Source organism: Chionomys nivalis, chromosome 3 (genome assembly GCF_950005125.1).
Source record: "Chionomys nivalis chromosome 3, mChiNiv1.1, whole genome shotgun sequence".
In the NCBI taxonomy this organism is placed as follows: Eukaryota; Metazoa; Chordata; class Mammalia; order Rodentia; family Cricetidae; genus Chionomys; species Chionomys nivalis.
Window position 1 is genome coordinate 74,306,159 of NC_080088.1, and position 72,089 is coordinate 74,378,247.

Consider the following 72,089-nt stretch of genomic DNA (forward strand, 5'->3'; position numbering starts at 1 on the left):
GGTTAAGTGTGCTGAACATTTCTTTTTTTTTTTTTTTCGAAGTATATATCCTATCTAAGGGAGCCATCTTAGGGTTGGCAAGAGACTTGAACATTTCTTTAAGACTTACTTGGGAATTTGAGTTTCCTCTATTGAGAATTCTGTTTAGATCTATACCCTATTTTTAATTGAGTTATCTGTTTTTTGAACATCACATTTCTTGAATTCTTTACTTATTTTGGAGATCAGACCTCTGTCAGATGTTGGGATGATGAAGATATTTTCCCATTCTGTAGGTGCTGTGTTTTCTAATTGATGGCACCCTTTGCCTTACAGAAGTTTCTCAGTTTCACAATGTCCCATTTGTTAATTGCTATTCTTAATGCTTGTGTTATTCATGTTCTGTTTAGGAAGTTGTCTCCTGTGTCAGTGTGTTCAAGGCTATTCTCCATTTTGTTTTCCATAGGCTTAGTGTACCTTGATTTATGCTGAAGTCTTTGATCCACTTGGATTTGAGTTTTGTGCAGAGCAACGAGGACAGATTTATTTGCATTCTTCTACATGCAGATATCCAATTACACCGGCACTATTTGTTGAAGATGTTTTCTTTTTTGCCTTGTATATTTCCAGTTTCTTTATTAAAAATCAAGTGTCAATAGTTGCATGTATATATGTCTGGACCTTCTATTTGATTCCATTGATCAACATGTCTGTTTTATACCCCTTTCAGTTTTTATCACTACAACTCTGTAGTATAGCTTGCAATCAGGGATGCCTCAAGAGTTCTTTTATTGTATAGTGTTGGGGGAGGCTGTTTGTTCATTTCTGAAAGCTCAGACCTGAAATAATCACACAGAAACTGTATTATCTGCAATACTGTTTGGCCAATAGTTTAAGCTTATTTCTGTCTTACTCTTATATCTTAAATTAACCCATTTCTTTAATCTGTATATTGCCACATGGCTGTGGCTTACTGGGTAAAGTTCCATCCAGTGTCTGTCTCTGGAGGGGCTACATGGCTTCTTACTGACCCTGCCTTCTTTTTCCCAGAATTTAGTTCAGTTTTCCAATCTAGCTCTATTCTGCTAAGCCACTGGCTAAAACAGCTTTATCAATTAATTTAAAAAAGCAACACATATACATAAGGACTTCTCACACTGGTATAAGATTGTTTTAGCAATTCTTTTTCCCCATATAAAGTTGAGTATTGATCTTTTAAGTTCTGTAAAGAATTATACTGGTATTTCAATGGGGTGGCATTGAATTTGTAAATTGCTTTCTGTAGGATGGCTACTTTTACTATGTTAATTCTACTGGTGCCTGAACAAGGAAGATCTTTTCATCTTTTGAAATCATCTTCAATTTTCTCTTTCAAAGACTTGAAGTTTTTATAATACATGTCTTTCACTTGCTTGGTTAAAGTTATGCCAAGATATTTTATGTTATTTGTGGTTATTATGAAAGATGTTTGTTGACCTGATTTCTTTCTCAGCCCAGTAATCATTTGTTTAGGTCTGCCTGTTGTTTCCTAGGTATCTCCAAGACTTTGATCATGAAAGTGTTTTTAATTTTGTCAAAGGCTTTTTCAATATCTAATGAGATGATCATGTGGATATTTTCTTTCAGTTCGGTCATGTGGTAAATTACATTGACAGATTTCATATGTTGAATCATCCCTACATCTCTGGGATGAAGCCTATTTGATCTTTGTGGATTATTTTTTGGTGTGTTCTTGGATTCAGTTTGCAAGTATTTTATTTAGTATTTCAGTATCAGTATTCATGAGGGAATTTGATCTGTAATTCCCTTTCCTTGTTGTATCTTTCTGTGGTTTGGGTATCAGCATAGCTGTAGTCTCATACAATGAATTTGACAATGTTCCTTCTGTTTCTGTTTTGTGGAATAATTTGAGGAGCATAAGTATTATCTCTTCTTTGAATGTCTGGTAGAATTCTGCAGTAAAACCATATGACCCAGGGCTTTTTTTAGTTGGGAGATTTTAGTGGTTGCTTCTATTTCCTTAGGGGTTATAGATGTATTTAAATTGTTTATTTCATCTTGATTAACTTTGGTAAGTGGTATCTATCAAGAAAATTGTCTGTTTCTGATTTTCCAATTTTGTAGAGTACAGGTTTTTGAAATACGTCCTTATCATTCTTTGGATTTCCTCAGTGCCGTTGTTTTATCCTCATTTTCATTTTTAATTTTCTTACTTGGTCTTTTAGTTAGTTTTGTCTATCTTGTTGATTTTCTAAAATAACCACCTTTTTGTTTCATTAGTTCTTTGTATTTTTCTCTTTGTTTCTATTTTATTGATTTTGGCCTTCAGTTTGATCTTTATTCATAGGTCCCAGACTCACACCCAGACCCACAGAGGTCCTAGCTCAGGCCTAGTTACTCGGAGGTCCCAGACTCATGCTCAGATCCGTAGAGAACCTGGCTTAGCTCTACTCCCTTGGAGGTCCCAGATTCATGCCTGTACCTGCAGCAATCTCTGACTCTGGCGGTTGTTCCCCTGTACCTGCTTCTGTGAAGTTTTTCTGTCCCAGGCTGGCTCTGGCCTAGGTTGCTGTCCCAGTCCTGCTTCTGCAATTTTTCCTGGTCTGGATCTGCTTCTGCTCACATGGAGTTCAATGTCCCAGGCCTGCTCTGGTCACTGGCTCAGTCCTGCTTTTGTGGAGTTCGCTGTCTCAGGCCTGCTCTGGCCTAGGTTGCTGGCTCAGTCCTGCTCCTATGGAGTCCGCTGCCTCAGGCCTGTGAGAGAATATCTATCCAAGTTAGGAGCTGGTCCTTTGTTAGTTATCTTGACTTTGGTGCAGCAGGAGGACTTATTTTCTGATAGGTGTGGCCTGTATCTATTTTTCTGACCTATATGGCCTGGATCCATTCTTATGACTGTTGTGGCCTGTATCTGAGCAATGGAGGCTCCCTGTGGTTGAGGGTGTGGACAGACCTCAAGGCTTGTGATGAGGTGGGAGTGGTTGGTAGTGGCATGGGAGTTTGGGAACAGAATCTAGAGACTAGGGCAGTGCAGCCGGCAGGTGGGTTACTTCCCTATTCTTACTGCTGTCGTCTACACCTGAGTAAGGGAAGTCCATTGGGATTGGGGCTTTAATACATATTTTAGGTAAATGTTTAATATAAATGTTTAACATGACCCTTTAAAATATCCTTTATGTTATTTGTCTCCACTTTTTCCATCTCCTCTGTGTTACCTTCATCCCCTGACTCCTTAGTTAAGATCGCCTGCATTTCCCCCTTTGTTTTACTTCTGCCTTTATAGTTCCCATTCTCCCCTCCCATCATGCCCCCCTTCTAATTTCCTGGCATCTGGAGTTGCTTCAAACTATTCTCAAATGTGCAGATTTGGATCTAAGATTGACAAATAAAAGAGATCTTTGTTCTTCTGGGTCTGGGTTACTTCTCTCAGTACTACATTTTCTGGTTCCATCAATTTACCTCCAAATTTCATTGTTTTCTTACAGCTGTATAGGATTCTTCCATATACAAACCCCGTTTTCATTTTCTGTTCATCATTTCAAGGACATCGAGGCTCCTCCTATTTTCTAGCTATAGTGAATATGATTGCAATGAACATGACAAAGAAAGTATATATGCTGTAGGATATGGAGTGCTTTGGATATATTCCAAGGAGAAGTACAGATCTATGACAAATCACTTTCCAGGTTTTTGAGAATTCCCCACAGTGATTTCCACAGTGGTTATACTACTCTGTACTCTTGTCAACAATGACTAAGTATTCCCCCTCCCTTACATATATATCAGCATTTATCAAGATAAATTCTTTTATCTTACCCATTTTCATGGGGGTAAGGTGAAATCTTGAAATGGTTAGAATTTTCATCCTCCATGGGTTAAAGATATGGAATGATATTTTAAGTTATTTCCTAGTATTTTTTAGTTCTTCTTTTGCCAACTGTCTGTTCAGATCCTTAGCCCAGTTTTTAGTTGGCTCATTTGGTTTTTCAAAGTTTTTAAGGGGGGATAAGTTTTGTTTGGCTGCTTTTATTTCCTGAGTTCTTTGTATATTCTGTTTCAATTTCCTTATTTGTTTAGTCAGTTTAAAGTGTTTGTCTCTTTTTCATTGACTTTGGTGTTTTTGGATGAATCTAGAAGTTAATGCATTTCCTTTAGGTTTTCTAACTCATCGGAGTACAAGTTTTTAAAGTATTCACTTTAATTTTTTATTGTAATGTTTCTCCATTCATCTCTGATTTTATTAATTTTTGCCATTCATTTCTTTTCTTTGGTTAATCCAATAAAGTTTCTATCAAACTTCCTTGCATTTTTTTCAGAAACAGATCTTAGATTAAATAATAATTTGAACTATTTTGATGTTCTTGTTTTTATTGTATTAATGTTTTCATAATTTTTATTATAGAATAATTTTATTATAAATATGTAATAAATAATTTTATTATTTTGTGTACATTGAATATGGATTTGTTTGTTATTGATCTTCAAAACTCTTAATTCACATCATTAGGTAATTTATACTTTTTCTGATTTTTTTCTTTTTTTTCTGATTTTTAAAAAAATGTATACCCTTAAATTTATAAATTTCTCTATTAAGACTTTTTTTAGCCGGGCGGTGGTGGCGCACGCCTTTAATCCCAGCACTTGGGAGGCAGAGGCAGGCGGATCTCTGTGAGTTCGAGACCAGCCTGGTTTACAAGAGCTAGTTCCAGGACAGGCTCCAAAACCACAGAGAAACCCTGTCTCAAAAAACCAAAAAAAAAAAAAAAAAAAAAAAAAAGACTTTTTTTAAGGTGATGGTGATACATACCTTTAATTCCAGCACTTGGGAGGCAGAGCCAGAGAAGATCTTTGTGAGTTTGAGGCCAACCTGTAATACAGAGCAAGTTCCAGGACAGCCAGGACTACACAAAGAAACCCTCCTTCAAAAAACTAAAAAAGTGTCTTAGATATTTTGATATATTGTTTTTTTCATTTTATTTATTTCTAACAATTTTTAAGATTTACATTTTGATTTATTCTTTTATTCATTTATTATTCAGTTCATTCTCCATAAGCCTGGGTAATTCATAAAGATTCCTTAGTGATATTTTGTTTGTATTTTAACAAATAAAGCTTGCCTGAAGATCAGAGTGAAGAACTAAGCCACTAGAGGTCAGGCAGTTGGGGGATACACCTTTAATCCCAGGACTCAGGGGACAGATGGATCTCTGTTAGTTCATGGTCAACCTGACTTACATGAAATTGATTCAGTCTAAAAGAGAAACAGAACACATATAAAGCTCCCAGCACTTGGGATCACATGCTTTTGATCCCAATACTAGGGAGGTAGAGACAGGAGTGATGTGGCTGGGCAGAGAGAGGAATATAAAGTGGGAGGAGACAGAAGCAGTGCCATCTGAGGCAGTCAGTCTGAGGAGGCAGTTTGAAGACAGGATCACTTCTTTGGTTTGAGCATTGGTAGATGTAAGAACTCTCTAGGGTCTGTCTGATCAGCTTCTCTGGTCTTCAGTGTTTACCCCTATACTGACTCTGGGTTTTATTGTTACTACCAACTAGAATTCATGTTACAAAATTCTTTTGCCATTGATTTCCAGTTTTGTTGCATTGTGGCCAAGGAATTATTTAAAATTTTCTGTACTTACTGTGATTTTGTTTGTGTGTTCTTATTTTAGAGAAACTTCCACAGGCAACTAAATGTAGTGTTTATTCCTTGATGTTTGGATGGAATAGCTTTATTTGTCTCCTAAGTCCATTCAGTGTAGTTTGTCATTTAATTTTGTTCTTTTTCAGTTAATTTTTTTGAATCTAAATGAAATGTCAGTTGAAAAAAGTTGAGTGTCTTAGGGTTTCTCTTACTGTGAAAAAGCACCATGATGTTATAGAGGAAAACGTATAAATTGGGCCTGGCTTACAGCTTCAGAGGTTTAGTCTATTATTGTCATGGTGGGAAGCAAGGCAGTATGCAGGCAGACATGGTGTAGGAGAAGTAGCTGAAAGTTCTACATTTTTATTAACAAACAACTATAAGTGAACTGTCTCCCATGCCATGTATAGCCTGAGTAGATAAGATCACAAAGCCAGCTAGCTTCACAGTGACATACTCCTTCCAACAGGGAAACACCTATTTCAACAAGGCCAAACTTCCTAGTGATGTCTATGGGAGTCACAGCTATTCAAATCACCGCAGTGGGTATTGATGTCAACTATTATTACTGAGTTGCAGCTAATCTGAATCTTAAAATCTATCACTATGCTTTTATAGAGTTGAGGTTGGTGTATATAAATCTAAGATTGTAATGTTTCATTGCTCAGAATCAAGTGTCACTATGTGTTCTTGTTAAATTTTGTTTGAAATCTACATTTTTATATATTAAGATAATTTTTGTCTGTCTGTTTACTTCCTGGTCCAATTTGTTTTTGATATTCTTTTCTATTCTTTCAGTATAGAGTGGTATCAACTCTTGGAGTTAAAGAACAAAATATGCATTTTTACCTCTTAATTTATTTGTCTAAACTTTGTCTTTGATTTGGTGTTGAATTCATTAATATTTAAATTTCACTGTCATTTATTGCCTTTGTGCTACTCTGAACTTAGTAATATTTTATATCAGAATAAATGTATCTGTATTAGTTTTCTTTATGTAGCCAAGTAGAAAATTTATTCCTCTCTTCTGTCTGAAGTCTTGATTTGAGTTTTATCTGTAGAAATGGTTGGGTAGACATAAACTCTTTTATGATTTTAATAATTGACCTTGTGACATTCAGTTCTCTTGGCCTTAGAACATGGACTCTCATCACAATTATGGGAGACCCCAAAGTTGGGGGACTGGATTTCCATTAGAGATCATAAGAAAAACTGATGGTTGATGTTGACACAAGAACATTTTTATCCTTCCTAGGTTTGGACACCTTTCTAAACATTGTGTACAGGGATTCTCTTCTCTATTATCATGAAAACTTTGCTCTCTTTCCATTTTCAAGCCAATCTTCTATTTAATGGTGTCAAGAAAATGAAAGTTTTATTTGTGGCTTCACAATTAGTAGTTATCATAGGAATCAAAATTAAATGGTGGTTATAGTTATATTATGTTAAGCCAAAGACCCCACATATTGAAAATGTTCTAGTTAACCATATAACAAAAGCAGCCATTAATCAAATTGATACTAGATAATTCTCTTATAACAATATTAGACATTTAGTCATTCCTGAACCCTTAAATATCGTTTGTGGTTTGGTTGTGTGGGTGTGAGTCTTAGACTTGATTGAAATCATGGACTTGTACATTAATAGCTGGTGCTCTACTTCTGTTGTTCAGCTTAGTCCCAAACACCAGCTTGTGCTTCTTTGTTTTCTGTTCTCTTTAATATCTGTTTAAATTCAATGAAAATCTGAGCAAACTCTTTACCTTTATCTGACTTTATTTATGCGTTGTTATCGTACTTTTAGAGATCATCTACATGGTCTGTGAAGTCTAGATTAACTCTGCTGCCACAATATTTCTAATGTAGGTGATATACAATCTAATGTAGTGGGTCTTTTCTTGTCAGACATTTTATAGGACTGCTGGATTTTGTGGGAGACAGAACATCTTTGCCTTTTACACTGTTTACATGTTTATGTTGATACCTGGTCATAAGGAATTCTTTCACTGGTTGTGTGCCTAATGTGGGATTATAGGCTGCTTCTGCTGAGTGGAAAGTTGCTTCTTTTGTTATTGTCGAAGATTGATGAATTTCAGATCATGTATAAGGACTTGGTAGTTTGTTTTTCAGATGCCTGATATTGAGTTTGGATTGGAGAAATGGGACAAATAGCTGGATACCCTGGGACTGATGTGGATGCTGTGCTATCTAAGCTTTGCCTGGAAGTATAAGGATGGCATGGATAGGTCAGGTTCTTTGGGTCTCACCCAGCTAGCAAGGCATGCATGTTGTGTATGAGGCTGTGCCTGAGGGCTGTCAATATAGGCAGGTAAAATTCCACACCTGTCTGGGACAACACAAAGATATGTTTCCCAGGTGAGTCTTCGAGTTTTGATGTAGAACAGTGTGTCTAGGGTCCTGTGGAATTTCCATACTGGTCAAGTTAACAACATGTGACGGATCAAAACAAACTCCATTTTGAAAAAGAACTCTATTTTAGACAGGACCTAACTAGGGGGTTGAATGCAGTCTAGCAAAGTCATAAACATTCCCAAGAAACTGTGCCTACCCTGTTCAAAGTGACCCACCCAGGGTACTCAAACAACATCTGTTCACATCTGCTTGCTTCAGATGTCCTTGTAGGTACCCGATTAATCACTGTTTTGCCCTTGCAGTTAGCACAAGGCTCAGCAGATGTCTGGAGGATGTAACCAGGGGGGCTGTTGCTATCCCCCTTAGATACCAATAGCCTATCAGGAACTAACAGCTGAGCTTTACCTCACCTTCAACCAATTGTGATATAGGATAAGTAATTTTGTATTTTGAGACTGTAACCTTGTGACTGCTTTGTAGTTTTTGTCTTTATAAACCTCTTACAAAAATAGACGGGGTCCTTCTCCCTCTATCTGTTGTGTCAGACTGTGAGGCAGAGGTCCTGTGCTAGCCCATACTTAATAAACAAAACCTTTCTTTTGCATTGGAAAGTGTGGCTCCATGGTGGTCTTCTTGGGGAATCCTTGCACTCAGACACCACACGTTTGACCTCGGAAAATCCTAAAGTTTTCGAATGGCACTGTCAAGCTCAGGTCAGGCAGACTCAGCAGGCTGCAATGGTATACAGGTTGTCACTGTTAATTAAATGGAGAACAGCTTGTTGGGAGCTGGAATTAAAAGGCTTTCCTTTAAAAAAGAAGAGCAATTTTAATAGCCAGAGAACCACATATCTGTGCAACATGCAACAGCATCCACACAACACACACTTGAGTAGAGCAGATTACTCTCATGCTCCAAAGAACAAGGTGTTACAAATGGACTCCTTTGCTGAATGATCCAGTGAAGTTTGTGGGGACATGATGCTTCATTATGACTCTTGACTGCTGACAACAGTACTGGCTTGCAAAGGAGAAAGCCAGACAGCCTTGGAAATGAATGCTGGCTAGTCTCTGTGGGCCTCATATTGTAGTCTGAAAAGTGAAATAATGGCTGTAAGATTCTATGTGGACATCATGTAATTCTAGTACTTGTGAGGCTGAGGCAGGAGATTGTCACAAGCTGAATCTAGCTTGGGTTATAAAGTGTGTTCTAGGTAATTTTGGACTGCTAATCTTGGGCTATTTTTCTAACAACAATACCAACAACAAGAAGAAATCCTGTAAGACTTTAAGAAACAAGAGTTGTTTGTAATATTGCTTGAAATTCTAACATGCTGAAGAAATCATAATTGTATGACTAAATCAGTGATATTATCAAAATTTTACATTAATTTATATATTTAGTTTATTTTGTGATGATGTGATGCTCAGATCCTTCTGTTTTACCATAGGGAATGCTACAGTGTAGCCATTTTCCCCATACCAGCCACATTTGCCTTGCCAGCCTACCCTCGGGGAATCCAATTCCCAATGCTCCCCAATCAAAAGATGGCATTTTTTCTTTCCCAGAAACCACACACCAATAACTTCAAGAAGATTAGATGTCTTCCATTTTTTTTGCTTTGCATCCAAAAGGCAGTCTTCAGTTCAAGCTGATCTGAAAAGGTTGTTGGAATTGAGGTATCGTCCATCATATATGCAGAGGTAAGGTATTACTATTAACACATGCAAGTGATCAGCATTCTGAGTGACGATGTCCCTATACTTCCATACCTAGAGCATAAAGTGTGCTTTGTGAGGTAAATCAGGTATGTTCTGAAGCCCTGGGTAGTGAGGGCAAGAGGGAGGACTAGGTCTTGTAGAAATTCATGGGTGGATTCACCATGTGCTAGAACACGCTATATTAAGCCCCAGTCCTGGACTGCAGCAATGAGTGAACTCATGTAAATTCCTCACCTACAGCCTGAGTGTCATGTACTGAGGAAGTTGGCTGCTTCTGAATTGAACAGAATTATTTTCTCTGCAGAAAGTATAAAGCCCTATGGGAAGACAGGTTTCTAATGTAAACTTAGAGGAAAACCTTGAATTCCTTGGAATTATTAAGGTAAACAGTTTCTGGAGAAGAAATGAAACTATGGAAAAGACAGGACACAGTTTAAATTGAGAAAATATAAATAACTCACTGGAAATAGTAAATAAAGATTGGAGATTCCATGATTTTTTTAAATTATAAGATGTAACAAAACTCATTTTCATACTAAGAAAAAAAAGTGTTGGCTTTTAGGACTAAGCATGTGAAGATTCTAGAGGCAGGAAATTCATTATATAATATAATATCTTTAGTTTCTACTTTATGCAAAATGAGAATTACATGGTTTGAGTACAACAGACTAGAACGATATCAGTCTGAAAACTACCCAAGTATATGCACTAATTCAAGTGTTTAGAGGAGTGAACAATTGTAATTGGTACTGAGAGCTATTCTCTTACAAGATCTTTTGAACCTAATTTAGTGATTTTTTTCTTAATAATATTTTATTACTATTAATTCTGTTCACAAATGTATCCCATTCTGTCATAATTATGTATATAGTGTACTATATCTATTTTAAAGCTAATTTATAATTTTCTCATCATCATCTGGACTTTCTGAAATTGATTAATGCAATTATTTCATTTAGACAAGTACAAAGCCAAACACAATTATTTGAAATAACTTAGAAGAAATGTGAACATTGAAAGTCTAATTTTTTTAATTTGTTTTAACTGGAGAAATGTGAATGACAATGCTACTCACTGTGTTAGCTTGTTAAAAAAACCTGGGAAACAAATAGAACTGGAAAGGCAAAGATTAATGAAACTCTTATTCTAATAAAAAACGGCTACACCTAAAAGCAATTATTTCCAGATTCTTGATGGACAGTCACAGTGAAGATCTTGGTTGCCATGGTGAAACTGTGCAGCCCTCCTGGACCTTTGAAGTCACTCTGGTCCATATGATGTTACTTTGATGTTGCCATTGGCTTTGGGTTCCTGTTCTTTATCAATACTACTACTACTACTCATGTGACATTTAGGAGACCACAGACTGTGGGGCTACATTTCTGCCAGTGGTACTTTTGGGGAGTATTTACCATTTAGAGTTTAGAGTGGGGCTTCCTTTCTCACAACAACAAAATCCCTTAAGAGTTTAGTAAACAAAAGTTGTTTAAAATATTTCTTGAAATTCTAATATGCTGAACAATGTGTGGTTATAACTATTATGACTAAATCAATGATATTGCTAGAATTTTTTTCCTGTTTTTTATATTGTTTCATTAAAAAATTTCCACTTCCTCCCCTCCTCCCATTCCCCTCTTGCTTCCCTACTCACCCTCCTCCCTCCCCCTCCAGCCTTAACAGAGGGCAGGGTACCCTGCTCTGTGGGAAGTCCAAGGCCCTCCCCCCTCCATCCAGGCCTAGGAAGCTGTGCATCCAAATAGACTAGAGTCCCAAAAAGCCAGTACAAGCAGTAGAAACAAGTCCCAGTGCCTATATCAATGGCTTCTCAGTCAGCCACCATTGTCAGCCACATTCAGAGAGTTCGGTTTGATCACATGCTCGTTCAGTTCCAGAATATTGCCAGAATTTTACATTCATTTATATATTTAGTTTATTTTATGCTGATGTGATGTTCAGACCCCTATGTTTTACCATAGGAAATGCTACTGTGCACCCACTGTTTCCCACAGAAGGCACTTCTGCATGGCCAACCTATTCTCAGGGAATCCATTTCCCAATGTTTCCCAATCAAGAGAGATTACTTCTTTTTCTCCAGAAGCCCAAAACCAAGAACTTCAAGGAGACTAGACATCTTCCAAATATTTCCACCTTGCATCCAAAATGCTTTGTTCAGTCCAAAATGTTCTAAAAGGGTTGTTGGAATTGAGGCAACTTCCATCATGTATACAAAGGTATTATTGTTAACATATGCAAGTGCTTAGCATCCCGAGTGAGGATGCCCCTATTCTGCCAAATCAATAGGATAAAGTGTTCTTTGTGAGGTAAATCAGGTGTACTTTGATGTGATGAGTAGTGAGGGCAAGAGGGAGTACTGGGACTTGAGAACTGCATGGGTTGACTTACCATGTGCTAGAATATGCTGTATTAGTCCCTAGTCCCAGACTACATCAGTAAATGAACTCATGTGAACACCTCGTTTACAGCCTAAGTGTCATGTCCTGAGGAAGTTGGCTGCTTCTGAATGGAACAGAGTCATCTTCTCTGCAGAGAGCATGAAGCCCTGTGGGAAGAGAAATTTAAACATATGCTTGGTTAGAGGAAAACCTTGAAAAGTTCAGTATTATTATGGTAAACAATTTCTGGAGAAGTAACAAAATTATGGGAAATATAGGAATTAGATTAAATTGTGCAAATTCAATTGTCTAACTGGAAATAGTAAACAAAGATTGGAGACTTCAGGATTTTTTATATTATGGATGTGACAAAACAGATTTCCATACTCAAAAAAGGAAAGAAGTGTTGACTTTTAGGACTAAGCATGTGAAGATTCTAGAGGTAACAAATTCATTGTATAACACAATATATTTAGTTTCTATTTTATGCAAAACGAGAATTACAGGATTTATATTTATATTATATTTTATTTAAAAACTAATTTATGATATTCTCATAAACCATCAGGACTTTCTGAAATTGATTAAATACAATTATTTCATTTTGATAAATTCAAAGTCCAATAAAATTATGTAAAATAACTTAGAAGAAATATGAACATGTGAAGCCTAAAAATATTTGCTTTAACTCTAGAAGGATGAGATACAATGTTACTCACTATGCTGACTTACTAACAAAGACCAATAATTGGTGTAAATAGAACTAGAAAGGCAAAGGCTAATGAAACTCTCATTATTCAAGTCAAAAACTGCTAATTTTAAAAGCAATTATTTAGAGATTCTTGATCCTCAGTCACAGTGAAGATCTTAGTTACCATGGTGAAACTGTGTAGCCCTTTTGGACCTTTGAAGAAATTCTGCTGTTCTTTTGATGATATTACTTTGATGTTGCTCTTGACTTTGAGTTCCTGTTCTTTGTTAACACTTGTTATTGCCTATCTGACCTTTAGGAGACTCTAGGATGTTCACAGACTGTGGGGCCACATTACTGCCAATGCTACTTTAGGGGAGTATTTATCATTTAGAGTTTAGGGTGGGGATAGCCAACCTATCTCCTGGTAGTTGCACTTCAGACACTGTGGACCCATTCACCTTCTCCATCTTAAAGCAACATCAATCTAATGTGATGTCAAGGTAGAGATTTTAATCTTGATGTTCAAAAAATTAGGAAAATGAAGTTTGAATTGAAGGTTTATTACAATAATGAGTTTGAAGAATAGGAAACTTAGCTTGACACACCAGCAAAATTACAGTGCTTCAGAACTGCATTGTTCATCACATTCTACTGGGTTCAGGAAGAATGAGAAACACAGGATATTATGTGTGGTGCTGAATCTGTTTAAACCTTGTTCAATAGAAAGAAAGGGAAAGAATGCACCTTTTAGAACTGCCATTTCTACACATAGGTCATACGATCTGAGAGGACATTGTACATGAACACTGTTTATAGAGTCATAATGTGCAGAAATGTGATTTGTGTATAGGTATTTAGAAGAGGACAGAGGTAAGATTTGAAGTTTTTCCAACTGCACAAAATAGCACCATTATAAACCTGTGACCTCTAGAATCATAAATGCTCATTCATGGGATTTCCAGGTGAAGGTTATTGAAGGGGATTAGTGTAATAGCTCAGTACCTGGCATTATGAATTTGATGACATTGTGACATGTATGATTCCATTAAATCTGGCTGACAAGTAGAAACAGGTATATATATGGTAAGTCTTTGTGATTGCACATCGTTAAATGTTAACTACTAGACAAACACACACATACACAAACAGTAGGTGTTTAATGAACTTAGAACAACACATTGGCTGGCTTAGGAATATCTACTTGCTTTTCCCAAGTATACATTCATGTGTATATCTGAGTGTGAAGCTGCCCAAATATTCCCATCCAGTATTTTGAATTCTTTCTCCTGTAGGGATCCCACAAACTCCCTTAAGAAGACAAGAAGTGATGATGTTTAAGCGCTCATGGCAGCATTACTTCTTGTAATTTTCACCCATAGCCTCCAAAGGTTTCTCATTATCTACCTTTTTCTCAAAGTGACTTTAGTGGTACATTGACCAGTGAGAATTACATACAATCAGAATCACCAAGTGGGTAAGAACAATGAATTATATGTAGCTTCCCACGTAGATCAGTTAAGCTACTTGCTCAGGTTAACTGTATTATAATGGCCTATGTAAGTTAAATACCCTAAAATAACTTTCATGAAAAAGAACTTTTTAGGTATAGAGAATTTTGTCTCAGTCTGCTTCTCTCTCTCTCTCTCTCTCTCTCTCTCTCTCTCTCTCTCTCTCTCTCTCTCTCTCTCTCTCTTTCTCTCTTTCCCTCTCTCTGTCTCACACCCACACAGATGACTAATCTCAGTGTTATTTTTAAAAAGTATTGAATATTTGGAAAACTAATCATGGACAATTTCATCCATTGTATTAAACTCAGCATGAAATCGCCTTACCCTCTCTGAGGATTAGATGGGGGTGGGGTGGGAGGGTGTGTGGAGAGACTGGGAGGAGGGGAGTGGGAACTTTGTTTTTTTTTAATCTAATAAATTAAAAAAGATATTATAAAAGAAATCAGCTACACAATCCATGCTGGTGTCATTCTTTATTTATTTATTTCATAACTGGAGCTCATTTTCTTTTACCAAAATGTCAGGGGGGAGCAGAATGCAAAACAGCAGGTTCAGTTAATTAATGACTGATTTTACAATGTCCAAGTTCCAGGTAGAGCTCTGGAAGAGAACCCACCATAGCAGTCCCTAGTGAAGCCTACAAGTGTTGTGCAGATGTAAAAGATATATTTGAGAAATGATTGGACTTAAGTAAAACATATTCAAGTAATTGCAGCTATAAGACAAAAAATATAAAAGGTTCATTCAACACTAAATATTTTAATTTGTTATGTCAAATAAATTTATATATTGTATAATATACCCACTCTGAGACCCTCTATGAGGCATTTAGTGGTGAATACACATTATATATCAACTCATTTTATTACATAAACATGTATGAGTGAGCATAAGATTTTGCTTCTCTTTTCTAATTAAATAACCATCTCTTTTTAGGTAAAATAGGAGGAGACATGATGGGACATGAGAATCAAACTTTCAGCAGTGACTTCATCCTTTTGGGGTTGTTCTTGTCTTCCCAAACAAGCCAGGTGTTTTTCTCATTTATATTTTTCATTTTTATTATGACTATAACAGAAAATGCCCTCATGATCCTCCTAATCCACAGGGACTCTCGACTCCACACCCCTATGTATTTCCTGCTCAGCCATCTTTCCTTCATGGATATCTTGCACATTTCCAACATTGTGCCTAAAATGATTGCTGACTATTTGTCAGGCAGCAGAACTATTTCCTTTGCAGGCTGTGGCTTCCAGATATTTCTGTCCCTCACCTTGCTTGGTGGCGAGTGCCTTCTCCTGGCAGCCATGTCCTATGACCGATATGTGGCCATCTGCCATCCACTTCGTTATCCTGTGCTGATGAGGGACAACACCGGTGGGCTCCTGGCTTCAGGTTCCTGGCTTGTGGGGATCCTTAACTCCATAGTCCACACATCTTTTGCACTCCACTTTCCTTTCTGTCACTCAAGAGCTATTGATCACTTTTTCTGTGAAGTCCCTGCCATGTTGAAGTTGTCCTGTGTAGACACATCACGCTATGAGCGAGGAGTTTATGTGAGTGGCATCATTTTCCTACTGATTCCATTTTCAATCATCTCTATATCTTATGTGAAAATTCTCCTCACTATCTTCCAAATGCAATCAGGGGCCCGACAGAAGTCCTTGTCCACCTGCTCCTTCCACATGGTTGTGGTCATAATGTACTATGGGCCCTTCATTTTCACATATATGAGACCTCGCTCATACCACACTCCAGGCCAGGATAAGTTTCTGGCAATATTCTACACCATCTTGACACCCAGCCTCAACCCCATAATCTACAGCTTTAGGAATAAAGATGTCCTCATGGCCGTGAAAAACATTGTCCAAAATAATTTTCTGAATAAAAAATGAATAGAAAAATACCTGCTTTTTGGATTTTCAAAACTCACTTCCTTAGATTGGCTCACACATTTACTTGAGAATAATGTGCAATTGTACATAGGTATATATCGACATCCCATACTCAGATGTTATATGGCAAAGTCATGCTATACTGTGCTAAGACAACAAAAATGTATTATCTAAGAAGATTCTGAAAATATTGCTAGTGTATGTATATATTCTCTACATATTGTAGAATTATGTCTACAAATTTTCTAGCAATTTTCCAAAATAATGCAAAGAACAAACATTTCTATTAAAGCTGGTTAGTTTGTTCTACTACTAGCAACAGAGTAGAAAACAATGTTTTAATTGGGGAAATTTTAATCATATCACATACAATATTTTGAATAATCATTGTTGCATGAATAAAGTACAATAAGTAACTTAAAAGAAGACATCAAATAAAATTATAATTGCTGGAAATGTCCTAAGTTTTCTTTTGTGGTAGCATTTTCTACACTGATCATAATACATTTTAGCATGTCATAGTACTACTGTATTAGGAGTCATCCTTACTAAAGAGTACTGCACATTACCACTCTGTATTATGTACTTTTCTGTAAAGACTTCAATGTGGAATTTTGAATTTCATGATTCTGTAGATTTCATACTGCTTACTTGTTTATTCTGATTACCTTTGCCACTATGCATAACTTTCAAATTTCATACTCTGTCACTGAAGTGCAACATGTTTTGCAATGTTGGTAAATCACTGCAGTTTATGCTACTGATTTTAGTTAAGGGAAAATTTGTTACTCTCTTTATGATAGGTTGTTTTCAGATTTTTATGTTCTGAACACTTTTTCCATATGAAAATTCTTAGTACCTAGAGTGATTATGGAAGTATATGTTACAGGGAAACTATTATCAATATGATCTCAGGGAATGTAATAATAAATAAGTTTGTTTACCTGCAATAACACTTGCAAAACAGAGTCTATTTATATTAGTAAAAATTTGCTTGAAAAACTCAAAACAAAGTAGCAAAACATTTTTGTATGCAGCAACAATTAATGCAAAAAGAGCCAGGAATTTTAAGGAGAATAATTAGAGGTATATAAGATAATTTAGAAGAAAGAAAGGAAAGGAAAAATGATATACTATATTATAAAATAAAAATAAAGAAATAGCTTTCAATTTAGCATGTCTTTTTTGTGAATTTGACTATGATATATTGTGCATAAACTAGAGACATAGCACAGAATTCTTAGAAAAAATATTCTGAAAATGTACTTAGGGAATTAAATGCACTACAAAATTATCTTATAATAATTTAACTTAAAAAGCTTGATGATATAAAGAAGCAATTTTGTTTTTAAACAAAATTGTATTATTTCAATGCAGAATTATAATTTTTTTCTTGTAACTTCCTATCCTTATACTAAAGCATGTTATTTCAATGGAGAGCATATCAAAAATACTAGCATAACAATAAAGACATACCATTGTTAGGAGAATTTAAATGTTAAATGGAAGCTTTTAACTTCCATTATTTAAAAAAAGTTAAATTTATATATATATGTAAGTATATATATAATGTCAATACATATTTTTGTGAATATATGTATATACATTTCTGAATTTGACTATAATTGTTTATGCATAGACTGGACTCAGCCCAAAATGTTTAGAAAGAACATTATAGAATATATATATATATGTATATATATATTTTAACTTTTATATATAAAACTTTTTCTCTCTCTTCGTAATTAAAAAATTCCATGCCATGTAAGTTGATCACATCTTTCCTCCTTAACACTTCCCAGATACGCTTCACCTACCTACTCACCTTTATGTTCTCTGTCTCTCAAAAAAACCCCAAAATGTGAAAACAAACAAAATACAAATATTTTATTGTCTCTTGTGAATAAAATGCTCAAGGAAGAAGGTCATCCTGAAGAGCATGATTGATCAGAATTTCAATGAATCTACAGTGATTTAAATATCCCATGCCTAGAGTCTAATTCAAAATTCGATTGGGTCGAGTTTCCTGCTCCTGCACTAAGGCCACCCACCCAGAGGGGTGAGTATCTGCCTGCTGGGCAGGCTTGAAGGTCCCCGCAAGGGAGCATGGGCACCTTCAGCTTGTGCTGCAGGGTCTCCTGTGTTCTGCTTGACCCGGCCCTGCTCCCCACGTTAACCCTTTTGTCTGCGGTGTCCTGGGGCTACCAGGCGGCCCTGTTTCAGTGCTGAGGAGTCCATCCAGACAGGAACAGTTCCTGCCTCTACACTGAGGAAATCCACCCAGAGAGTCAGTCACAGCAAAGACTGGACCAAGACACCAGGCCTCTACTGGCTCCATTTGAAGGAAGAAATGGGCAGTCGCCAATCCAAGAATTCCTTCAACAACCTGAAAGGCAACATGACATCACCAGAATCCAAGGATCCTGAAACAAGAAGAATTGAACACCCTACTCCAGAAGAAATTGAAGAAATTGACTTTAAACGGAACTATATGAAAATAATAGAGGACCTTAAACAGGAGGTGAAAAACTGCCATAAAGCAATAGAAATGACAAACAAAAAGGTAGAGGAAATGAATAAATCTCACAAAGATACCCAAGAAAAACAAGAGAAACAAGAAAAAGCAATCAAACAGATATGGGAAATGGTCCAAGACTTGAAGAATGAAATGGAGGTAATGAAGAAAACACAAACCGAGGGAAGGATGGAGATGGAAAATCTGGGTAAATGAACAGGAACTACAGAGACAAGTACTACCAATAGATTACAAGACATAGAAGAAAGAATCTCAGACACGGAAGATACCATAGAGAAAATAAACACACTGATCAAAGAAAACAGCAAATCTAACAAATTCTCATCATAAAACATTCAGGAAATCTGGGACACAATAAAAAGATCAAACCTGCCCTTCTTCCTCCCTTCTGTGGGGCCACGGGATCCACCAGCTCAGCCTCTTTGGGCACTGGGATGGGACTGGATGCTGAGGGCAAAGGGGCCAGCGGGAATTGCTTTGCTTCAATAGCCTGTCTGCAGCAAGTTAGGTCCTTTCTTAGCGAGGTCCCTGGCCACCAAAGGAACCTGATCCTGTTTCGGGGGACCCATTAGAGTGGTTGGTGAGTGTGCTCTTGACCCGTGTCAGGAGCCCGGAAACAGAGCAGGGACATTCCCCGACCCCCTTCCCTCCCTGGTCATTCAGCAGGGGCTGCTCCCCTCTGCTGGGGCCTCTCTCTCCCTAACCCATCCCAGTTTGCACCCAGGAACCTCCTCCCTTCTTCTTACCTTCTGTGGGGCCACGACATCCACCAGCTCAGCCTGTTTGGGTGCTGGGACTGGGTGCTGAGGGTAAAGGGGCCGGCGGGAATAGCTTTGCTTCAATAGCCTGTCTGCAGCAAGGTAGGCCCTTTGTTAACGAGGTTCCTGGCCACCAAGGGAACCTAATCCTATTCCATAAGATCCATAGGATAGCATTTGAAGGAAGAGATGGGCAGGCACCAAGGCAAGAATTCCTCCACCAATCTGAAAAACAACATGAAAACACCAGAACCCAGTGATCAGACAGTAGAAGATCTTGAATACCCTAATCCAGAAGAAGGGGAAAAAGTTGACATTATGAAAGTGATAGAGTTCCTTAAACAGCATGTAATGAATGCCCTTATAAAAATGGATGAGAAGTATAACAAAAAGTTTGAAGAAATGAATAAATATGTAAATGATACCCTGGGAAACCAAGAAAAAACAATCAAACAGGTAATGGAAACAGTTCAAGAATTGAAAACTGAAATGGAGGCAAGGAAGAAAACACAAACCGAGGGCCGACTGGATATGGAAAATCTAGGGCAACAAACAGAGACTACAGAAACAAGCATAACTAATAGAATACAAGAGATAGAAGAAAGAATGTCAGACTCTGTAGACACCATTGAGAAAATAAACGTACTGATCAAAGAAAACAGCAAATCCAACAAATTCTCAACACAAAACATTCAGGAAATATGGGACACCATAAAAAGACCAAACCTATGAATAATAGGGATAGAAGAAGGAGAAGAATTACAGCTCAAAGGCCCAGAAAATTTATTTAACAAATTTATGAAAGAAAACTTTCCTAACATAAAGAAAGTTATTCCTTTGAATATTCAGGAAGCATACAGAACACCAAATAGACTGGATCAAAAAAAAAAAAACATCCCCTTGCCATATAATAATCAAAACACAAAACATGCAGATTAAAGAAAGAATATTAAGAGCTGCAAAGGAAAAAGGTAAAGTTACTTATAAAGGTAAACCTATCAGACTTACACTGGACTTCTCTATGGAAAACATGAAAGCCAGAAGGTCCTGGATAGAGGTACTACAGAAACTAAGAGACCATGGATGCGAGCCCAGACTACTATACCCAGTCAAGTTATTGTTCACTATCAATGGAGAAAACAAAATATTCCAGGATAAGAACAAATTTAAACAATACGTAGCCACAAACCCAGCCCTACAGAAAGGAATAGAAGGAAAATCACAACCCAAGGAATACAACATTGCCAACACTGCCTATAATAAATCAGACAACTAGCGACCCTTCACTAGTACAACCCAAAGGAGGGAAACACACAAACTCTACTACCAAAAAAATACTAACAACCAGAGTCAACAACCACTGGTCATTAATATCACTTAATATCAATGGACTCAATTCACCTATAAAAAGGCACAGGCTAAGTGATTAGATACAAAAACAGGATCCAACATTCTGCTGTTTGCAAGAAACACATTTCAACCACAAAGGCAGACATTTACTCAGAGTAAAGGGTTGGGAAAAGGTTTTTCAAGCAAATGGTCATAAGAAAAAAGCAGGTGTGGCCATACTAATTTCTAACAAAACTGACTTCAAACTAAAATCAATCAGAAGAGATCGAGAGGGACACTTTATACTCATAACAGGAAAATTCATCAGGATGAAGTCTCAATCCTGAATATCTATGCCCCTAATATAAAAGCACCCACTTATGTAAAAGAAATATTGCTAAAGCTCAAGGCAGACATCAAATCACACACACTAGTAGTAGGAGACTTGAACACACATCTCTCACCAATGGACAGGCCAATCAGACAGAAAAATAATAGAGACTTAAGAGAATTGTTGGAGGTAATGAAGCAAATGGACTTAACAGACATCTATAGAACACTCCACCCATATAGGAAAGAATATACCTTCTTCTCTGCAGCTCATGGAACCTTCTCGAAAATTGACCACATACTCGGAAACAAAGGAAACCTCCACAAATACAAAAAAAATCAGTGTCCACCTGTGTCTTATCAGATCACCACGGATTAAAGTTAGAAGGCAACAACAATGCTACCACCAGAAAGCTGACAAACTCATGGAAACTGAACAGTCAACTACTGAACCACACCTGGGTCAAGGAAGAAATTAAGAAAGAAATTAAAGTCTTCCTTGAATTTAATGAAAATAAAGAGACAACATACTCAAACCTATGGGACATGATGAAAGCAGTGATAAGAGGAAAGTTCATAGCACTAAGTGCCCACTTAAAGAAAACGGAGAAAGCATACATTGGGGACTTAACAGCACACCTGAAAGCTCTAGAACAAAAAGAAGCAGACGTGCCCAGGAGGAGTAGAAGACTGGAAATAATCAAACTGAGAGTAGAAATCAACAAAATAGAAACACAGAAAACAGTCCAAAGAATCAATGAAACAAAAAGTTGGTTCTTGGAGAAAATCGACAAACCCCTATTCAAACTAATTAAACGACAGAGAGAGAACACGCAAATAAATAAGATCAGAAATGAAAAGGGGGACATAACCACAAACACAGAGGAAATTCAGAGAATCATTAGATCTTACTACAAAAGCCTGTATGCCACAAAACTGGAAAATGCAAAAGAAATAGACACTTTTTTAGATAAGTACCATATACCAAACCTAAACCAAGACCAGGTGAATGATCTAAATACACCGATTAGTCGTGAAGAATTAGAAACTGTTATCAAAAATCTCCCTTCCAAAAAAAGCCCAGGACCAGATGGTTTCAATGCAGAATTCTACCAGAATTTCCAAGAAGAGCTAATACTTACACTCCTTAATGTATTTCATAATTTAAAAACAGAAGAGTCATTGCCAAATTCCTTTTATGAAGCTACAGTTACGCTGATACCAAAACCACACAAAGACCCAACCAAGAAAGAGAATTACAGGCCTATCTCACTCATGAACATTTACACAAAAATTCTCAATAAAATACTGGCAAACCGAATCCAAGAACACATTAGAAAAATTATCCATGATGATCAAGTAGGCTTCATCCCAGAGATGCAGGGCTGGTTCAACATATGCAAATCTATCAATGTAATCAACCAAATAAATAAACTGAAAGAAAAAAAAACCATATGATCATTTCATTAGATGCTGAAAAAGCATTCGACAAAATTCAACACAACTTTATGATAAAGGTCTTGGAGAGATTAGGGATACAAGGGTCATAACCTAAATATAATAAAAGCTATTTACAGCAAGCCGACAGCTAACATTAAATTAAACGGAGAAAAACTCAAAGCCATCCCACTAAAATCAGGAACACGCCAAGGCTGTCCACTCTCTCCATACCTCTTCAATATAGTGCTTGAAGTTCTAGAAATAGCAATGAGACAACATAAGGGGATGAAGGGGATTCATATTGGAAAGGAGGAAGTTAAGCTTTCGTTATTTGCAGATGATATGATAGTTTACATAAGCGACCCCAAAAACTTTACCAAAGAACTCCTACAGCTGATAAACACCTTTGGTAATGTGGCAGGTTACAAAATCAACTCCAAAAAAATCAGTTGCCTTCCTATACACTAAGGATAAGGAAGCAGAGAGGGAAATCAGAGAAGCATCACCTTTCACGATAGCCACAAATAGCATAAAATATCTTGGGGTAACTCTGACCAAGGAAGTGAAAGATCTATTCGACAAGAACTTTAAGTCTTTGAAGAAAGAAATTGAAGAGGACACCAGAAAATGGAAGGATCTCCCTTGCTCTTGGATTGGGAGGATCAACATAGTAAAAATGGCAATTCTACCAAAAGCAATCTATAGATTCAATGCAATCCCCATCAAAATCCCATCAAAATTCTTCACAGATCTGGAGAAGACAATAGTCAACTTTATATGGAAAAACAAAAAACCCAGGATAGCCAAAACAATCTTATACAATAAAGGATCATCTGGAGGCATTACCATCCCTGACTTCAAACTCTATTACAGAGCTACAGTATTGAAAACAGCTTGGTATTGGCATAAAAACAGAGAAATCGACCAATGGAATCGAATAGAAGACCCTGACTTTAGCCCACAAACCTACGAACACCTGATTTTCGATAAAGGAGCTAAACATATACAATGGAAAAAAGAGAGCATTTTCCACAAAGTATGCTGGCAAAACTGGATGTCAGCCTGTAGAATGAAAATAGATCCATATCTATCACCATGCTGAAAACTCAAGTCCAAATGGATTAAAGACCTCAATGTCAATCTGAACACACTGAACCGGATAGAAGAGAAAGTGGGAAGTACTCTACAACACATGGGCACAGGAGACCACTTCCTACGTATAACCCCAGCAGCACAAACACTAAGGACATCATTGAATAAATGGGACCTCCTGAGGCTGAGAAGCTTCTGTAAAGCAAAGGACACTGACACTAAGACAAAAAAGCAACCCACTGACTGGGAGAAGATCTTCACCAACCCCGCAACTGACTAAGGTCTGATCTCCAAAATATATAAAGAACTCAAGAAACTAGACCGTAAAAGGTTAATCAATCCAAGTATAAAATGGGGCACTGAGCTGAACAGAGAATTCTCAACAGAAGAAGTTCAAATGGCCAAAAGACACTTAAGATCATGCTCAACTTCCTTAGCGATCGGGGAAATGCAAATCAAGACAACATTAAGATTCCATCTTACACCTGTCAGAATGGCTAAAATCAAAAACACCAATGATAGCCTTTGCTGGAGAGGTTGTGGAGTAAGGGGTACACTCGTCCATTGCTGGTGGGAATGAAAACTTGTGCAACCACTTTGGAAAGCAGTATGTTGGTTTCTCAGGAAATTCGGGATCAACCTACCCCTGGACCCAGCAATACCACTCTTGGGAATATACCTAAGAGATGCCCTATCATACAACAAAAGTATATGCTCAACTATGTTCATAGCAGAATTGTTTGTAATAGCCAGAACCTGGAAATAACCTAGATGCCCTTCGATGGAAGAATGGATGAAGGTAGTATGAAATATATACACATTAGAGTACTACTCAGCAGTAAAAAACAATGACTTCTTGAATTTTGCATACAAATGGATGGAAATTGAAAGCACTATCCTGAGTGAGTTAAGCCAGACCCAAAGCATCCCCCTGAATATTAACCTTCATCAGGCGACGAAAGAAGACAGAGACAGAGACCAACATTGGAGCACTGGACTGAAGTCTCACGATCCAAAGGAGGAGCAGAAGGAGAGTGAGCACGAGCAAGGAACTCAGGACTGCGATGGGTGCACCCACACACTGAGGCAATGGGGATGTTCTATCGGGAACTCACCAAGGCCAGCTGGCCGGGGTCTGAAAAAGCATGGGACAAAACCGGTCTCGCTGAACATAATGGACAATGAGGACTACTGAGAACTGAAGAACAATGGCAATGGGTTCTTGATCCTATTGCACGTAATGGCTTTGTGGGAGCCCAGGTAATTTGGATGCTCACCTTAATAGACCTGGATGGAGGTGGGTGGTCCTTGGACCTCCCACAGGGCAGAGAAACCTGCTTGCTCTTTGGGCTGAGGAGGAAGGAAGACTTGATTGGGGGAGGGGGAGGAAATGGGAGGTGGTGGCGGGGAAGAGGCAGAAATCTTTAATAATTAAATAAATTAATTTAATAAAAAAATAAAAAAAAAGAGGAACATGGGATGTACTCACTCATAATTGGTTTCTAGCCATAATAAAGATCAATGAGACTATAATTCGTGATCTTAGAGAAGCTAAATAAGAAGGTGAACCCAAAGAAAAACACATAAGCATCCTCCTGAATATTAACCTTCATCAGGCGATGAAAGGAGACAGAGACAGAGATCCACATTGGAGCACCGGACTGAAATCTCAAGGTCCAAATCAGGAGCAGAAGGAGAGAGAGAGCACGAGCAAGGAACTCAGGACCGAGAGGAGTGCACCCACACACTGAGACAATGGGGATGTTCTATCGGGAACTCACCAAGGCCAGCTGACCGGGGTCTGAAAAAGCATGGGACAAAACCAGACTCGCTGAACATAACAGACAATGAGGACTACTGAGAACTCAAGAACAGTGGCAATGGGTTTTCGATCGTATTGCACGTACTGGCTTTGTGGGAGCCCAGGTAGTTTGGATGCTCACCTTACTAGACCTGGATGGAGGTGGGTGGTCCTTGGACCTCCCACAGGGCAGGGAACCCTGATTGCTCTTTGGGCTGACTAGGGAGGAAGACTTGATTGGGGGAGGGGGAGGGAAATGGGAGGCGGTGGCGGGGAAGAGGCAGAAATCTTAAATAAATAAATAAATAAATAAATAAATAAATAAATAGAAACCCATCTTTAAAGACAGACACTGCCTTAAAATTTAAGGATTTATAAAAGTGCTCCAAGCATATGGAACAAGCAATGAAATAAGCATTCATATCAAAATATCAGATAAAATAGGTACCAAACTGAAACTGGTCATAAGAGAAGAATAAAGTCACTTTATTCTAATAAATGAAACAATTAAGAAGACATTTCAACTCTAAACCACATATACACCCAATTTTGGTGTACATAATTTTATAAAAGACATACTCTTTGAATAAAAAACACAAATTAACACAAATTAATAATAACATGCTATTTCAATATCCCATTTTCTCTAATTGACTGTTAATCTGTGTGAAAACGAACAGAAAACATGAAAATTAAGTGACATTATATATGGAATGGACTTAACCGATATACACAGAATATTTCACCCAAATATCAGAGAATATGTACGTGGAAGTTTTTCTAAAATAGAGGCATCCTTGAAAACAAAACAAAATAAATCATAACAAATTTATAAAAACTGAATTAACTCTATTTGTTATATATTACCAAAATGCAATAAACTAAAAATATTCAGTAATTACCCAGACTCATTGCTGAATAATGAAAGTGTTAAAGAAGAAGCAAAAATATACATAAATTCTATAAATAAGTGAAAATGAAACCACAACACAACCAAACCTCTGGACCACATTAAAAGCAGTCCTGTAAGAGAAACTGACAGCTTTAAGTGCCTTCGTTTTAAATTCTGAGAGACTGAAAATAAATGACTTGATGCAATTCAAGCCAGAGAAAAACCAAACTAATCTCAAACTCAGTGATGGCAAAAAATAATGAAAATCATATGAGAAAAGAATGACCTAGAAACAAAGAAGCAGTACAAAGAATCAATGAATCTAAGAGCTTGTTCTTTAACAGCATAAACATGATTGACAGATCCTTGACCTAATCACCAAAAGAAGTAAAGAGATGACCCAACTTAACAGAAGCAGGAATGAATAAGGAAAAGTTACAATGAACAGCAAATAGTATTAGAATATTATAAGAAAAAAACTTTAAAGTCTTCTGTTCCATTAAGTCAGAAAATCTTAATGAAGTGCATGAATTTTGAGATCCAACTTATCTACCAAACATAAACTAGAAAGGATTCAACAGCCTGAATAGACCCATAGCCAATAAGGTGAATGAAACAATGATCAAAAGTCTTCTGCCAAAATCCCCCAAAGAAAAAAAACCAAACCAAATCAAATCAAACCAAACCAAACCAAACCAAACCAAACCAAACAACAACAAAAACCCCCAAATAGACCCAAATAAATTTACCTTGAAATTCTACCACATGTTAAAGATGCACTGCAACAAAGTCCTCTTAAAGTCTTCAGAAAATTATCTTTTTACTGTAGACATGGCAATAGCTTGTATCTGTACTTTCTTTTTTTTTTTTTTTTTTTTTTTTTTTTTAGTTTTTTTCGAGACAGGGTTTCTCTGTGGTTTTGGAGCCTGTCCTGGAACTAGCTCTGTAGACCAGGCTGGTCTCGAACTCACAGAGATCCGCCTGCCTCTGCCTCCCGAGTGCTGGGATTAAAGGCGTGCACCACCACCGCCCGGCTTTTTTTTTTTTTTTTTTTTTGTACTTTCATCATTAAAGAAAGATGCAATCATTTAGAAAAAATATTTATTAATTGATTAACAGCTTTACCACAAAAGGAAACAGTTAGTTCAAAATAATTATAAAGCAACATGGAAATGTCAGAATTTTGCCTTCCATTGATTGTTCTGTTGATTCAAATGAAAAGACTCTTGTTATCAAAAGCAGTTTCTAAATATCTATTACACTTTTAACAGATAACTGATTTAAATAAAAAACATAAGACTTAGTAATATCTTGTGCCAGTACTTATGACTGATATATATTGAGACTTATTATGTATATTTTCTTTGTTTCAAATATTGCCTCTTGGATTATCATTTGGAAAATAATTACCTTTTTAATAGAAAAACATTTTGGACTGTAGTGGTTAAGAGTACTTCAAAGGCAATACCTGTTGGACTGCAAACTAGTTCAGCCACTATGGAAATCAGTGTGGATAATTCTTAAAGAGGTAAAAGTAAATCTAACATAGGATATAGCTATGGCACTTCTTGGCATATTCTTAAAGTACTATATATTCTACTACAGAGATAGTACATATTCCTAATGTGCTGGTTAACCTACTTCACAGATCCTTGCTCATCTGTATTGATTGCTGCTCTATTCACCAGATCTAGGAAATGGAAACAACTAAATGTCTTTCAGCTAATGAAAATGTGGTAAATATACATTATGGAATACTCTTCAGTTGTAAATAAATATGAAATCATTAAGTTTTTATGCGTGATTGGTGTAGGAGGTCTTTCTGTATTTATGTTGCTTTTATTGGTTGAATAAAGAAGCTTCCTTGGCCTTTTGATAGGGTAGCATCTTAGGTAGGCAGGGAGACAGAATGGAATGCTGGGAGGAAGAAGGGCAAAGGTAAGATGCCATGGTTCTACTGCCTGAGACAGATGCTGGTTAGACTCATGCTGGTAAGCCACAGTCAAGTGGTGATATGCATTATTGGAGATGGGTTAAACTAATATGTAAGAGTTAGCTAATAAGGGGCTAGAGATAATGGGCCAGGCAGTGTTTAAATGAATACAGTTTCTGTGTGGTTATTTCGGGGTTAAGCTTGCAGGGCGGAGGGACGCAGCCTGCTTCTTCTATAACACATTATGAAATATAGTTCATCTGTAATTAAAAATGAAATTATCTGGCCTTTGTTTTAGTTGTGAGATTTTTTTAATTATTGCTTTTATTTACTGACATTGTAGCTCTGTTTATGTTGTATAGTTCATCTTAATTTAACTTTGTTTGGTTGTATATATCAATAAATTAATCCATTTATTTTAATTTTTCTGCTTGGTTGAGTACAGATTTTTATGATTCTCTGAATTTTCTAATTTCTAATGTTATAATTTGAGCCCTAATTTTATCAACTTGGACCCCTCTTTTTCTTACCTTTGTGTAATCTGGCTAAAGATTGTCGATCTAGTGACATTTTTTCAAAGAACCGATTCTTTGTTTCATTGATTCTTTATTTTTTTTAGTTTGGCTGTTCATATTTTACTGATTTCACCTGAGTTTGACCATTTTTTTTCCATATACTTTTTGGGGTGTCATTTCTTCTTGGTTTTCTAAAGCTTTTAAATGTATTATCAAGCTATTGAAATGAAATATCTTCAGTGTTTTTGTTTTTACATAGTCACTTGTTGCTGTGCACTTGCCTCTTAGAAGTTCCTTGTTTCATTGGCTTGTGTTTGTTTTGTTTTCATTTTCATCAAAGATTAGATGGGATGGGGAAGAAGATGTGAACAAGGGAAGGAATATAGGGAGATAAACCTAAAATTAGTCGACATTTTTAGGAGTAATATGAAAATCTATTAGAGTGGAACCTCTTAAAATATATACATTTATGAAGGTGATTTAAATGATATGATATGATAATGAAAAACTGGGGAGAGAGAGCTTCACCTGGATATCTCTTGTTACCCTGTGAAACTTTGAGATGTAGGAATGGGTTACATCTAATTGAGTTGTTGGCTAAATGCAAACACCCAAGCAATCTCTGCTATTTGCCTAGACTATAAGTTACTCTTCTCCAACAGCAAGGTCTTTTGTTTGTTTTTTGTTTAATTTTGTTTTTAGTGACAAGGTTTCTCTATAACTTTGGAGCCTGCCTGGAACTAGCTCTTGTATACCATGTTGGCTTCAAACACTCAAAGACCTGCCTGCCTCTGCCTACTGAGTGCTGAGATTAAAGGCATATGCCACCACCATCTGAGGACAACAAGGTCTTATTGCTAAACATGATGTCTTCACAACTCATTGAACATGGAGAATTAGGTCTAGTGCCTATGTAGCCCTTTCACCACTGTGTGCTAGAGTCTTTAGTACAAGAAGGCTCACTACAAGCTAACAAAACACAAATTAAGTCACAAACCTTTTAATTTATATTTGTGTCTTGTCTGCAAGATATGCTAGTGCAATGGTGGCACAAAACTTGTAGTAGTAACCAACCAAAATCTCACTTGACTTAAGTTGAGCTCTACACGGTGGTACCCATATCTCACACTGCTAGCATTAGCAAGAAACAGACTAGACAACCCATGAATAGAGAGGGTAAACTGAAAACCTTTCCCATGAAAAGAATGTCACAATAAAATAACTTCTAATAACATTCTGCTATACTCATAAATCAACGCCTTGCATAGATATCACAGAGAAGCTTCTTCTTGAAGCAGATGGGAACAAATACAGAGACCCACAGCCAGAGATTAATAAGAGAATGAGAGACCTTAAAACACTGAACCCTAAATAGTACGTCTCAACCAAATACCTCCTTTCAGGGTTCAGGGAACTGTGACAAATAGGAGACAGAAATATTGTAAGTGCCAGTGTTAGTGTTGTCATATTCTGGTGTTAGGTTTTGTCCAATGTAATATTATTATTATCCCATAGAAGCCTGATAGTTTACTAATGAGAGACTAAAAGTGGTGGATCTGGATGGAAGGAAAGATGGGAAGGAACTTTGAGAAGTAGATGAAGGAAATACTGTAATTAGGATACATTATATGAGAATATCTGTTTTCAATATAGAGAAAAAAGATGTATGAACAAAAATTATTATTTGTTTTTTTAAAACCATCTTTTCTTATTTTACATTCTCAGTTCCCATTCCCTCTACTCCTCCTGTTGCCCTCATCTTCTTCCCACCCTACTCCCGTCCACTCCACAGAGAGGGAAAGTCTTCCTATGGGAAGTCAATAAATCTGGTATATTACTTTGAGGCATGATTAAGACCCTTGTCCCTATATCTAGGCTGAGCAAGGTACCCCTACAAAGAAAATGGGATCCAAAAAGACAGTTCAAACACTAAGAATAAATCCTGGTACCACTGACAGTGGCACTGAAGACTACCTAAGCCACATAACTGTTAGCCATATTCAGAGGGCCTAGTTTCTTTTATTATATTCACTTTCACTTCTTTGATTAGTGTTACCCCAAGACATTTTATGTTATTTGTGCTTATTGGAAAGGGTGATGTTTCTCTGATTTATTTCTCAGTCCTTTTATCATATCATTTGTGTATAGGGGAGGTACTGTATTTTTTTTTTTTAGTTAGTCTTGTATCCTGCTGAAGGTGTTTATCAGATGTAGGAGTTCCCCTGTAGAATTTTTGGAGTCACTTATGTATACTATCATATAATGTACAAATAACAAAAGTTTGATGTCTTTTTTTTCAATTTGTATTCCCTTGATCCCTCTTTGCTTTCTTATTGCTCTAGCTAGAACTTTGAGTCCTATATTGAATAGATATGCAGAGAGTGGATTATCCTCGTCTTGTTCCTGATTTTAGTGGAATTTCTTTGAGTTTATCTCCATTTAATTTTATGTTGACTGTCGACTTTCTGTATTATAGTTTTTATTATGTTTAGATCTTTTCCTTGTATCCCTGATTGCTCCAAAACTTGTATCATAAATGGTTATTGGATTTTGTTGAAGAATTTTTCAGAAACTCATGAGATGATAATTCTTTCAGTTAATATTGGATTACATCGACAGATTTGATTAGAAAATCCTTTCCCAACCCTTCACTTTGAGATAACATCTGTCTTTGAGGTGGAGGTGTGTTTCTTGTATGCAGCAGAAGAATGAGTCATTTTGAAAAATCTATTCTATAAGCCTGTGTCTTTTTTTTTTGAGACCTCAGTGTTTCTCTGTAGAATTGTAGCTTGTCCTGGAACTAGTTATTGTAGACCAGGCTGCCCTTGAACTCACAGAAATCCACCTGTCTCTGCCTCCTGAGTACTGGGATTAAAGGTATGTGCTACCACCACTTGGCTTGTAGCCTTGTCATTTATAGGTGAATTTAGTCCAATGATATTAAAAGATATTAATGACTAGTGATTGTTAATTCCTGTTATTTTTCAGTGGGAGTGTTTGTGTGTTTCCTTTCTTTGGTGTTTGCTGGTATGTGGTTATTTGTTCCTTGTCTTTTTGTAGGTACAGTTAATTTTATTTGTTTGGAGTTTTCATTCTAGTACTCTCTGTAAGGCAGGATATGTGGATAGGTATGTTTAAATCTGGTTTTGTCATATAATATCTTGTTTTCTCCATCTATAGTGATTGAAAGCTTAAGCAAATATTTAAAAATTATTTCTTAGTTACTATGAATACCCAATATTCACTTTGTAGTGAGTTGTTTAGATTACACTTATTTGTGTGTCTTCTGCTGATGTTTTCCAGCTTTAATTCATAATCATATAGGATGCAAGATGTTATTTCATGTTTTGTGCATGTATTACAATTTGCTTTTTTGTCCTAATATGCTGAAAGTTCCACCTACTGATAAGAAGACAACAATAATCCCTAGAACTTTGGTTTTCTTCTGTTTCATACCTGGTGGCTACTCTGCTATGAGACAAAAACCCTGAATTTTTCTATTAACAACATCCTTAGATTTAGAGAAGAGAGACATGCTCCAACTCCAAAGCTGTCTTTGATTTTTTAATTGAGTCAGGATTACACATTTTCTGAGAAGTAAAGAAATAAAGAGTATAGATGTTTAGACAGTGAGATTTTACACTACAGAGAATATTGTTAGGATAGATCAGATTTTTCTTTGTTTGGTAGCTTTTCTTCTGTATGGCTTTCCTTTCTTTTTAGATGCCCGCATGTTCAAGGTTTGTTATTTCTTTAAGTTATTTCTCTCTCTCTTCCTGTAGAGATAAAAATCAGAATCCCGCCTAGACCCTTATGAGATTTCATTACAACTAGTAGAATTGTTACATTGGTTGATGAGCTATCATTTCTCCTTAGTAAGAGGTGTCTCTTGTTTGAATTGAATCTTAATTAATTTTGATAATATCCATAACTTTTCTTCTCCTGTGGAAACAAAAGCAAAACCTCTTTACCAACATAGCACATATCCTGGTTTCCATTCTGAAGTCAACACATCTTTGAAATACCCAGGCTGATTTAACTCAGAAGTTTTTTCTATTGTCCAATGTCTTCACTGCTGTTGTTCCTTTCTTATTAGTGTTAAGATCATTCAAGGTTAATAAGGCATTATGCAATCTATCTCTGTGGGGGGTCTTGTTTCCCCCTACCTGTTATTGAGCATTTCATTTTTTGAAGAAAATGGTTTATTCTGAGCTAAATATTAATGACTAACAGCTCAGGGACATGCATTCAAGTTACCCGAAATTACACGTTACATGTTACACGAAGTTGCATAGTTACGGAACAAAAGAAGTCATAAATTAACACCTGTCCAAATTACATTGACAGAATCAGCAGTTAATTTCCAGCTTAGCAGAGCAATCTAGACAAGACTCATGTGTCATTTTTTTTTTGTATTTTTAAATTTAAATTTATTTACTTATTTTTTAAGCCATCTTTTCTAAATTTACATACCAGTCCCAGTTTTCACTCCTTCCCTGACCATTATGGGGCTTGTGAGAAACCCGACACTAGGAAAATTTCCAGGAATTCACAAGGACGACCCCAGCGAAGACCCTAAGCATTGAAGACAATGCAACGAATATGTATAGAAGTTATTCAAAAATAGTAATATTAAACATTCATTTTCATTTATAACTTTCCCACTAATAGTTTTGAAAGGGTGGAACTCTTTGTAAAATTTGCTCCCTATCACACCCATCACTAATGTTTTTTGAGTATAATGCCATTCAATAACAATTTCTCATCTCTTTCTGTAAAGAGACTCAGGACACACATAAATATTTGACATACTCCAAGTGTTCATTGATCCACTTACTTTGGATTGAGTAGGACAGTAAGATTATAAGGCTCCTAATTTTTATGTTACATGTAAATAGCATAATCCTCCTGGTTAGTGAAACATTCCTCAGATTATAGAAACCCTAAAAATGAGGTCAAGGTCACAGTCTTCCGTTTGTTTTGAAATTCAGTCTGCTTGGATCTGTCAGCATGGATGACCCTGAGTCTGAATGTACATTACAACAAAACCTCTGCATCAATCTGTGACTGGAGTACAACTTCTGACTAAATCAGCATTTCCATATATCAATTTGGAACCTGGTGGGGGCCCAACACTAAATAATGGGTATATATATCATCTTTTATATCTCTCAAGTCATATTCTGAAATAATGCAGTAACCCTCTTTAGTCTCTTCAGACATCCTGTGATTACAGATATGGTGATTGTCATGTATTTATTTCTCTAAAGTTAAGAACTCAGCTATCTCAGAGCAGCCAAGTCACGAGAAATTTCCAAGGCTTTGTCTCTGTAGATTTAGACTTGAGGGATCAATTAGAGGAAAAGGGGGAGCATGTCAGGCTTGGCATTTCAAAGTTATGCATATAAAATAAGACATTTGTCATTTTCTTTCAGCAATATAGTTTGTGGGAGATAATTCCACATTTCCTTTAGAAATAATTAGTAAGAAATGATGTTGTATACAAACAATGAACATGTAAATATTTCAGGAGATTAATGATGTTATATTGGTTTCATCATGTATAAGAAGAAAGACTAGTAGATAATTCTTTAAAGTTTCTAATATTTTGGTGGAAGAAGGGACTCTTGTTCAACTGAGGATGCTGCACAGAGAGACTATCTTGTGGCATGCTTGGCAGGGGACATAAAAAAAAATGGGGAGCTGAAGATTTCTCAGGACCCAGAGACTGTCTGCAGGTAGTGACTGTTCCGGAAAGGTACCTTTTTCTCACAAATACAAACACAAGTATAAGATCCTTGGATAGACTAAGCCCAGAACACATTATTGAGCACAGCTGTTCTGGGTGAGGATAACGAGGGGAATTTCTCAAAGTATGGTTTTTCTTGAACTGAGGAAGCCATTCTTAGGGTTTTCATAACCAATTAGAATGATAATAGTAAACTTATATGTGAGAGAAAAATATAATCATGTTTGAATTCTACAATGTGTGTTGTTTATGAAGGCTTGACCATAAATAAGATGCTGTATTTTTCTGGTATTGAGGTTTCTCAACAGTCACAATGTGGAATGGAAGAAAGATAATGACACTTCTGGAGGACCTAATATATGTTGAACACAGGCAGCTCATTGAGGTTCTTTTTCTCCAGAGTCACATGGAGATTTTAAGACTGAGCAGAGACTGATGCTCAATTACCTGTCTGGTCTTGTGCTCTGTAGATATTTTTCATAACTGTGTGTCCCTGTTTTGTTTACATATCTGTGACTTTGGCAAAATTATTCTAGCATTCTGCATTTGCAGCACTCTTACACAATAAGACTTTTACAACAGGTCTTTAAACATGTCTAAGTTTTTTTCATTTTGGAATGCTTAACAGGCACACTAACATTACATTTGCCTTTTAGTCATTGGAAGATTTTTAAAGCTAAACTATAATCAATAATACTATTCTTTCTGTGACCATGTTAAATAAAGCTTATATTCAGCAGGGTGGTGGCAGTAAATGCCTTTAATCACAGCACTTGGAGGTCATAGGGAGATGAATCTATCATTTCAAGACTGGACTGGTCTACCAAGCAAGTTACAGGACAGCCATGGCTACACAAAGACACACCGCCTTTAAAAACCAAACACCCCCCCCCACACACACACGCTAGTATCTAACATTGAAATTATGTGGCCATCAATGTAAAAATCTTTAGCTCAGTTTAGATAAATGTCTTAGATCTTAAACATTATGTTTCAGGTATCTGCTCCCTAAATATATGCTATTTCCCCATATTAATTGCCATGATAACAGTTTCTAAACATTGGAAACAAAATAATTACTGCAGTAACTATTCTCAGAGCATGTTTATGAATCAACAAGAAGTGATCTGAGAGCACATACCTGCACATTCTTCTCCTAGAATCAAACATGAAGTGTAAGATTACTACAGACTGTGTGCAAAGATGGTTAGTGAACACTCCTGAGAGGGTGATGTAATGGTCTGTCCTCTATATCTAAACCAGTGTTCAAGAAAGTAAATGATAATGCTGATAATATATTCTTCATTATTCACAAGCCATGTTTCATATGACTGGATATTAAACCTGATGTTGCTATCTTTCTCAGCATGACCATGATAACCTATTCTCTATAAGGATAATGTTTTCTTCCTTTCAACATACACGCATGTTAAATATCTGCTGTAAGTAAGTGTGGTTCCAGTGGGTAGACAGCAGTGAATTATTATACAAGAGTCTATGTCCAGGTAGACATCACATTGTCCTCATGTCACCAGTTTTCAGCGAGTATTTTTGGATGTGTGAATTTGTTTTCAAATTCAGGTAAATTATCAGATATTCTTATTCCATCTAAGTAGTCTTCTCTGCCTGGTCCCCAGAGCAGCTCCTTTCTGAGCATGACATCCTTTGAGGTGTAGAAATGTACCTAAGAACACACTACTCTCCTTGTTTTCTCATCTTATCAGATCAGATCCCAAGTCCTCTTCTTCATACATAATTGCCCTCACAACTGGCCTGCACAATCACTTATCTCCTTGTACTTGCTTCTTTTAGTTTCCCTCCTAACCTATTTTTTGTTCATCACTTTGATTAGGGGACTTTACAAAGACCTGCCTATATAGTGCCTATACCTTGTGGTCCAAGGTAAGTACCAGCCCAGCTGTCTCTTATCCTTGTCTACCATGCTTGCTTACAAAATATAAAAGGAATCTTGAGTTTATAAACATGCACCTGGCCCCTGCCTCCTGACAAATACAAACCTATAAATAAACCAAAATGTAACAATTGAAAAATATGAGTGAGCAGAATAAACAATGTACACCTACACATTTCCTTCCCCCATGAACAGGTTTCTAAGGGCTTCTCACTCCTGACAGTGAAGTACAAAGTTCTGAGCTGCATAAGAAGAGAAAACAGTACATATAAGCAAGATTTTACTATTGTGTCATATGTGTATAAAATTTACAATTGTAAGATATAACATATATATATATATTATATGTATGAGGCAATGTGTGACATTTATTTCATTTTGTTGTATAAACACTTTCATTGTGACTGTGTATTCAATTGATATAAGTAAAATTGACAGAAAACAAAATGTCCCTTATGGAAGTGAGTACACAAATATAACATTTTATGACTAGTGAAGATCTGAGCATGCACAAAACTTTTTAGTTCTACAACAGTGAATTGTGAGTGGTGGTTATTTTCAGGAAATTCAAAGACTTATTGGAGAATTTTAGAGGCAGGTCACAAAGAAGCAGATCACTGGGATCTGTCTACAGTATGACCATTTAGAGGAAGAGGGCCAGGAAGCAAGTGATGCAGAAGACAAGGGTTTTCTTAGTTTTGAAAGGAGGAGAGATGATCTTGAGTAATAGTGATGTTGCATGGAGTTACATATGAGGAAGTGTGAGAGCTGTTTTACTTATGATGCCACTTTGATTTTAAAATGATTATAGAGATATCTCTGAATTGAGAACTGGGCCAGAGATAAGAAAGAAGAAACATTTAGCTCAGATTTCAAAAAAAGTTTAACAGAAGGATGGTTCTTGGGGAAGAACAATTGAGCACACACATTTATTATAAGCCAGTTCCTCTTTATTCTCTTTTTCTACTTTATAAGTTAAGTGTATCTTATTTTCAGGTCACTTTTTCAAGAAAAATAAAGCAATACATTTTCATGGAGAAATGGAATCAGACCTCAAGTGATTTCACTTTGTTAGGATTGTTTCCACAGAATCAAATAGGCCTTCTGCTTTTGCTGATTATCATCTTCATGTTTTCTGTAGCGTTGCTTGGCAACTCATCAATGATCCACCTCATTCGTGTGGATCCCAGGCTCCATACCCCCATGTACTTTCTCCTCAGTCAGCTCTCTCTCATGGATCTGATTCATATTTCTACCACTGTTCCCAAGATGGCATTCAACTTCCTCTCTGGCCAGAAAGGCATTACTTTTCTGGGCTGTGGAGTTCAAGCATTTTTCTTTATTGCTATGGCAGGTTGTGAGGGTTTGCTCTTGGCCTCTATGGCCTATGACCGTTTTGTGGCTATCTGTCACCCTCTTCATTATCCTATCCGCATGAGCAAAATGATGTGCCTGAAGATGATCATAGGATCCTGGACACTGGGCTCCATTAACTCAATGGCGCATACAGTCTATGCCCTTCACATTCCTTACTGTCATTCTAGGTCCATTAACCATTTCTTCTGTGATGTCCCAGCCATGCTTCCCCTGGCCTGTATGGACACTTGGGTGTATGAGTACATGGTGTTTGTCAGCACAAGCCTGTTTCTCCTACTTCCTTTCCTTGGCATCACAGCTTCCTATGGACGGGTTCTTTTTGCTGTCTTCCATATGCGCTCAACAGAGGGAAAGAAAAAGGCCTTCACCACGTGTTCAACTCACTTAACTGTGGTGACATTTTACTATGCACCTTTTGTCTACACTTATCTTCGACCTAGAAGTCTCCGTTCTCCCACAGAAGATAAGATTCTGGCTGTCTTCTACACCATTCTCACCCCCATGCTCAACCCCATCATCTACAGCCTGAGGAATAAGGAGGTTCTCAGGGCTATGACAAGGGTCTTTGGGACATTCTATTCCACTAAACATTGATATTTCTTCTCTAATCATATTTCTGTTCCCCTGAAGAATGTCATCTATTGGAAATATAATGTGTGCCCCACACATGTCAAACTTTTCTGGTGATTACGTTAAGGTGAAATAGTATGTTATTATTACACACTAGTACAATTATTTACATGTTCACTTTATAGCATTATAGTCAATGATATCAGTAACAAAATTAGACAATGAATTACTATTCTAACATAATACAACACAATTTATCTTATGAGTGTACAAATATTGTTATAAGTGGTGAAACTTAGACTATCTGAATAGCCCCTTGCAGTAGGACCAGGATCTATTGCTGGTGCATGATTCATAGCGCTGAGACAACAGGAAGTAATTCTAAGTACATGGCATCCAAATTTCTAAAAGGTAGGGTGGTTGGTTTCGGGTTGCTTGGTGAATTATGGATTTATATCAACATATATGGGGATTGTTTAGAAGCTGTTCTCATACATGGACAGGAGAGAAACTAAGCAAAGGAGATTTTAGATACTCATTTTGAAAAGAAAAAAAGGGGTGGTTTAGAAATGATAGGATAAAATTGCTCATTATTGAATTTTCTTTTAAGCTAGAAAAACAATCACTAGTCCCAAATATTTCACATTGGTATGGATTTTTGCATATTGATGCAAATTTAAGGTTATTTTTGTTATTTAATTTATATGTTTCCCCTCTCATTTAAGATACTTTTGCAGATTGGTACAAAGTTAAGTTAATTTTTTTATATTATAATAAGTTTCTATTCTTGTTTAAGATATTATACAACTCATTTAAAAACATAAAGTTCTAACCCTTGAAATCTATTGAGAATAATAAAGAAAGAGGTTAATATTCAGCCATCTATGGCATTCAAATTTATAATCATGTTACATATGTTTTCAAGTTCAAACAGAGAGGCATTTTAATTAAATAAGATAGTCTTCCAACACTTCAGAGACCTGCAGAATATGACATTTAAAATGTTTTAATAACAGAAGGCGTTTTATGACAGTGAAACATGTATATCCCTGGCAGTGCCAATTTACTTCAAAAAAGATTATGGGCATCAAAGAACCTTCATATGGAGTTTATATTCATAGTGGCAATAAAGCCACTGGGTAAGAAACTGTCCCTGCTTTGACTGCTGATAGTATGCTGTCCAAATTAATTGGACAATCAGGACACAAGAAAAGGTAATTGCTGAACTTTGCAAAAAGAAAAAAGTAAAAAACCAAACCAAGAATATACAGCCCTTCAAAAATTCCTACTTCACAAAAGGTTTCTCAGATAGTCTAGGCCTGTAGGCTGAAGATAGATTCTCCAATATGGCAGAGGACTTTTAGAATGACTTTGCAAGCAGTCAGATGGTTCTGTCATTTCTATAGTTTTGGAATTTGCTTACTCTCACTTCCTGTTTAATCAGGTAATATTTATGTGTCTCAGATTTCTAATAGTCTTGAAGATTAAATAGTTATTGTTACATAGTTCTGTATTTATGATAGAAACTAAATGAAGTACAAAACTTTGGACTTATGAAGATAAGATAGATAATAGAGTATGTCTCTGAATTTGCCAAATACTAATAGACTAGACATTGTTAATGCATTTCTTTCTTGATAATTGTTCTTATTATATACAGATTTGCTATGTTAGAGTTAAAATCTTTCCCTTTTATTTAGACAAAAGGTTGGAATCTTTGCAGGAGAATTGTTCACACTACTGTGCTGTTCTGTCTATAACATTTACCTTGAATCAGAAGGTGGAGCTAGCTATTAGAGAACCAAAATTAGTGATAGAGGTTTTGGAAGATGAATGAAATATAGAGAGACATGGGAAGTAGTAAGAAAGCACTTAGAAAGACACATAGCCTCTTGGATGAAGGAAAAATAGAAGAGAGGAGGTCACTGGCTACCTTTCCATTGCTTCTCTGATAAATTAGGTTTTAAACCCATATCTGAATGATTTAGATAATCATTATATTCTCCTCCCAATGTGGCTGCTGGGATTAAAGGTGTGTGAAACCACTGCCTGGCATGTGGTTTCTTTGCACAGACCTTCAGGTAAGCTTTATTAAAACATAAATAATATGCCACTATATTTCCCCTATTTTGTCTAAAATAAAAAGGAAAGTTATAACTAATATAAGAAAACTATATAAATAAGTACAATAACTATATACAATATATACAGGCAATAAATGCATCAACAATGTCTAGTCCATTTGCGTTTGACAAATTCAGGAGAAAACTCCATTATCTATCCTATCTTGGTCTTGTATCTAATTTACTTTCTATCTTAACTTGTTTTCTATGTCTGGTAAACAAGAAAAACTGTAACTATAAATTTCTAGTCTTCAACTCCCCCAGAAACCCGAGAAGTAAATAATATTTACTTAGTAAGCAGGAAGTGTGAACAAGCGACTTCCAAAAAATTGAGAAAAGACAGAAACAGCTGTCTGTCTGTGAAGTCATCCAAAGTTTCTCTGTAAAGTTAGGGTATTTATTTTTCGCCTATAGGCCTTGATTATCGAGCAGATTTTTCTATGAAACAGGGTTTTGGAAGGACTGTCCTACCTTGTCTGGGAAAAGTTTGGCAGGTCACTCTCTCTCTTTTTTTTTTTCTGCTTGTCTCATTAGAACAGCATACTGTCAGCAGTTGAGGCAAGCTCACTTTCTTGCCCAGTAACTTACTTTTGCCACAAAGAAAGCAAACTCCATGTGGAGTTTCAATGTCCATCATCTTCTATAAAGTGGATTGGTAATGCCAGGAGCAGACATTTCTCATTGTCATAAAAAAGAAAAAACAACCAGTGTTATTAAAACATCTTAAATGTCATAGTCTGTGGATCTCTGAAGTGTTTGAAGATGATTGGTCTGTTTACAATGTATCTCTGTTTGACCATGAAAACATACCTAATATAATTATCAGTTTGATTTTAATAGATGACTAATTACTAAACTGCATTTCCTTATTATTCTAAACAGTTAGTGATAATAACTTTCAAGGACTAGAAATTTGCATTGCATCATTAAATGGGCTGTATAAGTAGAATATCTTGAATAAAAGTAGAAATATATGTACAGTATGTTCTAACAAAATTAATCTCAAATTTGTATCATGATGCAAAATTTATACAATATAGAAAAATCTAAACCCAAGTAAAACTTTTAAAACTAGTATTTGCTTTTTAAAAATATATATAATAATCTTTTTATCGTCTCATATTATATACTTTATTTTTTCAGAGTGGGTTCATTAATCTACTCTTTTATCCTATTATATCTGTATCCCCCTTTTGCTTTTCAAAACAAGAACCTTGAATCTAATTCCCTCTGTTTAGCTTTTTCCTGACCATTTCCAAATTCTTTTTTCAATTTTTTCCTCTTTCTTTCTTTCTTTCTTTCTTTCTTTCTTTCTTTCTTTCTTTCCTTCCTTCCTTCCTTCCTTCCTTCCTTCCTTCCTTCCTTTCTTTCTTAAAAATTTCCAAAGAAAAACATGTAGTTATCCTCCTGCATATGGGAAGTAGACAAGATTGCCAGGCAAAAAATTGGGATCTTGGGGGTGGGGTGGGATGGGGGTAAGGGGAGATGGGGAGAGAAAAGTGAGAAGGGGAGGATGGGGAGAACTTGGGGAAATGGGATGGTTGGGATAAAGGAAGGGTGGATATGGGAGCAGGGAAGTATATATCTTAATTAAGGAAGCCATTTTAGGGTTGGCAAGAGACTTGAACCTAGAGGGGCTCCCAGGTGCCCAGGGCGATGTCCCCAGTTAGTCCTTGGGCAGCTGAGGATAGGGAACCTGAAATGGCCCTATCCTATACCCGTACTGATGAATATCTTGCATATCACCATAGAACCTTCATCTGGCGAAGGATGGAGATAGAGACAGAGACCCACATTGGAGCACCGGAATGAGCTCCCAAGGTCCAAATGAGGAGCAGAAGGAGGGAGAACATAAGGAAGTGAGGACTGCGAGGGGTGCACCCACCCACTGAGACAGTGGGGTTGATCTATTGGGAGCTCACCAAGGCCAGCTGGACTGGGACTGAAAAAGCATGGGATAAAACTGGAATCTCTGAACGTGGCGGACAGTGAGGGCTGATGAGAAGCCAAGGACAATGGCACTGGGTTTTGATCCTACTTCATGTTCTGGCTTTGTGGGAGCCTAGCCAGTCTGGATGCTCACCTTCCTAGACCTGGATGGAGGGGGAGGACCTTGGACTTTCCATAGGGCAGGTAACCCTGACTGCTTTTCGGACTGGAGAGGGAGGCGGAGAGGAATGGGGGGAGGGGGAGAGGAGTGGGAGGAGGGGGAGAGGAGTGGGAGGAGGGGGAGGGAAATGGGAGGCTGGGAGGAGGCGGAAATTTTTTTCAATAAAAAAAAGAAAAAAAAGAAAAAAATTTCCACCTCCTCCCATACTCCCATTTCCTGCCCGTTCCCCCAACTTCTTCTCCCCCCTCCAGTCCTAAGAGAATTCAGGGTGCCCTGCTATGTGGAAAGTCCAAGGCCCCCCCCCCCTCCATTCAGGTCCAGGAAGGTGTGCATCCAAACAGACTAGGCTCACAAAAAGCCAGTACATGCAGTAGAATCAAAATCCGGTGTCATTATCATTGGCTTCTCAGTCCACCCTCATTGCTAGCTACATTCAGAGTCTGATTTGATCACATGCTCATTCAGTCCCATTCCAGCTGGCCTTAGTGAGCTCCCATTAGATCAGTCCCACCATCTCCATGGGTGGGCACACCCCTTGCGGTCCTGACTTCCCTGTTCATGTTCTCCCTCCTTCTGCTCTTCATCTGGGCCTTGGGAGCTTAGTCCAGAGCTCCAATGTGGGTCTCTGTCTCTATCTCCGTCCATCGCCAGATGAAGGTTCTTTATCAATGGCTTCTCAATCAGCCCCATTTCAGCCACATTCAGAGAGTCCGGTTTGGTCGCATGCTCATTCAGTCCCAGTCCAGCTGGATTTGGAGGTCCTTGGGCAGCAGAGTAGAGGGTGCCTGAATTGGCCTTGCCCCACTAACACACTGATGATTATCTCAAATATCACCATAGAATCTTCGTCTGGTGACAGACGGAGATAGAGACAAAGTCCCTCATCAGAGCAACAGACTGAGCAGCCAAGGTCCAATTGAAGAGCAGAAGGAGGGAGAAGATAAGCAAGGAAGTCTGGACCACGAGAGGTTGGTCCACACACTGAGACAGTATCCAAATTCTTAAACAATGACAAATATCCATAACCCATTACATGACCAGAAACCATCACCCCACCTTTTGGAAAGGTGGGTGCTTTACTTTTAAATTTATTTCCTGATGTCTGTGGATGATGACCTCTTTAGGGGTATCTTGAAAAGAAAAAATATGGGTTAATTGTCAAGTCCTGGGAGAAGTAGCTGTATTATTTGTTGTCCAGTCTGTGTGTAATGGGAAAGTGCAGGGTTTTTCTCAAGTCCTGGACAGAGCAATTTGTTAGCCTGAATCATCTCAGCTAGCCACCTCAATTTTTTTCTGAGCAGTTTGTAGTCCAAAACCAATCTTTAGGTGGTGTTTTCAGCTTAGTGCTATTATTATAGTCCTGGAGGAATTGTCATTGTGGTTCTACATCCTCCTTTTGGAGACTTCAAATGTCAATATTGGCATGTCATGGTTCACTGAAGAAAACTGATAGAGACTCAAACCCAAAATCATGTATAGAAAGTTAGATGAAACCTTTCTCTAGAAGTAGTATTCTATATGACCATTAATATTATGAAATCTCTCTCTCTCTCTTAATCATATAAATATTATACCTTAAGGAAAGCTCATAAAAAGTAAAAACCAAAGGATTATGAGACTATTATCAATATAATAGTCTTTAAATTTTGTTTTTCTTTTGTTCCATATCAAACAGTTTTTCTGACATGAGACAGGGAATTTTGATTTTACTATTATAAGCATGCTTAGGTTTAGAGAAGGAGAGTCCCACTCCAAATCCAAATCTAGTTTAAATCTTTAATTAGACTGGGACTACAAGAAGACCATGAGCATTATATTTCTCTAGAGAATAGCAGAAAGAAACATTTCTGAAGATTTAAGAAATTTTATCCTGCTGGAAATGTGATATATAAATAAGTCAACTTAGTGGTTTCCTTGAAACATTTCGTTTCTGGATAATTTGTCCTTTTCTTCAGATGTCTCATTTGTCCAGTGGTCTTCAGATTCCTTAGCTGCATACCTCTATTCTTCTGAAAGGATAGAAACAAATCCCTCATCAATTCTAACTCTGAGGAGATTCCCTTTGGCAAGTAATATCTGATCAAATGAAAAGCATTTGTTAGCTTTATAGGTTAGGTAAGATTAAACAGTCATGGTTCATTTGTTGTTGTTGTTGTTGTTATTGTTGGTTCTTTGAGACAGGTTTTCTCTGTGTAGTTTTGGAGCCTGTCCTAGAACTAGTTCTGTATACTAGGCCAGCCTCAAACTCACAGAGATCTGCCTGCCTCTGCCTCCCACGTGCTGGGATTAAAGGCATGCACCACCACAGCCTGGCTTGGAGATGGTTAATGAACTATAATCTCATATAAACAAGAGTTGTCTCTTATTCAAATGGAATCTTTACTAATTTTGATTATATCCATAGCTTTTCTTCTCCTGTAGAAACAAACAAAAACCCTTTCCCATGTGTAACACATGTCCTGGTTTCCATTCTGAGGTCAGTACATCTTTAAAGTATATGGACTGATTTAATTCCATAGATTTTTCTACTATCCAATGTCTCTCTGCAGCTGTTGTTCCTTTATCATTAGCGTTTAAAATTCAAAATTAGTAAAGTATTATGAAATCTATTTCTGATGGTATTTATCATTACTTTTTATTTACCATATTTTTAGAGTTCAATTTGATCTTTCTATAACTGCTCTCCTGTAGGGTTATGTAGACTACCTGTACTATATCTTATATTAGTATAATAAGCAAAAAATTGTTTCATTTTCTTAGAGATATATGCTGAAACATTGTCTGTCTTTATTTGTACAGTTATACCCATGATGGCTACTATTTCTAGTGAATGATTAATTACAAAATCAGCATTTTTCCAAACTCAAAGCAGTTGCCCATTGAAAATCTGAATAGGTATCATTGGTGTTTTATTATCTTAACCTTTCTAACTGGTGTAAGATGGTATCTCAGAGTTGTTTTGATTTGCATTTCCTTGATGACTAAGGATGTTGAACATTTCCTTAAGTGTATTTTGGCCAATTGAGATTCTTCTCTGTTTAGTTCTGTACCCCATTTTAAATTGGATTATTTGGAATTTTGATTTTTAATTTCTTGACTTCTTTATGTATTCTGAAGATCAGTCTTCTGTCTGATGTGGAGTTGGTGAAGATCTTTTTCCATTCTGTGGGCTACCTTTTTCTCATTGGCTATATCCTTTGCTTTACAGAACCTTCCTAGTTTCAGGAAGTTTGACTTCTTCCTTTCCAATTTGAATTCCCTTGGTCTCCTTTTGCTTTCTTATTGCTCTAACCAGAACTTAAAGAACCATATCTAATAGATATGGAGATCATGGACACCCTTGTCTTGTTCCTGATTTTAGTGGAATCACTTTGAGTTTCTTTTCATTTAATTTGATGTTAACTGTTGACTTGCTGTATATTGCTTCTATTGTGTTTAGATTATTCCTTGTATCCCTATTCTCTCTAAGACCTCTATCATAAAGGGGTCTTGGATTTTGTCAAATTCTTTTTCAGCATCTATTGAGATGATGATATGTATTTTTTCTTTCAGTTTATTTGTGTGATAGATTACATTGATATATTTCCATATGTTGAACCATCTCTGCATCTCATCGATCATGATCAATGATCTTTATGATGTGTTCTTGAATCAGTTTACCAGAATTTTATTGAGTACTTTTCATGAGTGAGACTGGTCTTTAATTTTCTTTCTTGTTTGGGTCTTTGTGTAGTTTTGGTATCAGGGTGGAAGAAATGGGAGAAGGGGAAGGAGTGGGATCTGGGATTGTTATGCACAAAGAAAAAAGGAAAATGATTTTTGAAAAAAATAAAATAAAATCTTAAACATTTACATTCTGAAGAGGCTGATTTGGTTACCAAGATTCTGGTCAAATTATTTTTAATCTTCATCTGTGTCTATGCTTATTTTAGTGAAATATTATCTATTTGTATTTTTAATTTTGGACTTTCTTAATTTATAAAAGTTTGTCAAAGTACTAACTTTATTGGTTTTCCTGAAAGTTTTTGTTCTCACTTTTATAGTTGTTCTATTATCCAGAGCAATATGCAATATGGTTTCTTTTTTTTAGTTTTTTTATTTTTATTGAGCTATATATTTTTCTCTGATTCCTTACCTTCCTCTCCACTCCCCTTCTATTCTCTCCCATGGTCCCAATCCTCCCAATTTATTCAGGAGATCTTGTCGTTTTCTAATTTCCATGTACATTAGATCCATACATGTATCTCTTAGGGTCTTCTTTGTTGTCTAAGTTCTCTTGAATTGTGAATTATAGGCTGCTTGTTTTACTTTATGCCTAAAAGCTACATATGAGTAAATAGGATATTTTCTTCTGGGTCTGGGTTACCTCACTCAATATGATGATTTTTAGATGCATCCATTTGCCTGCAAATTTCAAGATGTTTTGTAGGGAGGACAATAGTTTATTTCCTGAATGCCTGCCATTACTTTTTAATAATAATTCCCAACTCAATATAGCTTTTGGTGAAATGGTCTTTTTCACAATATTAATTTTATGAGGCTATGAGCATCCTCCTATATTTTAGTTTCTTTCTTTATCTTTCTTTTAAAGTTTTCAGTATAGAGGTCTTTGCCACCTTGCTTCAGTTTATTTTTGGATATTTTAATTTTTCCTTGTTATTATGAATAAGGATGTATTTATAATATCTTTATCTGTATGTTTGTCTTTAGATATAGAATAGTTAATAAATAATGCAAGTTAATTATTTATCTTGTCCCATTGCTGAAATTGTTAATCATTGTTAGAAGTTTTCTGGTAGATTTTTTTGAATCCTTAAGATAAACATAATTTAATCTTCAATTGGAAATAGTTTGACTTGTTTTTCTATTTTGCTCACTTTAATTTCTGTCTTTTATTTTGTTGTTCCAGCAATTCCTCCAAGCATCCATAAATTTTTTTGCTATTGTCTGTGTTCTCAGTTGTACTTTGTGTTCATTAATTAAATCTTCCTTTTTGTGTCTATAGTCTCTTGGCTAGGCTCATTCCTCTCTTCTTATTGAAATAGTGATTCCTGTATTTTTTTTAAGTTTGGTTTGTTGGTTATAATTTTAAGACTGTTTATATAATGACAAGTTTTTTCTTATGTTTTAAATATGACACATATTTTTTTTTCTGGGTCTGTTAGTCTATGTTTGCCATGATGTTTTTTGAGGACTTGGAAATCATTGTTCCAAGTTCTAGATTTCAAAGTTCTATTTGAAAAACCAGCTGTTTCTTTGATAAGTTTTCTTTACATGTGACTTGTGTTTCTTCTTTTCTTTTCTTTCTCTCCCTCTCTCCATCTCTCTCTCTCTCTCTCTCTCTCTCTCTCTCTCTCTCTCCATCTCTCTCTCTCTCTCTCTCTCTCTCTCTCTCTCTCTCTCTCTCTCTCTCTCTCTCTCTTCCTTCCTTCCTTTCTCCAGATATTCCTTCTTTCACACCACAATTATGGTACACACACAAAAAAAATGTTTGTATGTTGGGAAGCTGGTCTAACATCAGAAAAAATATGATAAGGCTAGGGTGTAAAGAGATGAAAACCAATGTAAAAATGCAGTGGGTAGATTCAGCCACAGAAGATAGCACTGTGTACTGTTACTACATCCCAAACTAAGCACTAAGTGCAGATGAAGGAACTAATAAAAATCTACATGCATTTGTAACTTTTCTACTACTAGCTTTAAAGATGTGGAACCAGCTACTAAAAGTTTATAAACTGTATTTCAGTCATATTAGTTGGTGATATTTATTGAGTACATAGCTATTAGATAATATTCTTACATCTATTTAAGTAATATATGAACTTGAGCTTAAATATCTTGAATAGCTTTAACTATTCAGTAATCTATTTTTATCAATGTGTGGGTTGAACAGGATAATAAAACTTTCAACTATACTCCTTCTTGTTTCTATATACACACTATACAAGCAGGTGGCATATGTTCTCCCAGTTTATCCTTAGTATGTTCCTCAAATTATAGAATATTTAAATATTTGGCCCCAAGTTTTCATTTGCAATGAAATTTGCCCAACTTGATTTCTTAGTCACTGGTCTGTCAGTCTTAATTGAACCTGTAAATCTGCTTTGTCACAAAACCTCCACATGAAACTTTTGGATTTAATATAGAATTTCTGACTAGGACAATGTTTCAGGATATCAATTGTGTAGCCCTTTGGTGTCCAAATTTTATAAATGAGGAACTATATGTTGCCTAATACCCCTACAACTCACAAGCCATATTCTGAAAGCTTTCTGTTAACACAACTCTCCTTGGTGTGTTTTTGGGTATTCTGTAATTGCAGGAGAGGTGACTGTAATTAATTTATTTCTCTAAGATCAGAACTGAGCTACCTCAGACCAGCCAAGCCAAGGGAAATGGCCAAGGCATTATCTCTGTAGATTTAGACACGAGAGACCAATTAGAAGAAAGTAATAGTATCTAAGGCTTGGCGATCCAAGAATGTACATTTAAAATACAGCATTTACGATTCTCTCTTTCATCACTATAACACGTGCAAAATGGAAGTGACGTGTTTCTTAAGTTTCCCTCAAACAAATAACTAGTAAATTAAGATATTCTGAGCAAGCAGCGAGACTATTTTAGTTAAAGAAATCAAATTCTTTCTGTTTTCAATATAAATAACATGATAGTAAAAAATTCTTGAAAAATTATTTCCAGGGATTTTGGTAGGCCATAGAAGGGAGAAGCGAGTTTTAGACTGAGGTAGGGCTGCTATGCTGAAAGATGATCTTGTGGTGTACAGGACTGTCTACATGAGCAGAGAGGCGTTTTGAAGCCCTCCCAGGAACAACAGATTGTCATCAGGCAACAATATCATTTTAAGTATACTTTCTTTCACAAGTACAAATACAAGGTGAGTCCAGATGAAGTGTTCTGATACAGTTTTCTTGTCATAAGGAATTCTTTTCTCCTAAATGGAGAATATAAATTTTCTTAACCAATTAGAAAAGAAAAAGTGAGCTTAAATCACAAGAGGTACAATGTAAATGTGTTTGAATTCTACAATGTGCTATTTTTGAAAGTTGTGACAGTGGTTAAGATGCTTAATTTCTATGGTATTGAGGTTTCTCAAAAGCTAAGATTTGGAATGGAGCAAAGAGATGGACATTTCTTGAGAGCCTGATATATGCTGAATATAGACAGCTCACTGAGGTTAATGTACTCGAAAGTTCTGGAGACTTCTGAATCTAAGTAGAGATTCTGATGACCAATTTCCTCTTTGCTCTTATACTCTGTGGATTTCTTGCTCACTATGCATCCATGTTGTGTGTATATACACCTATGACTTTGGCAAAATTACTCTAGCATTCTGCATTTGAAGCACTTCTGCATTATTGGATTTTTCATGACAAAGTCTTAAACCACTACGTTTTCATGCCTTGGAATAGTCAAGTGGCACACTAACATTATGTCTGCCTTGAGCCACTGGAAGATTATAAGTTGAAATGTAACCAAGAATATGGTTCTTCTTTTGTCTTTTGTGTGTTAAATAAGGTACAGATCCAATAAAGAAATTGTCTGGAAATAAATTAAATATCTTTGGCTCTGACTCAAAGTCTGAAAATCTAAACTATCAAGTCCCAGGTATCTACCTGCCAAAAATAGTTATTTCCTAATAATATTTGCCAAGATGACAGTTTCTAACATTGGAAGCAAAATAATTACTACTGTAACTGTCCTCACAGTGTGCTAATGAGCCATTGACAAGTTATCTAAGAGTACATTCCTGTGCATTCCTTTTGTAGAAATCAATCATGTGGGGCTGGAGAGATTACTCAGTGTTTAAGAGCACTGAACTCTCTTCCAGAGGACTTGGGTTCAATAATCAGCACCCATACAGTAGCTCACAACTGTAATTCCAATATCTTATCTAATATACTCACATAGACTTACCAGCAAGGAAGGCACAAATGCACATATAGTTAAAAAAAGCAAGAAGGAAATACAACATATGAAATACTAATTTTGTGTGGACTCTGTCCATAACTGGCTTTTGGAAACACCTCCTGAAAAAACAACTGGAATGTTTCTTCCATTAGAGGTGAACCAGTGTTCACGGAAGTAAAAAAAAAAAAAATAAAAAAATTGCCCATAAGAAGTTTTTCTTTATTTACAAGTCATGATGCAAAAAAATAGGTTTCAAAATTGATATTTTTGTCATTATGATAATAGTAACCTTTCATCTCTAAGGAGGATGTTTTATTCATTTCAACAGGTACACTAGATGAGAGCCTGCTACAACTATGTGCCGTGCTAGGAAGTAAATATCAATGAATCATCAGCCTGGTGCTTATGTACAGGTAGGCAACCCATTGTCCTAAAACCATGAGGAGCCAGAAGCTTTGTGAGATGTGACTGTTTTCAAATCCAGATAAGTCACCAGATTTTTTTTTTTTTTTTTTTTTTTTTTTTTTGGTTTTTCGAGACAGGGTTTCTCTGTGGTTTTGGAGCCTGTCCTGGAACTAGCTCTTGTAGACCAGGCTGGTCTCGAACTCACAGAGATCCGCCTGCCTCTGCCTCCCAAGTGCTGCTATTAAAGGCGTGCGCCACCACCGCCCAGCTTCACCAGATATTCTTATTCCCTCTAACTAGTCACCTCTGCATGTTCCCCACAGAAGCTTCCTTCTGAACAAAAGCATCTGGTATGAGGTCTATAAATGTACCGAGCAGTACATCACTCTCACTGTTGTGTCATATTATCAATATCAGAATCCAAGTTTGTATGTTTCACACAACTGATCCCCTGCCCTCCTTACCCACACTCCTTGTTTTCATCAACTACCATTTTACCTCTGCCCTGTCTGTTGCTCACAATTTTGAGTAAGGAACATCACAAAGACCTGTTTACATGATGCCTGTACAAGAATCTAGAAACAGGGATAGTGTTTTGAAGGCATGAGTTTATTATAGTGGAGATAATTTTTATTTATGCTTTATATTTATCTGTATAGTCTTAAGTATTTGTTTTAAGAAATAGTAAGAGTACACAAAATGTTTGTCATCTCATTTCCTTCTGTGCCTAGTAGTAGTCCTGTGTACTTACCATGTCTCTGCCTATGTACTCCTCATTGTCAGTATTTCTTAATTAGATAATTATAAAGATTATTCTCATTTTTCTGTAACAAGATCTCCTTTTCAATTGGATTTGTTCTCAGCACAGACACATGCAATGCCAGGCAATTTGTTACTAGATGTGAATAATTGCCACAAGATACTCTTTGTTGTGCTATTTTGACCCATGGGATGGATGTGTATTGTATAGGATGAGTTGAGCAAAAGTGGCCAGTAATGAAAGTCTTGCAAAGGACAGTGTAACAGAATCATGGGGAAACACAGAGTGTGTAATTAGGTTAAATAATAGGCTCATGGGGGCTGGAGAGATGGCTCAGAGGTTAAGAGTATTGCCTGCTCTTCCAAAGGTCCTGAGTTCAATTCCCAGCAACCACATGGTGGCTCACAACCATCTGTAATGAGGTCTGGTGCCCTCTTCTGGCCTGAAGACATACAGACAGAATACTGTATACATAATAAATAAAATATTAAAAAAAATAATAGGCTCATGTAGAGTTAGCTATTTTATTCATGTTGCCACATCTTTGAACTGAGAACGTGGCAAGAAGTAACTGAGAAGGAATATACAGCTCAAATTTCAAAATAAGGTCAACAAAATGACTGTGCTGTAGGAAGAAAAAAATCAGTGCTAGTATTCATTAAAAGACAGTTCCTCTTTTTATTCTCCTGTCATAACTCACATGGGAATGTATTTCACTTTAGGTCCCGTTTCAAAAAAGATAAAGCAACACGTTTCCATGGAGAAATGGAACCACAGCTCAAGTGATTTCACTTTGTTAGGGTTGTTTCCACAAAACCAAACAGGCCTTGTGCTTTTGCTGCTCATCATCTTTGTGTTCTTCCTGGCTTTGTTTGGCAACTCAACAATGATCCACCTCATTCGTGTGGATTCCAGGCTCCACACCCCCATGTACATTCTTCTCAGTCAGCTCTCTCTCATGGATCTGATGTATATTTCTACCACTGTTCCCAAGATGGCATTTAATTTCCTCTCTGGCCAGAAAAGCATTACCTTCCTGGGCTGTGGAGTACAATCATTCTTTTTCCTGACTATGGCATGTTCTGAAGGTTTGCTCCTGGCATCCATGGCCTATGATCGTTTTGTCGCCATCTGCCACCCCCTTCATTATCCCACTCGCATGAGCAAAATGATGTGTCTGAAGATGATCATAGGATCCTGGATATTGGGCTCAATCAACTCTTTAGCACACACAGTCTATGCCCTTCACATTCCTTACTGTAATTCTAGGTCTATTAACCATTTCTTCTGTGATGTCCCAGCCATGCTTCCCCTGGCCTGTATGGACACTTGGGTTTATGAGTACATGGTGTTTGTCAGCACAAGCCTGTTTCTCCTACTTCCTTTCCTTGGCATCACAGCTTCCTATGGACGGGTTCTTTTTACTGTCTTTCATATGCGCTCAACAGAGGGAAAGAAAAAGGCCTTCACCACGTGTTCGACTCACTTAACTGTGGTGACATTTTACTATGCACCTTTTGTCTACACTTATCTTCGACCTAGGAGTCTCCGTTCTCCCACAGAAGATAAGATTCTGGCTGTCTTCTACACCATTCTCACCCCCATGCTCAACCCCATCATCTACAGCCTGAGGAATAAGGAGGTTCTTGGGGCCATGACAAGAGTCTTTGGGTCATGCTATTCCACTAAACATTGATCATTTCTTCTCTATTCATATTTCTGGTCCCCTGGAAAATGTCAGACTACTGTCATTTCTTGGAAATATAATGTGTGCCACACACATGTCACACCTTTCCGGTGATTTATTACTAATTAAGATTAAATAGTATGTTCATTATTACATACTAGTACTGTTATTCATATGTTCACATCATAGAATTATTGTCAATGATATCAGCAACAGAAATTAAAAGAGGAATTACTACCTAACATAATATGACACATTTTACCTTATTAATGTAAAAATATTACTATATCTTAGAGTCCTCTGGCAGTAGGAACAGGATCTATTCTTGGTGCATAAGCTAGCTTGTTGGAGCCCATCCCATGTGGTGGGATGCTTTGTTTAATGCAGTGGGGAGGGTCTTGGTCCTACCCCAATTTAATATACCAATCTTTATTGATTCCCCATGGGAGACCTTACCCATTGGAAGGAGTGGATTGAGGCTGGATTGGAAGACAGGCTAGGGGAAGGTTTCAGGAGGGGAGGGAGGGAAAACTGTGGTTGGAATGTAAGATGAAATTAAAATAAATAAATAATTTTAAAAAGAAATATTACTGTAAACAATACTGTTTATGCTGATATTCACATGTTGTTTCTACAAGATTACATGATTTAATAGATTTGATTATGTATTTTGCTTTTATTCTATCATTATTATAAGTTTATGTATATTGAATATTTACAACATATTATAGTTTAACTGCACCCTTTCATGTGATCTATGTTCAGTTGGTGCTAGTGTCTCCTATGTAGGAAGATTGGGCAGTATCAAAGTCATGAAATACTTTAAGAACATCAAAATCAACCACAGCAAAGTACTACCCCACCCCACGTAGAATATGGTTGTTTTTGTTTTGTTTTGTTTTGTATGTTGGGAAATATATCTCTGTTACTTTTCCTTCTTTATGTTAGCAGCTATACTTATTCCTCTCTTCTACCTGAAGTATTGACTCGAGTTTTATCTGTAGAAATTTTGAGTGGATATAAATTCTTTCAGCCTGCTTACAACATGGGAAGTTTATCTGTTTTCTTTAGTATGACACATAGCTGTGCTGGATAAAGTAGTCTGGTTTGATATCTGTGACCTTCTGGAACTTGGAGTATATTGTTCCAAGATTTCTAAGTTTAAAGTTTTCTCTGAGAAGAATGTTACTCTGATGGTTTTGTTTGTTTTATGTCTTTAGAGTTGTGCTGTGTGCATATGGGCTGTGTGATGCTTCTTTTTTGGTTATATCTACTTGGTATACTAATGGTCTTTGTGCCACTTATCTGTATGAATATGTTTTTTACTGGGAATCTTTCTTTTATGATGATCATAATATCTGATCTCTGTCTATTTTGAGGGCACCATAGTATGTCCATTATTCTTGGCTTTAGACCATGGGCCACATCTTAATTATGGAAGCCCATCCACAGCTGGGGGACTGGATTTCTATTAGGGACCATAAGAAAAACCTGATAAGTGCTATTACCCCAAGAATATTTGTCACCTTCCTAGATTTTAAATTTTTCTAAACATCATGTTGAAGGATTCTCTTTTCTGTTATCATTAAGTCTTTTATCCTCTTTGTATTTTCAGGTACCACTATTCCATTTAAGGGTGACAATATAATGAAAGTTTAATTTGTGACTTCTTCACAATTAGAATCTGTCATGGGAAACAAAGTAAATGTCAGTTATAGTTATGTCATATTAAGCCCAAATCCCCATATTTCAGAAATATTTTTATTTACATATAACAAATACAGCCATTGATCAAGTTGATTACCTGTAATTCTTTTATAGAAAGAGAATATTAGACATGTAGCCATTCTAGCACCCTTAAAAATTGTTTGTGGGTCGGTTGTGTTGGTATGAAACTTGGAATTAATTGAAATCATGGGCTTGTACATGATAAACTGTTTTTGTGGGTTTTCCTATCATGGTCTTAAGCCCTTTTCTCATATTATCACTTCTTCCTCTCTTCAACTGGAATCCAGGAGTTCAGTCCAGTCCTTAGTGATGGATATCTGCATCTGCTTCCATCAGTTGTTGGAGGAAGAATTTATAAGACAATTGAGGTTGCAACAAATCTGATTACAGGTAAAAGCCAGTTCAGGCACCCTCTCCGTTATTGTTAGGATTCTTTCCTGGGGTCATCCTTGAATACTCCTGGAAATTTCTTTAGGGTCAGTCTTCTCACCAAATACATAATGGTTACCTCTCTCAAGTATTTCTTTCCTTGCTCTTCCCCTCTGTCCTTTCTCTATTTCAACTATGACTTCAGAAGCCTGTACTCCACAAAATTGGAAAATATAAATGAAATGGACATTTTTCCTGATACCATATACCAAAATTAAATAAGGACCAGATAAAAAATTTAAATTGAACTATAACCCCTAAGGAAATAGAAATTGTCATCAAAAATCTTTCAAGCAACAAAAGCCCAGGGCCTGGTGGTTACATAGCAGAATTCTGTCAGAATTTCCAAGAAAAACTAATACCAATTCTCCTCAAATTGTTTCACACACTAGAAATAGAAGGAATATTGCAAAAAATATTCTTATGGGGCTACATTTACCCTGATAACCAAACCACACAAGGACTCAACTAAGAAAGAGAATTACAGACCAATATCAGTCCTGAATGTTGATGTAAAAATACCGAATAAAATACTGGTAAACCAAACCCAAAAACACATCAGAAAAATCATTCACCATGATCAAGTTGGCTACTTCCCAGAGTCAGATATGGTTCTACATATAAAAGTCTTTCAATGTAATCCATCATATTAAAAAACTGAAAGAAAAAAACCACACAAGATCATCTTATTAGATACTAGAAAAGTATTTGAAAATATTCAACACTTTTTCATAATAAAGGTCTTGGAGATATCAGGGATACAAGGAATATAAGTAAACATAATAAAGACAATATACAGCAAGTCAACAGCCAACATAAAACGAAATGGAGAGAAACTCAAAGTGATTCCACTTAAATCAGCAACAAGGGACAGCTGTTCATGCTCTCCATGTCCACGCATTATAGTACAGTAAATTCTAACTAGTGGAATAAGAGAACAAAAGGAGATCAAGGGGATACAAATTGTAAAGGAATAAATCAAACATTTACTAATTGCAGATGGTATAATATTATGCATAAGTGATTGAAAAATTCTACCATGGAACTCCTATAGCTGATAAACACCTTCATTAATGTGACAGGATTCAGGACAAACTCATAAAACAGTAGCCTTCTTTTATCATATGATTAACAGGTTGAGAGAGAAATCAGAAATGTATCACCATTCAAATTATCCATAAACAACATAAAATAACTTGGGGTAACTCTAACTAAGCAAATGGAAGTCTTGTAAAACAAGAACATTAAGGTTTTGAAGAAAGAAATTGAACAAGATATCAGAAAATGGAAATATCTCCCATGCCTTGGATAGGTATGACCAACATAATAAAAATGGCAATGTTACCAAAAGCGATCTATAGATTCAATACAATCCCTATCAAAATCCCAACACAATTTTTCATAGACCTTGAAAGAACAATACTCAACTTCTTATACAAAAACAAAACCTAGGGCAGTAAAAAAATACTATACAATAAAGTAATTTCCAAAGACATCACTATCCCTGACTTCAACCTCTATTATACAGGTATGGTAATAAAAACCTTTTGGTATTGGCACAGAGACAGATAGACCAATGGAATCAAATATAATATGCTAACATTTATCCACACACCTATGAACATCTTTTTTGACAAGCTTACGAAAAAAGTTAACATCTTCAACAAATAGTGCTGGAATACATAGTTGGATGTCATGGTGTAGAACAATGCAGATAGATCCATACCATTCCATGCACAAATCTCAAGTCTAAAAACATTAAATATCTCAACATAAGTCCAGTCACACTGAACCCCATAGAAGAGTAAATGAGAAGCAGCCTTGAACAGACTGATGCAGGATACTACTTCCTGAATATAACACCAGTGGTACAGACACTGAGATCGACAATAAATAAATGGGACTGCCTGAAGTTAAGAAGCTTTTGGAAGACAAAGGATAGAATCAAGAAGACAAAAAGGCAACATACAGAATGGAAAAAATAATCTTCACCAACCCCACATCTGAAAAAGGACTGATCTCCAAAACATACTAAGAACTCAGGAAACTGGACAGAAAAATACCAAATAATCCAATTAAAAATGGAGTACAGATCTAAACAGAGAACTCTCAATAGAGGAATCAAAACGTACAAAAGACACTTAAAGAATTACTTAGCATCCTTAGCCATCAGCGTAATGCAAATCAAAACAACTCTGAGATACCATCTTACACCTAGCAGAATGGCTAAGATAAAGATCAAAAACACTAAATAAAACTAATGCTGTAGAGGATGTGGAGAAACTAGAATACTCCTCTGTTGCTGATGGGAGTGCAAACTTGTATAGCTGCTTTGAAAATCAGTATGGTGGTTTCTCAGAAAATTGGGAATCAATCTACACAAGCTCCAGCAATACCACTCTTGGGCATATACCCAAAGGATGCACAGTCATACCACAAGGACATTTGCTCAACCATTTTCATAGCAGCATTATACATAATAACAGAACCTAGGAACAACCTACATGCACCTCAACCAAAGAATGATTAAAGAAAATGTGGTATATTTACACAATGGAGTACTAATCTGTGGTTAAAAAAACAGACATTTTGAAATGTGTAAACAAATAGATGAATCTAGGAATAGTCATTCCTACTGAGGTATCCCAGACACAGAAAAACCTTGCACGGTATGTACTCATTCATTAGTAGATAGGATATTAGACATAAAGGATAAGCATCCTACAGTTCACAACCACAGAAAAACTAGAAATCAAGGAAGACTCTAAGAGACACATATGTGGATCCTCCTGGAAAGGGGAAATAGAAAGATCTCCTGAGTAAATTCGGAGCATCTAAAGGCTGGTAGTAAATGAATGGGGAATGGGGAGGGAAGAAGTTGAGGGGGTAGAGAACATGAGGATATGAGATAATTGAAATAGGGAAAGGACAGAGGGGGAGAGCAAGGAAAGAAATACTTGATAGAGGGAGCCATTATATATTTAGCGAGAAGACTGACCCTAAAGAAATTTCCAGGGGTATTCAAGGATGACCCCAGAAAAGAATCTTAACAATAGTGGAGAAGGTGCCTGAACTGGCCTTTAACTGTAATCAGATTTGTTGCTACCTCAATTGTCATTATAGAACCCTCTTACAGCAATTGATGGAAGCAGATGCAGATATCCATCGCTAAGGACTGGACTGAACTCCTGGATTCCAGTTGAAGAGAGGGAGGAGTGATAATATGACCACGATAGGGAAAGCCACGAAAACAGTTGAACCGAGCTAGTGGAAACTCACCAATGCTGGACTGACAGTTGGAGAACCTGCTTAGGACCATATGCAAAAATCCATACCAATGTGAAATATTTGGGACTAGTAGTTGTTCTCTTAGTTTAAAAGTAGATTCAATAATCTACTGTTTTATCCAATCATTTTTATAATCCCTCTTTTTCTTTTCTAAGTTCAATTCTAAAATCTTATCTTTTTGGCTTAGTTTCCTCCCCGTTCATGATCAATAAGAACTATAACCAACCCCCATAAATGTTGATATACATCTATAATTCACCAAACATTCAGAAATCAAGCACCTTTTTAAGACTTTGGGCATTGTTTTCTTAAAGTTACTTACTGTTTTCTGAAGGCAATGGCCCATACAACAGAAATAGATTCTGGTGCTACTGAGAGGAGTCTGTCAGGTAGTCCAAGTTTCACCACTTACAATATTACTTGTACAGTTATAAGGTAAAGTGTATCTTATTATATTAGGACATCCATTCATTTTTTGTCTAATTTTTGTTACTGATATCTTTGACTATAATATGTTATGATATAAACATGTGAATAATTGTATTAGTGTGCAATAATGAACATACTATTTAATCTTAACCAGTAATGAATCACCAGAAAGATATGAGAGGTGTGTGGCACACACTATATTTTCAATACATGGCTCTAGGCTAACATTCTCTAGGGAAAGAGAAATATGAATAGAGAACAAGTGATCAATGTTTAGTGGAAAAGAATGTCCCCAAAACTCTTGTCATGGCCCCAAGGACCTCCTTATTCCTCAGGCTGTAGATGATGGGGTTGAGCATGGGGGTGAGAATGGTATAGAAGACAGCCAGAATCTTATCTTCTGTGGGAGAACGGAGACTTTTAGGTCGAAGATAAGTGTAGACAAAAGGTGCATAGTAAAATGTCACCACAGTTAAGTGAGTCGAACATGTGGTGAAGGCCTTTTTCCTTCCCTCTTTTGAGTGCATATGGAAGACAGCAAAAAGGACCCGTCCATAGGAACTTGTGATGCCAAGGAAAGGAAGTAGGAGATACAGGATTGTGCTTACAAACACCATGTACTCATAAACCCAAGTATCCATACAGGCCAGGGAAATCATGGCTGGGACATCACAGAAGAAATGGTTAATGGACCTGGAATGACAGTAAGGGATATGAAGAACATAGATTGTATGTAATAAGGCATTAATGGAGCCCAGTGTCCAAGATCCTATGATCATCTTCAGGCACATCATTTTGCTCATGCGAATGGGATAATGTAGAGGGTGGCAGATAGCCACAAAACGGTCATAGGCCATGGAAGCCAAGAGCAAACCCTCAGAACCTGCCATGGTGAGAAAGAAAAAGGATTGCACTCCACAGCCCAAAAAGGTAATGGTTTTCTGACCAGAGAGGAAGTTGAATACCATCTTGGGAACAGTGGTAGACATATGCATCAAGTCCATGAGCGAGAGCTGGCTGAGGAGGAAGTACATTGGAGTGTGGAGTCTGGGATCCACGCGAATGAGGTGGATCATTGCTGAGTTCCCAAGAAAGGCCACAGAGAATATGGAGATGATGAGCAGCAGAAGCAGAAGGCCTGATTGGTTTTGTGGAAACAATCCTAACAAAGTGAAATCATTTGAGGTCTGATTCCATTTCTCCATGGAAATGTATTTCTTTCTCTTTCTTGAAAAAGTGACCTGAAAGTACAATACACTTATCACATAAAGTAAAAAAGAATTGAGGAACTGCCTTGTAATGAATGCTTGCACTCAGTTGTTCTTCCCCCAGAACCATTTTGCTTTTGAACTTGAAATCTGAGCTGAACATTTCTTCCCTCTTGTCTCTGACCAAGTTCTCAATTCAAAGATATATGTGTGACTATTTCAAAATCAAAGGTGGCAATATGAGTCAGATAGTTCTCATATTTCCTGATAGTTACTCGATGCAAGGTCATTATCACTAAAGATCATCAGTCCTCCTTGCAAAACTAAGAAAGCCCCTGTCTTCTTCATCACTTGCTTCCTGGCCCTCTTCCTCTAAATGTTCATACTGTAGTCGTATATCAGGGATCTTCTCCTTGATGCTGTCTCTCACATTCTCCAAAAAATCTTTGTCTTTCCTGAAAGTGACCTCCACTCACAATTCACTACTCTAGAACTAAAAGGGTTTGTGTATGCTCAGATCCTCACTAATCCTAAAATTCTGTTTGTGTATACTCACTTGCATAAGGGATGCCTTGTATTTTTCTCAGATTTATAGATATTAACTGAAGAAACACACAAAATGTAGGTATTTATACAATGAAATGCAATAAATGACACACATTGCCTAATATGCATATTTGATATTTCAAAATTGTAAATTTCATACACATAAGACACAATAGTAAAAATTTAGCTTATATGTACTCTTTTCTCCTCTTGTTATGCAGCTCAGGGCTTTGTACTCCACTGGGAGGAGTGAGAATCCCTTATAAACATGTTCATGGTGGGAAGAAATTATGTAGCCATGTGTTGTTTATTCTGCTCATCCATATTTTTTAATAGTTATATTTTCATTCATTTATTTCCTCTTATTTGTTGGGGTAGGTGTATGTTTACAAACTCAGTGATTCCTTATCTTTTTTCTTTTAAGAAAGCATGATAAACAAGAATAAGAGACAGTTGGACTGAGACTTAGCTTCAGCCACAAGGTATAGGCACCATATAGGCAGGTCTTTGTGTAGTCTCCTATTCAAAGTGATGAAAAAGGAATAGGTTAAGAGGAAAAATTAAAGAGGACAAATATAGTGAGATAAGTGATTGTGCATGGCAGCTGTGAGGGCAATTATGTGTGAAAAAGAGTACTTGAAATCTGATCTGAATAAGTTGATAAAACAAAGAGAGTCATGTGTTCTTATGCACATTTCTAGACCTCAGACAGGATGCTCATGCACAGAAAGGAGTTGCTCTGGGGACCATACAGAGAAGACTATAGAGGGAATAAGAATATCTGGTAACTTTTCTGGACTTGAAAACAGAACCACACATCTAAAAAAATCACCGATACCTGGTGACATGAGGACAGTGGGTTGCCTACCTGACATAGGCTCCTGATATCAGTTAAAGCAGATGTTCATCCTATGTGTCTGTTAAAACAAAGAAAACATTATCCTTAGAGAAAATAGGTTATCGATGACATGTCTCAAAGCTGACAACATCTTTTTTTTTTTTTTTAAATCCAGTCTTCTGCATCATGATTTGTGAATAATGAAAAACGTATTATGGGCACTATAATTTAATTCCATGAACACTGGTTTAGTAATAGAGGAAGGACTATTACAATCATTCTCTCAGGAGTTTTCACTAACCATATTTGGACACAGTCTGCAGTAAACTTACACTTCATGTTTGATTTCTAGGAGAAGAATATCCAGGTTTGGGCTCTCAGATTACTTCTTGGTGATTTATAAATATGTTTTGAGAGGACAGTTACTGCAGTTTTGTTCCCAATGTTTAGAAACTGTCATCATGTTTTAATCTGTGGGAACAGCAATATTTTGGGTGCTGATACCTGGGAATTTAATCTTTGGGAACAGCAATTTTTGGGGTGCTGATACCTGGGATTTAAGGTTTAAGCCATTGATCTAAACTGAGCTAAATATTTTTACATAGATGACCAGATAATTTCAGTGTTGGGTATGGGTGTGCGTGCACATGTGTGTGTGTGTGTGTGCTTGTGTGTGTGTGGCTTTTCAAGATAGGATGCCTTTGTGTAGCCACGGTTGTCCTGGAACTTGCTCAGTAGACTAGCTTAGTCTCAAAATCAGAGTTACCTGCCTATGACACCAAAGTTCTGGGATTAAAGGCATTTAACACCACCAGCTTGCTGAATATGGTCTTTATTTAACAAAGAGTTACAGAAAGAATTCCAATGACTGCAAAGTAGATGTAATATTAGTGTCCCTCTTAAGCATTCCAAAAGATGCAAAAATCATAGAGATATTTGAAGCCCTGGTGTAAGCATTCTCTTGTGTAGGAGTGCTGCATTGCAGAATATTAAAATAATTTTGCCAAAGTCAAGGATATGTAAACATAATAGTGATACATGGCTAGCAAAAAAAAAAAAAGTTTACAGATCACAAGACCAGGCAGGTCTTGTCAAACACCATGTGACTCTGGAGAACAAGAACCTCAACGAGCTGTCTGCATTCAACATATATTAGGTTTTCCAGAAGTAGAATTTCATTTTACATCTTTGCATTTGAGAAACCTCAACACCAGAAAAATACAGCCTCTTATCTATAGTCAAACCTTCAAAAACAGCACATTGCAGAATTCAAACATGTTTACACTTTTTACTCTTGCATAAGTTCACTATTACCTTTCTAATTTTTTTGAAAATCCTAGGAAGGACTTCCTCAGTATAACAAATCCATATGCGCATCAACTCCCCTGGTTATCCCAACACAGATCAACTCTGCTCATAATGTTTTCTGGACTCAGTTTATCTATGGACCTTATACTTGTGCTTATGTTTGTCAGAAAATGTACCTTTACAGCAGAGCCACTCCTTGCAGTCTCTGGGTCTTAAGAAGTCTTCAGCTACCCTCTTTGTTCATGTCCCTTGTGAGGTACTCTCCCTGTGCATCAGCCTCAATTGAACAGGAGTCCCTTCTTCCACCAAAATATTAGAAAGAAACTTCCTACTATCTACTACTCTTTCTTCTTATTCATGATAAAGCCAAGATAACATCATTAAACCTCCTGAGATATTTACATTTATTTCTCATATAAAATCATTCATTAGTAATTATTTTTAAATAAAATGTGAAATTAATTTTCACAGACTATGATGCTGAAAGACAGAATGACAAATGTCTTATTTTATATGCACAACCTTAGATCATCAAGTGTGTGATGCTCCTCCTTTTCCTCTAATTGATCCCTTATCCCCAAATCTACAGGGACAAAGTCTTGGCCATTTCTCCTCACTTGACTATTCTGAGGTAGCTCAGTTCTGAACTTATAACAATACATACATAAATACATAATACATACATATACACACACGGCAATCACCACATCTGTAATAACAGGATGTCATTATTATAGACTAAGGAGGATGACTGCATTATATCAAAATGTGACTTGAGAGATATAAAGGATATTTGGATATACATAAAAGCCCTTCATTACTTAGTGTTGGTCTCTACCAGGGTCCAAATTGATATTCTGAAGCATTGATCTAGACAGAAGTTGTATTTTAGTCAAAGTTAAAGAGTCATCCATGATAACAGAGCCACCACTAATTAGAAACACAGGTAGACTGAATTTCAAAATTGACATCAATTAATTGCTTTGCTTGTTTGTATTCTTTTCAATATTAAAAGTCTATGTATATTGAATATTTTTATGATCTGTGCCCAGTCATGTTACCAATACTCAAATAGCGCTATTTCTGTAGGAAAATAGAGTAATACCTAAGTCATGAAATAGTTTAAGAACATCAAAATTAACCACAGCAAAGTACTACCTCACCTCAGGTAAAATAGAGTTGTTTATCAATGTTTTGCATTTCAGTAAATATATCTATTATTTTTCCTTCTTTAGCTTAGAAGCTGTACTTATTTCTCTTTTCTGTCTGAAATCTTGACTCTAGTTTCATCTGTAGGAGTGGTTGAGTGGACATGAATTCTTTTATCCTGTTTAAAACACAAGAAATTGATCTGTTTCTTTTAGTATTGCACACAGTTATTCTGGATAAAGTAGTCTGAATTGATATCTGTAATCTTTTGGAACTTGGAGTACATGTTCCAAGACTTCTAAATTTATTTTTTTAAAATTATTTTTATTCTTTTTTAATTAAAATTTCCACCTGTCCCCGTTCCCCATTTCCCTCCCCCTCCTCCCAAATCTTGCCCCTCCCCCCACTCCCCTTTCCCTATCCCCACTCCTCTTCTCCTCCCCCCACTCCATTCCCCCTCCCTCTCGATACTGAAGAGCAGTACAAATTCCCTGCCCTGCGGGAAGACCAAGGTCCTCCCACTTCTATCTAGGTCCAGGAAGGTGAGCATCCAAACAGGCTAAGCTCCCACAAAGCCAGTTCATGTATTAGGATCGGGACCTAGTGCCATTGTCCTTGGCTTCTCATCAGCCTTCATTGTCTGCCATGTTCAGAGAGTCCAGTTTCAACCCATGCTTATTCAGTCCCAGTCCAGCTGGCCTTGGTGGGCTCCCAATAAATCAGTTCCAATGTCACAGTAGGTGGGTGCACCCCTCGTGGTCCTGACTTCCTTGCTCATGTTCTCCCTCCTTCTGCTCCTCATTTGGACCTTAAGAGCTCAGACCGTTGCTCCAAATTGAGTCTCTGTCTCTACCTCGATCCATCGCCAGATGTAGGTTCTAAGGTGATATGTAAGATATTCATCAGTATAGGATAGGATCATTTCAGGTTCCCTCTCCTCAGTTGCCCAAGGTACCAGCTGGGGACATCTCCCTGGACACCTGCAAGCCCCTCTAGACTCAAGTCTCTTGCCAACCCTAAGATGGCTCCCTTAGTTAGGATATATACTTCGCTGCTCCCGTATCCATCCTTCCTATATCCTAACCATCCCAATCCCTCAAGCTCCTCCCATCCTCCCCTTCTCACGTTTCTCATCCCATTTCCCCTTAGCCCCAAGCCACCTCACCCGCTAGTTCCCAGTTTTTGCCCGGCAATCTTGTCCACTTCCCCTATCCAGGCGGATGACTATACGATTTTCTTTGGGTTCACCTTCGTATTTAGCTTCTCTAGGATCACAAATTATATGCTCAATGTCCTTTATTTATGGCTAGAAACCAATTATGAGTGAGTACATCCCAAGTTCCTCTCTTTGGGTCTGGGATACCTCACTCAGGATAGTATTTTCTATTTCCATCCATTTGCATGCAAAATTCGAGAAGTCATTGTTTCTTACCGCTGAGTAGTACTCTAATATGTATATATTCCACACTTTCTTCATCCATTCCTCCATTGAAGGGCATCTAGGTTGTTTCCAGGTTCTGGCTATTACAAACAATGCTGCCATGAACATAGTTGAACAGATACTTTTGTCATATGATAGGGCATCTCTTGGGTATATTCCCAAGAGTGGTATTACTGGATCTTGGGGTAGGTTGATCCCAAATTTCCTGAGAAATCGCCACACTGATTTCCAAAGTGGTTGCACTAGTTTGCATTCCCACCAGCAATGGATGAGTGTGCCCCTTTCTCCACACCCTCTCCAGCAAAGGCTATCATTGGTGTTTTTGATTTTAGCCATTATGACAGGTGTAAGATGGTATCTCAAAATGTTTTAATTTGCATTTCCCTTATCGCTAAGGAGGTTGAGCATGACCTTAAGTGTCTTTTGGGCATTTGAATTTCTTTTGTTGAGAATTCTCTGTTCACTTCAGTGCCCCATTTTTTAATTGGGTTAATTAGCATTTTAAAGTCTAGTTTCTTGAGTTCTTTTTTTTTTTCTTTTTTTTTGTGTTTAATTGTTGTGATTGCATTTTTTTTACTTATTTATTTATTTTTATTCTTTTTTAATTAAAATTTCCACCTGCTCCCCATTTCCCATTTCCCTCCCCTCCTCCCAAATATTGCCCTCCCCCCACTTCCCTCCCCCTATCCCCACTCCTCTTCTCCTCCCCCCACTCCATTCCCCCTCCCTCTCGTTACTGAAGAGCAGTACAAATTCCCTGCCCTGCGGGAAGACCAAGGTCCTTCTATCTACGTCCAGAAAGGTGAGCGTCCAAACAGGCTAAGCTCCCACAAAGCCAGTTCATGTATTAGGATCGAAACCTAGTGCCATTGTCCTTGGCTTCTCATCAGTCTTCATTGACCGCCATGCTCAGAGAGTCCGGAATCAACCCATGCTTATTCAGTCCCAGACCAGCTGGCCTTGGTGGGCTCCCAATAAATCAGTTCCACTGTCACAGTGGGTGGGTGCATCCCTCGTGGTCCTGATTTTTTGCTCATGTTCTCCCTCCTTCTGCTCCTCATTTGGACCTTAAGAGCTCAGACCGTTGCTCCAAATTGAGACTCTGTCTCTACCTCGATCCATCGCCAGATGAAGGTTCTAAGGTGATATGCAAGATATTCATCAGTATAGGATAGGGTCATTTCAGGTTCCCTCTCCTTAGTTGCCCAAGGTACCAGCTGGGGACATATTCCTGGACACCTGCGAACCCCTCAAGAGTCAAGTCTCTTGCCAACCCTAAGATGGCTCCCTTAGATAGGATATATACTTCGCTGCTCCCGTATCCATCCTTCCTATATCCCAACCATCCCAATCCTCCGAGCTCCTCCCATCCTCCCCTTCTCATATTTCTCATCCCATTTCCCCTTTGCCCCATGCCACCTCACCCGCAAGTTCCCAGTTTTTGCCCTGGAATCTTGTCTACTTCCCCCTCTCCATGCGGATGACTATATGATTTTCTTTGGGTTCACTTTCTTATTTAGCTTCTATAGGATCACACATTATATGCTTAATGTCTTTTATTTTATGGCTAGAAACCGATTATGAGTGAGTACATCCCATGTTCCTCTTTTTGAGTCTGGGATACCTCACTCAGGATAGTGTTTTCTATTTCCATCCATTTGCACGCAAAATTCGAGAAGTCATTGTTTTATACTGCTGAGTAGTACTCTAATATGTATATATTCCACACTTTCTTTATCCATTCCTCCATTGAAGGGCATCTAGGTTGTTTCCAGGTTTTGGCTATTACAAACAATGCTGCTATGAACATAGTTGAACAGATACTTTTGTCATTTGATGTGGCATCTCTTGGGTATATTCCCAATAGTGGTATTACTGGATCTTGGGGTAGGTTGATTCCAAATTTCCTGAGAAATCGCCACACTGATTTCCAAAGTGGTTGCACAAGTTTGCATTCCCACCAGCAATGAATGAGTGTGCCTCTTTCTCCACAACCTCTCCAGCAAAGGCTATCATTGGTGTTCTTGATTTTAGCCATTCTGGCAGGTGTAAGATGGTACCTCAAAGTTGTTTTAATTTGCATTTCCCTTATCGCTAAGGAGGTTGAGCATGACCTTAGGTGTCTTTTGGCCATTTGAATTTCTTCTGTTGAGAATTCTCTGTTCAGATCAGTGCCCCATTTTTTTATTGGGTTCATTAGCATTTTAAAGTTTAGTTTCTTGAGTTCTTTATATATTTTGGTGATCAGACCTTTGTCTGTTGCAGGGTTGGTGAAGATCTTCTCCCAGTCAGTGGGTTGCCTTTTTGTCTTAGTGACAGTGTCCTTTGCTTTACAGAAGCTACTCAGTTTCAGGAGGTCCCATTTATTCAATGTTGCCCTTAATGTCTGTGCTGCTGGGGATAAACGTAGGAAGTGATTTCCTGTACCCATATGTTGTAGAGTACTTCCAACTTTTTCTTCTATCAGGTTCAGTGTGTTCAGACTAATATTGAGGTCTTTAATCCATTTGGACTTGAGTTTTGTGCATGGTGATAGATATGGATCTATTTTCATTCTTCTACACGTTGACAACCAGTTCTGCCAGCACCATTTGTTGAAGATGCTCTCTTTTTTCCATTGAATACTTTTAGCTCCTTTATCAAAAATTAGGTGTTCATAAGTTTGTGGGTTAAAATCAGGGTCTTCTACTTGGTTCCATTGGTCGACTTCTCTGTTTTTATGCCAATACCAAACTGTTTTCAATACTGAGGCTCTGTAATAGAGTTTGAGGTCAGGGATGGTAATGCCTCCAGACGATCCTTTATTATATAAGATTGTTTTGGCTATCCTGGGTTTTTTGTTTCTCCATATAAAGTTGACTATTGTCCTCTCAAGATCTGTGAAGAATTTTGATGGGATTTTAATGGGGATTGCATTGAATCTATAAATTGCCCTTGGTAGAATTGCCATTTTTACTATGTTGATCCTCCCTATCCAAGAGCAAGGGAGATCCTTCCATTTTCTGGTATCCTCCTCAATTTCTTTCTTCATTGACTTAAAGTTCTTGTCAAATAGATCCTTTACTTCCTTGGTTAGGGTTACCCCAAGATATTTTATGCTATTTGTGGCTATCGTGAAGGGTGATGCTTCTCTGATTTCCATCTCTGCTTCCTTATCCTTTGTGTATAGGAGGGCAACTGATTTTTTGGAATTGATCTTGTATCCTGCAACGCTACTAAAGGTTTTTATCAGCTGAAGGAGTTCTTTGCTGGAGTTTTTGGGGTCGCTTATGTACACTATCATATCGTCTGCAAATAATGAAAGTTTAACTTCTTCCTTTCCGATTTGAATCCCTTTGATCCCCTTATGTTGTCTTATTGCTATTGCTAGAATTTCAAGCACTATATTAAAGAGGTATGGAGAGAGTGGACAACCTTGTCGTGTTCCTGATTTTAGTGGAATAGCTTTGAGTTTCTCTCCATTTAATTTGATGTTAGCTGTCGGCTTGCTATAAATAGCTTTTATTATAGTTAGGAACGACCCTTGTATTCCTAATCTCTCTAAGACCTTTATCATAAAGGGATGTTGAATTTTGTCAAATGCTTTTTCAGCATCTAATGAAATGATCATATGGTTTTTTTCTTTCAGTTTATTTATATGATGGATTACATTGATAGATTTTCGTATGTTGAACCAGCCCTGCATCTCTGGGATGAAGCCTACTTGATCATAATGGATAATTTTTCTGATGTGTTCTTGGATTCGGTTTGCCAGTATTTTATTGAGTATTTTTGCGTCGATGTTCATGAGTGAGATTGGCCTGTAGTTCTCTTTCTTGGTTGTGTCTTTGTGTGGTTTTGGTATCAGAGTAACTTCAGCTTCATAAAAGGAATTTGGCAATGACTTCTCTGTTTCAATATTGTGAAATACATTAAGGAGTATAGGTATTAGGTCTTCTTGGAAGTTCTGGTAGAATTCTGCATTGAAGCCATCTGGACCTGGGCTTTTTTTGGTGGGGAGGTTTTTTATAACAACTTCTAATTCTTCGCGACTAACAGGTCTATTTAGATTGTTCACCTGGTCCTGGTTTAACTTTGGTATATGGTACTTATCTAAAAAAGTGTCCATTTCTATAACATTTTCCAATTTTGTGGCATACAGATTTTTGTAGTAAGATCTAATGATTCTCTGAATTTCCTCTGAGTCTGTGGTTATGTCTCCCTTTTCGTTTCTGATTTTGTTAATTTGCGTATTCTCTCTCCGCCGTTTGATTAGTTTGGATAGGGGTTTATCAATCTTATTGATTTTCTCCATGAACCAGCTTTTTGTTTCATTGATTCTTTGGATTGTTTTCTGTGTTTCTATTTTGTTGATTTCAGCCCTCAATTTGATTATTTCCAGTCTTCTACTTCTGCTAGGTGAGTCTGCTTCTTTTTTTTTCTAAAGCTTTCAGGTGGGCTATTAAGTCTCCAATGTGTGCTTTCTCCGTTTTCTTTAAGTGGGCACTTAAAGCTATGAATTTTCCTCTTAGCACTGCTTTCATAGTGTCCCATAGGTTTGAGTATGTTGAGTCTTCGTTTTCATTGAATTCAAGAAAGACTTTAATTTCTTTCTTTATTTCTTCCTTGATCCAGGTGAGGTTCAGTAGTTGACTGTCCAGTTTCCATGAGTTCATAGGCTTTCTGGGGATAGCATTGTTGTTGAATTCTAACTTTAATCCATGGTGATCTGATAAGACACAGGTGGTTACCGATATTTTTTTGTAACTGTGTAAGTTTGCTTTGTTACCGAGTATGTGGTCTATTTTCGAGAAGGTTCCATGAGCTGCAGAGAAGAAGGTATATTCTTTCCTATTTGGGTGGAATGTTCTATAGATGTCTGTTAAGTCCATTTGATTCATTACCTCCCTTAATCCTCTTATTTCTCTGTTAGGTTTCTGTTTGATTGACCTGTCCATTGGTGAGAGAGGAGTGTTGAAATCTCCTACTATTAGTGTGTGTGGTTTGATGACTGCCTTGAGTTTTAGTAACGTTTCTTTTACATAAGTGGGTGCTTTTATATTAGGGGCATATATATTCAGGATTGAGATTTCATCCTGGTGGATTGTTCCTGTTATGAGTAAAAAATGTCCATCTCCATCTCTTTTGATTGATTTTAGTTTGAAGTCAACTTTCTTAGAAATTAGTATGGCCACACCTGCTTGTTTCTTAGGACCGTTTGCTTGATAAACCTTTTCCCAGCCCTTTACTCTGAGTAGATGTCTGTCTTTGTGGTTGAGGTGTGTTTCTTGTAAGCAGCAGAATGTTGGATCCTGTTTTCGTATCCAATCTCTTAGCCTGTGCCTCTTTATAGGTGAGTTGAGTCCATTGATATTAAGTGATATTAATGACCAGTGGTTGTTAACTCCGGTCATTTTTCCTTTCTTTCTTTCTTTCCTTTGGTAGTAGAGTTTGTGTGTTTCCCTTCTTCAAGTTGTGCTGGTGAAGGGTCTTTAGATGTCTGAGTTATTGTGGGCATTGTTGGACTCCTTGGTTTGTGATTTTCCTTCAATTACTTTCTGAAGGGCTGGATTTGTGGCTACGTAATGTTTAAATTTGTTTTTATCCTGGAAAACTTTGTTTTCTCCATTTATAGTGAACGAAAGCTTGGCTGGGTATAGTAGTCTGGGCTTGCATCCATGGTCTCGTAGTTTCTGCAGTACATCTATCCAGGACCTTCTGGCTTTCATGGTTTCCATAGAGAAATCAGGTGTAAGTCTGATAGGTTTACCTTTATAGGTAACTTGACCTTTTTCCTTTGCAGCTCTTAATATTCTTTCTTTATTCTGTATGTTTTGTGTTTTGATTATTATATGACGAGGAGATGTTTTTTTTTGATCCAGTCGATTTGGTGTTCTGTATGCTTCTTGGACCTTCAAAGGAATATCTTTCTTAAGGTTGGGAAAGTTTTCTTCTATAATTTTATTAAATATATTTTCTGGACCATTGAGCTGTACTTCTTCTCCTTCTTCTATCCCTATTATTCTTAGGTTTGGTCTTTTTATTGTGTCCCAGATTTCCTGAATGTTTTGTGATGAGAATTTGTTGGTTATGCTGTTTTCTTTGATGAGAGTGTTTATTTTCTCTATGGTATCTTCAGTGTCTGAGATTCTTTCTTCTATCTCTTGTAATCTGTTGGTGGTACTTGTCTCTGTAGTTCCTGTTCGTTTATTCAAATTTTCCATCTCCATCCTTCCCTCGGTTTGTGTTTTCTTTATTACTTCCACTTCGTTCTTCAAGTCTTGAACCGTTT

The 72,089-nt window shown here is 37.0% G+C and overlaps 4 protein-coding genes across 4 annotated transcripts; 3 read left to right on the forward strand and 1 right to left on the reverse strand.

Annotated features, from left to right (window-relative positions):
• The first annotated feature begins 15,264 nt into the window (after positions 1 to 15,264).
• Positions 15,265 to 16,206, forward strand: LOC130872123 (olfactory receptor 2AJ1-like). The gene has a single exon (XM_057765941.1). The coding sequence runs from the start codon at positions 15,265 to 15,267 to the stop codon at positions 16,204 to 16,206; it is 942 nt and encodes a 313-aa protein (XP_057621924.1).
• Positions 16,207 to 37,525: 21,319 nt separating this feature from the next.
• Positions 37,526 to 38,464, forward strand: LOC130871312 (olfactory receptor 2L13-like). The gene has a single exon (XM_057764667.1). It carries the CDS (start codon positions 37,526 to 37,528, stop codon positions 38,462 to 38,464), a length of 939 nt encoding a protein of 312 aa, XP_057620650.1.
• A 14,060-nt stretch (positions 38,465 to 52,524) lies between these two features.
• LOC130871314 (olfactory receptor 2L13-like) lies at positions 52,525 to 53,463 on the forward strand. Its single transcript, XM_057764668.1, has one exon. The coding sequence runs from the start codon at positions 52,525 to 52,527 to the stop codon at positions 53,461 to 53,463; it is 939 nt and encodes a 312-aa protein (XP_057620651.1).
• A 6,131-nt stretch (positions 53,464 to 59,594) lies between these two features.
• On the reverse strand, positions 59,595 to 60,533 carry LOC130871315 (olfactory receptor 2L13-like). Its single transcript, XM_057764669.1, has one exon. It carries the CDS (start codon positions 60,531 to 60,533, stop codon positions 59,595 to 59,597), a length of 939 nt encoding a protein of 312 aa, XP_057620652.1.
• Positions 60,534 to 72,089: the final 11,556 nt, after the last annotated feature.

What these genes read in the sequence shown, in the direction of transcription:
- LOC130872123 (XM_057765941.1), top strand. Translation starts at nt 15,265, where the DNA reads ATGATGGGACATGAGAATCAAACTTTCAGCAGTGACTTCATCCTTTTG.
- LOC130871312 (XM_057764667.1), top strand. Translation starts at nt 37,526, where the DNA reads ATGGAGAAATGGAATCAGACCTCAAGTGATTTCACTTTGTTAGGATTG.
- LOC130871314 (XM_057764668.1), top strand. Translation starts at nt 52,525, where the DNA reads ATGGAGAAATGGAACCACAGCTCAAGTGATTTCACTTTGTTAGGGTTG.
- LOC130871315 (XM_057764669.1), bottom strand. Translation starts at nt 60,533, where the DNA reads ATGGAGAAATGGAATCAGACCTCAAATGATTTCACTTTGTTAGGATTG.